Below are 71,434 nucleotides of genomic sequence, written 5' to 3' on the forward strand. Positions count from 1 at the left end.
ACGGACATAGCAAAGCTGTCCTTTCCCAATGAAAACATCTAAGAAAACCTGACGCACTTTTCAAGTGACATGATATGGAACTATCAATACTTACAAATTTGGCTCTTCTTTTAAATACAAATGTGATCATTTACCAAAGCAAAACTATTTTACAGTGTTTACTAATAAGAAGTTCTCTATTAAAGGGAGCTACAGGGTATTCTAAAGCTATTTCCCAGGAGCTAGTTTAGCAGACAGAAAGAACTTTGGGCTTATCTTATTTTTCTTTCCTTCCTGTTTTTTTTTTGGTAAGGTGAACTTTCCATGATACACACGCTGTGCCCTCACATCATCAGCTTTCACTGGGTAAGAGTAGCTGGGAAGTCGCTGCGTATTTTTAGGTGCTCGCTGACGGCAACGGACCGCTTGGATCACGCTGATGCATATGGTTAATTTAAATCACATCTAGAGTGAAATTTCGAATCACATCCAGAGCTCCTGTGTCAAAGCCACACATGTCCAGCATGCCTCTGTCATCTGGGTCTGCAATGGTAAAGCCATTGGATGTCATTCCACAAACAATCAGTTTAGCTGGTATGTCCATTTTCTGTAGGTAAAGATCAAAATACATATTAAAAAAATGGTATGAAAGCAAAAGCAAGTCACCTCCAAAATTAAAACACTTTAGTATCACTGCTTTTCATTACAAAGTTTTTTTTTTAAGATTTTTTTATTTATTCATTAGAGAGGAGAGAGAGAGAGAGAGAGAGAGAGAAGGGGGGAGGAGCAGGAAGCATCAACTCCCATATGTGCCTTGACCAGGCAAGCCCAGGGTTTCGAACCGGCAACCTCAGTGTTTCCAGGTTGACGCTTTATCCACTGCGCCACCACAGGTCAGGCCTTTTTTTTTTTTTTTTTTTTAAACAGAGACAGAGAGAGAGTCAGAGAGGGATAGACAGACAGGAATGGAGAGATGAGAAGCATCAATCATCAGTTTTTCATTGTGACACTTTAGTTGTTCATTGATTGCTTTCTCATATGCCTTGACCGCGGACCTTCAGCAGACTGAGTAACCCCTTGCTCGAGCCAGCAACCTTGGGTCCAAGCTGGTGAGATTTGCTCAAACCAGATGAGCCCGCGCTCAAGCTGGCGACCTGTGGGTCTCGAACCTGGGTCCTCTGCATCCCAGTCCAACGCCCTATCCACTGCGCCACCGCCTGGTCAGGCAACAGCCAATACTTTTTAATATTTTTTTATTGGTTTTAGAAAGGGAGGGAGGGAGAGAGAGTGAGACAGACAGACAGGAACATTGATCTGTATGTGCCCCAAGTGGAGATGGAACCAGCAACCTCTGCGCTTCAGGATGATGCTTCCACCAACCGAGCAGTGTGGTCACGGCTGGCTGGCTGCTTATTTATTTTAGAGAAAGATGGGGGCCAGAGGGAGAGAGGAGAAACACTGATTTGTTTTTCTACTTATTTATGCATTCACTGGTTAATTTCTGTATGTGCCCTGACCAGGGATCAACCTGGCAACCTTGGCATTTTGTGGCATTTTGAGATGACCCTCTAACTAACTGAGCCACCTGGCTAGGGCCACCAATACGCTTGCTTCAAGTACTGCAGAGTCCAGTACTGGTGTTGTATTCCTTCAGTATCTTCTTTTTGGAAAAACATAGTGAAGATGGAGAACTGAGTCTCATCTGGGGTGAGAGCAGAGTTTCTTTACCTTCCGATACTGCCTCAGTGCGACAGCTGGGTGGACACTCCCCGTGAAGGTCTCATTGTCGGTGAAGACGATGAAGACGTCGGCTGCTGTGTTTGTCTTCTGAGCCCAGAGCATGGGAAGAGAGCAATCAGTTCCACCTGCTGGGATCTAATGCAGAGCAAACAATAAAAATGAAAAACACAGTTTCTATAATATGTCAGAAACAAAACATCTAAAAGTACTACTTTTTACATTATCTTTTTGTTTAAAGCTAATACATAGGCCTTCCCAAAGTTTGTACACACATTTTTTATTTTATGCTCATGAGAAAATTGAGATGAAACTATTTCTCACAAACTTAATATCAGGCATGACATCAATAACACACTTATACAATAAACATTAAGTAAACTTAAAAACATCGTTTTACCTGATTCATAGCCATTAAAACCTGCTGTAAAGTCATATCTGCAGTTACTGGACATGGGACCATTTCATGTGAAAAAGCAACTACGTAAGAATCTTTTTCTGTTCGTGTGACAACCTGAAAAATTCAATGGTAGTGACTGTCAGAAGTTTTGGGAAAAATAAATGCAGTATTTTCAAGTTCAAAAAACTTCACCTTGAAAGGAGACACACTATGATGTTTATTTCACATTTAGTTGTGAAATTAAAATTTCTATTCTGACTATTCTTTGGATATGCTTTTCCAGTATACCTATAATACTGTCTATACCTAAGTATGTAAGTATAACCAAGTATATATGTACAATAACTTAAAACTTGGCTAATTTTTTTTTTTTTTTTGTATTTTTCTGAAGCTGGAAACGGGGAGAGACAGTCAGACAGACTCCTGCATGCGCCCGACTGGGATCCACCCGGCACGCCCACCAGGGGGCGATGCTCTGCCCCTCCGGGGCGTCGCTCTGCTGGGACCAGAGCCACTCTAGCGCCTGGGGCAGAGGCCAAAGAGCCATCCCCAGCGCCCGGGCCATCTTTGCTCCAATGGAGCCTTGGCTGCGGGAGGGGAAGAGAGAGACAGAGAGGAAGGAGGGGGGTTGGGGGGTGGAGAAGCAAATGGGCGCTTCTCCTATGTGCCCTGGCTGGGAATCGAACCCGGGTCCCCCGCACGCCTGGCCGACGCTCTACCGCTGAGCCAACCGGCCAGGGCCAAAACTTGGCTAATTTTTAATCATCATTATTATTTACAAGTTGAATTTAACAGGGTGACATTGACCAATCAACGAGTACGTAGATTTCAGGTGAACATCTCCGTAACATTTGAACTGTTGATTGCGTTGTACACCCCTCACCCAGTCAGATCATTTTCTCTCACTGTCTACTGGCCCTCTTTACTCCCCACCCCTGTAACTACTTCACTTTTATCCATGTCCACGAGTCTCAGTTTTAATTTTTATTTATTTATTTATTTATTTATTTATTTTTTTATTCATTTTAGAGAGGAGAGGGAGAGACAGAGGGAGAGAGAGAGAAGAGAGACAGAGAGAGAGAAGGGGGGGAGGAGCTGGAAGCATCAACTCCCATATGTGCCTTGACCAGGCAAGCCCAGAGTTTCGAACCAGCGACCTCAGCATTTCCAGGTCGATGCTTTATCCACTGCGCCACCACAGGTCAGGCCACGAGTCTCAGTTTTATATCCCACCTCTGGGGGATATATATTTGTCCCAATTTTAAATTTTTTTTTTTTTTTTTTGACAGAGAGAGGGAGAGATAGGGACAGACAGACAGGAAAGGAGAGAGATGAGAAGAATCAATTCTTTGTTGCAGCACCTTTGTTATTCACTGATTGCTTTCTCATATGTGCCTTGACCAGGGGGCTCCAGTAGAGTGAGTGACTCCTTGCTCAAGCCAGCGACCTTAGGCATCAATTCAGCAACCATGGGGTCATGTCTATGATTGTACGCTAAAGCCAGCGACCCCGTGCTCAGGCTAGTGAACCCATGCTCAATCTAGTGACCTCAGGGTTTCAAACCTGGGTCCTCCGCATCCCAGTCTGATGCTCTATCAACTGTGCCACCACCTGGTCAGGCTTAAATTATTTTTTGATATGAAATGACATTTACATAAAACAAAAACGTGTCAAATAACCAAACTGACAAAACCAAGTAAAAACCAAATTCCTGATCATTCTGGGTTGAGGGCGCTGCCCCAGCCAGCACTCCCCTGGGCTGTGGAGCCTGCCAGCGGCTGCAAAAGCCTCACCATGCACATGGTGGCGGCGACGGTGCTGGCGTTGAGGATGCTGCCCAGCACTCTCTGGTTCATAGAAGCACTGACGTCAACAGCCAGCAGGAAACGCTTCCCAGTCGGCTCGACTGTCTAAAAACAAAATAACTATTAAAATCAACCACAGAAATTTCAAGCAGAGTATATTTCTAACTTATCCTGACATTTGAAAAAAACATACTGACTTATCCTGCATTTGAAAAATTCTCAAATAAAAGGCCAAATTTTTTTTTTAAATTTTTTATTTATTCATTTTTTTAGAGAGGAGAGGGAGAGACAGAGAGAGAGGAGAGACAGAGAGAGAAGGGGGGAGGAGCTGGAAGCATCAACTCCCATATGTGCCTTGACCAGGCAAGCCCAGGGTTTCGAACCGGCAACCTCAGCATTTCCAGGTTGATGCTTTATCCACTGCGCCACCACAGGTCAGGCAAAAGGCCTAATTTTTGAGTGACCCATTAATTGAGAAGTGTTTAAAGAGCTGTCATAGTGCCAGGTGGGTACCGGAAATATCGGGGAAGACTTTGTTAAGCACATGACTGTCTAACCACTATGCTGTACACCTTAAACTAATACAAATACTGAGTGTACACTGTAATTAAAAACATTTTTTTTTTGTATTTTTCTGAAGCTGGAAACGGGGAGAGACAGTCAGACAGACTCCCGCATGCGCCCGACCGGGATCCACCCGGCACGCCCACCAGGGGCAACGCTCTGCCCACCAGGGGGCGATGCTCTGCCCCTCCGGGGCGTCGCTCTGTTGCGACCAGAGCCACTCTAGCGCCTGGGGCAGAGGCCAAGGAGCCATCCCCAGCGCCCGGGCCATCTTTGCTCCAATGGAGCCTCAGCTGCGGGAAGGGAAGAGAGAGACAGAGAGGAAGGAGAGGGGGAGGGGTGGAGAAGCAGATGGGCGCTTCTCCTGTGTGCCCTGACCAGAAATCGAACCCGGGACTTCTGCACGCCAGGCCGACGCTCTACCACTGAGCCAACCGGCCAGGGCCTAAAAACATTTTTAAGTGCTTAGTTTTTGCGAGAGGTAAAACAAAGGAAATAAGATAGCCTACTTAATAATTTCATTTAAAGAAGTTACCTTCTTTCTGTTTTTAAAGTTTTCCTCATGAGGTAAACTAGGAATTTCTATCAAGAAAATTTTTTTTGGTGGTATAAATACTGTAACATAAAATTGGATTTGTAATCATTAATTGTATGGTTCAGTGGCATGAAGGTACATTTATAACGTCATATAACCGCTTCCTACTATCTCTAGAACTTAATGCCTTCCAATGATAAACATGGACTGTCTTCCACCTTATGCCTGAATTTCCACTCAGCAGTGTTTTGTAGTTTCCAGTGTATGAGCCTTGTGTGTCCACAATTAAATTTACCCTAATTCTTTTATCCTTTTTATGTTATTGTAAATGGAAATGTTTTAACTTGGCTTTTGAATTGTTCAGGGCTAACATATAGAAACACTACTGACTTTTGCCTGTTGACTTTATATCCTGCAATTTAGCTGAATTTGTTAGCTCTAGTAGTTTCTTATGGGTTCTCTGAGATTTTAAGATTATGTCATCCAAGAAGAGATAATCTTTCTTTCCAATTTAGCTGCATTTATACTGACTAACTTTTAGTATTTTCAGTATTTTGCAAAATTGAAGTGGCACTGTGGGTGTTTTATCTTGTTTCTGTTCTTAGGGGAAAAGATTTCATCTTATACCATTGAGTACAACGAGAGTTGTACATTTAATATACAACCTTTATCATGTTGAGGAAGGTCTCTTCTATTCCTAGTTTATTCAATGCATCTTTTTTTATTATGAAAGGGTACTGAATTATCAAATGCTTTTTCTGCATCAACTGAGATGACATGTGGTCATCCCTTATTTCATTAATGTGATTACATTCATTGATATTTATATACTGAACCATCCTTCTTGCTGAGGATAAATCTCACTTGTATAATCCCTATAATTTGCTGCTGAATCTGGGTGCTAGTGTGATGTTGAACAGCAAGAAAATTTTATTGTTTATTTTTCTTTTTTTTAATTTATTCATTTTAGAGAGGAGAGAGAGAGAGAATGGGGTGGGGTAGGGGAGAAGCAGGAAGCATCAACTCCCATATGTGCCTTGACCAGACAAGTGCAGGGTTTTGAACCGGCGACCTCAGCATTCCAGGTTATCCACTGCGCCACCACAGGTCAGGCAAGAAAATTTTAAAACCCTAATTTTTAACTTATGGCTCTGAAGTAGGATTTCCATTCCTAAAATCACTTCCTATCAAGACATTAAGATACACTACTGAGCAACAGGAAAGACAGGACAAAGGACCAACTCAAAGGACTCTACGGTAACGCAAAATTTTAAGTTTGGTAATTTAAAACTTTACTCATAAACTTACAATGTTAATTATACACCCACTTTCACATGAACTAAGGGAAAACAAATGAGTATCTAAGCAAAAATAGTTAAACTATTAATACTTTAAAATGTGTTTTTACAGAAGATACCATGTCCTACCTAACTAGGTCATTTGTTTTAAAACAAAAATAAAACCATCACCTTAAATGTTTTGTAAAAAGCAGTATCCAAAGCTTTCAAAATTTCTTCATCAGGACGCCACTTCAGTTTTCCTCTGAGTCCGTGACCTGTTTTATAAGTTTCTAATGCAACTAAAACATGAAATGGATGTATACGAGCCTAAAAATAAGACAAAGACCGAAAGTAAATGCAATACTCGCATAAAAAATAATAATTATGTGCCTTAGACATTTGTTATTGTAACTAATGTACTTCATAAAGAAAAGAAAAATGAGGCCAGTCATCTTAGACTTCAGTGTCACAATGCAATCTGGTATGATATGTCTCAGAACACCTAAAACACATGCTGATGGCATTTCCAAAATTTAGGAGCCAACTTTTTTTTTTCCTTTAACTAGTACAGATTTTATTTTTCAAATCGAGCTTTCTATTCTTTTCTTTTTTTGAGAGAGAGATGACAAGCATCAACTCATACAGTGTGTCTGTAAAGTCATGGTGCACTTTTGACTGGCCACAGGAAAGCAACAAAAGATGATAGAAGTATGAAATCTGCACCAAATGAAAGGAAAAACCTCCCAGTTTCTGTAGAATGATGTGGCAGCATGTGCGCATGCACAGATGATGGCGTAACACCGTGTATACAGCGGAGCAGCCCACGGCCATGCCAGTCGAGATGTGGATGGTATAGAGGAAAGTTGTTTGTTCTGTGGCTCGTTAAATTCGAATCCGTGACCAAAGTGCAACATGAATATCGGCGTGTTTATAACGAAGCGCCACCACATAGGAATAACATTACTCGGTGGAATAAGCAGTTGAAGGAAACCCGCAGTTTGGTGGAGAAATCCCGTTCTGGTAGGCTATGAGTCAGTGACTAGTCTGTAGAGGCTATACGGGATAGCTACCTAAGGAGCCCTAAAAAATCTGTGTGTGAGCCCACATCGAACTGAACAGGTATGAAACTGGGAGTTTTCCTTTTATTTGGTGCAGATTTCACATTTCTATAGTCTTTTGTTGCTTTCCTGTGACCGGTCAAAAGTACACCATGACTTTACGGACACTCTGTAGTTGCGTCACTTTTAGTGTTCATTGATTGCTTCTCATAATGTATCTTCACTGGGAATGGGGGGCTCCAGCTGAGCCAGTGATCCCCTGCTCAAGCCAGCAACCATAAGATCATGTTGATGATCCCACGCTCAAGCTGATGAAGCCGCACTCAAGTTGGTGACCTTGGGGATTCAAACCTGGGTCCTCAGTATCCCAAGTTGACACTCTATACAATGCACCACTACTTGTCAGGCCAGGAGCCGACTTTTTCATTCAGTAGTAACTAGTAAAGGTAATGCTTACCTTTTTTAATAGTTTATCATTGCACAGTTTTTCACATACTAAAGATACTTCTGAATTCCCTGGTTCAAGCACGGAATTAGCAGTCATCTTTCCTAGATTTCTCAGTAATGCAGTAAGAGGCATTTCTTGTAACAATGCCTTCCACACCTGTTGTAATAACACAGGCAGAATGTGACTCAATATAATGTAACTCTATCAATAATAATATCAAACTTAATATATTCTCTAAGGCTTTCTTTTGGGGTTGAGAATTTTACAAGTAAAAATTTGTACTAATTGGTCAAAAGTTTATCAAATTAATTTTTTCATTTACTGAATGCCAACTGTACCTAGGCAGTGTTAGATGTTTGGTTTTTTTTTTTTAAAAGGTTTTATTTATTGATGAGAGAGAGAGAGAGAGAGAAGGGGGGAGGAGCAAGAAGCATCAACTCCCATATGTGCCTTGACTAGGCAAGCCCGGGGTTTCAAACTGGCGACCTCAGCATTCCAGGTCAGTCAACACTTTATCCAGTGTACCACCACAGGTCCAGCCAGATGTTTTAAGTAAACATTAACTTCAAGAAACATTTAAAATTTTTCTTATAAAGAATTAATGACTATGTCGCTACCCAAAGTTCATCTGTTGCATACACATCCCAAAGGACTCGTCCCTGCCATGTGCTGCTGACACACAGCGGCTCACTCACCTCCCTGGACTTCAGGTGGTTTGTCAGCAGGTGCTCCCGAACCAGCCTGTGCTCCTCTATCAGGTGAATGACCTCTAGCTCATCTCTTGTGCGCTTAACCTTTTCCACAGCCTCCAGGTACCTCAGTAACTTCTCGTTCTCCGTGGACAGTGCCTTCTCTTTATACAGCTCCTGGACCTCCTTCCAGCCCTTGGTAATGTATTTGGTCACAATGGCAAGTCCTTTAACAAAATAAAAGATTGGATCTTACCTTGCATTAAATTAAACTAAATGTTTCATGTGATCATTTCTCCTATTCCGTTTTCCCAACTAAAAACATGTCATTTGACAGGCTGATTTTTGAGGAGGTTCGTACTTTAAATTTTTTTAAATTTTATTTTAGAGGAGAGGGGGAGAGAGAGGGAGAGGGAGAGAGAGAGAAACAGGAACACTGATCTATTCCTGTATGTGCCCTGACTGAGGAATCCAACCGGCAACCTCTGCACGTTGGGACGATGCTCTAACTAAATAAGCTATCTGGCCAGGGCTAAATTATTCCTGACCAAAAGTTTTTCTTAGTTCTTTCTAAGGAGTAAATAATTACTGTAGATCCAACTAACTACTCAATTGCTGAGACGAAATCCTGAATTGTTAAAGGTCAGCACTATTTCAGGCAGGGAAGAATGAAAGGGGGCTATGGAGCCTGGCCATCTGCTCCCTACTGGATAGAAACTGCTTCGCTTACAACAACTGTCACATATCCAAGCCACCTTTTTTTTTTTTTTTTTTACACAGAGACAGTCAGAGAGAGGGACAGACAGGAACAGAGAGAGATTAGAAGCATCAATCATTATTATTATTTTTTAAAAGTTTTTATTTTATTTTATTTATTCATTTTAGAGAGGAGAGAGAAAGAGACAGGGGGGAGGAGCTGGAAGCATCAACTCCCATATGTGCCTTGACCAGGCAAGCCTAGGGTTTCGAACCGGCGACCTCAGCATTTCCAGGTCGACGCTTTATCCACTGCGCCACCACAGGTCAGGCAATCATTATTTTTCGTTGTGGCACTTTAGTTGTTCATTGCTTTCTCATATGTGCTTTCACCGGGGGGCTACAGCAGTCGGAGTAACCCCTTGCTCAAGCCAGTGACCTTTGGGTCCAAGCTGGTGAACTTTTTGCTCAAACCAGATGAGCCCAAGCTCACGCTGGTTACCTCAGGGTCTCGAACCTGGGTCCTCTCCAAATCTCAGTTTGACGCTCTATCCACTGTGCCACCGCCTGGTCAGGCCCAAGCCACTTTCTTAGTCCACAATCATCTGGATGAGCCTTTCAGTCAGCACCATGACATTTGAAGATGGAGAATATTAACCTGTAAATCTGATTCTTGATTATTAATGTCTGGATTGCCTGTGGTAGGTGTTTAATTCCAGGTTGGCATCAAATATATTTAAATTAATCATTGTGTTTTGTTGAGAATGAAAGGCTATTTCCAAAAAATACTATGCAACTGTTTTATGTCAAATAAATTTATTATTTATTGGTTATTTGCGTTCCCTCCTGACCCCCTCCCACCACCGCCCCACTAAAGATGTGATGCTTACCTTCACTGGAGGGTTTAAGATGTGACAATCTTAAAAGATCTTTGTGAGACCAGCCATTTCTTTGTTTGTACTTCGTAACTGCCAGAGCAAGGGCCATGCCGCCTTTCCCATTGTACCAGTCTGCCACAGCCTTCCGGAGGGCACGCCCCCACATGCCACACTTCATGCTTTCCTTCAGATCCTTCTTAAACTGGATGAAAGTAAAGAGGTGTGTTGGAATGCGACAAACCTCAGCAACAGCTTTAAATGCTGCTTGCTTGGTGCTTATGTCAGAACACTGGGAGCAAATGGCCAGTGCAAAGAGCATGGGCTCCTGCTTCGCGGTTCTGCCCTCCTGGCTGAATGACTTGATCTCCTGGATCACTTCACACCCTCTGCCATCTTCAATCAGCCTAATCAATGCTTCGGCATTTTCGAGGCCCAACTTCTGCTCTTTGATATAGTAAGTCCCACCTTCAGAGCCAAAACATAAGAACCGGTGTAGGCGATTCAAGTCAGTGACTTGCCACACGTAGCCGTCTTGAGAGTTGGCTATCTGCTTCTCATTCAGTGGTTGCATTTGGTTTACTGAGTCCTCCATTTTTGTCTTTTAGAAAACCTATCAAGAAGCACAATGTTACTTGGTAGAGTGACAGTGAAATTATGAAGAGGGAAATATTTATTAATTTAGGCTTATAAAAACCTGCCATGAAATCTTTTGATTTAAAAATACATTTTAAGCTCAGTAAGTGGTGGTATGATAGTCAGAGGCAACAACTAAGAAGCCCCACTTTTGAGGTGCAGTTTGTTACTTCAGAGGCTCAGCAGGGGGTCTGGAGGCCCAGAGAATGAAAGGGGTAGGGGAGGCAGTTACAGTCGCTGACCCTAATTCTTCAAGACCCTTTATTTCCTGAGTAACACAGTAAACATTTAAAACAATTTAAACCACTTTTTAAAATATATTGATTTTAGAAAGAGAGGAAATCAATTTGTTATTCTATTTACTTATGCATTCAATGGTTGATTCTTGTATGTGCCCTGAACGGATTGAACCCCCAACCTTGGCATATGGGGACAATGGTCTACCAAATGAGCTACCCCTAACCAGCCAGGGCCTTGGTAGACATTTTTGGTTGCATAACCATCTATTCCGTCCCTACACCCAACCCTTCACTTAATCTGCTCCTGGCAGTGATGTCCTTCAGGAGAAGCTAGGCCAGGCATGGCCAACGTACGGCCCACGTAATGAGTTTATGCAGCCCGCGATTAAATATTTAATATTCTCCGCTACATTAAAATCTCAGCTACTCAGAAGTGGGAGCGTCTCTGACTATTGGAAATAGAGATATTTAAAGGAAACAGTGATATGCGGAAAAGAATTCCGCGTGTGACTAATCTAGGGTTAACTTCCAATAATTGGTCAAATGCATTCGCGATACTTCTTTATTTTTTTTTAATTTAAAAAAATTTTTTTTTATGTGCCTTGACCGTGGGCCTTCAGCAGACCGAGTAACCCCTTGTTTGAGCCAGCGACGTTGGGCTCAACCAGATGAGTCCTCGCTCAAGCTGGCGACCTCGGGGTCTCGAACCTGGGTCTTCCGCATCCCAGTCTGACGCTCTATCCACTGCGCCACTGCCTGGTCAGGCGATACTTCTTTATTTTAAAAAAAAATTCCATTATGAAGATTTACAACTTTTGTACTTGTCTGTACTCGATATGAACTGTTTGAAGTTTAGCGGCGATGTAAACCCCACATTCTTTTTTTAAAATTTTTAAATTTTCCTGATGTTGGAAACGGGGAGGCAGTAAGATAGACTGCCCCATGCACCTGACTGGGATCCACCCAGCATGCTCACCAGGGGCGATGCTCTGCCCATCTGGGGCATTGCTCTGTTGCAACCAGAGCCATTCTAGTGCCTGAGGCAGAAGCCATGGAGTCATCCTCAGTGCCCTGGCCAAGTTTGCTCCAATGGAGCCTTGGCTGCGGGAGGGGAAGAGAGAGACAGAGAGGAAGAAGAGGGGGAGGGGTGGAGAAGCAAATGGCCGCTTCTCCTGTGTGCCCTGGCTGGGAATCGAACCCGGGACTCCTGCACGCCATGCCGACACTCTACTACTGAACCAACCGGCCAGGGCCGAAACCCACATTCTTTTAGGCGGAGTTTGCCAGTGCGCACCAAAGGTCAAACAACTGGTTATTTTTGTGGTCAAGTGTGCTGAATCAAATGGCATTGTAGCATAGACAATAGCTGCAGTTGATAACTGAAAACGTGTCCAGGCTGTTTGTAAAACGAAATAATTGTTTTATTTGTGATATAACCCCTTCAAGCTCATTCTATTAATTAAATTTTGTTTTGATTGATTGCAATAGTTTGGATATTTATATGGTAATTATATTTTAATTAAAAATATTTTTATTAAAATATTGTATATTAAAATTTTTTCACTCACATTTACTCATAAACAAATTACATAATAAAATTTTGTGTACTTAAACGAATTATTTTTGTATTTAACATTTTTTAATTTTAATATTTCATCTGGCCTGTGAAAAATGTTTTCTTTCTAATCTGGCCCGGGGGCAAAAACTGTTGGCCACGCCTGGGCTAGGTTGTTCTCCAGCCCCTCAACTGCTCTGAGGCTGCGGTTCTCACACTCCGCGCATTAACACTAGTTCAAGTGCGAGTTAAACCACAGACTGATAGACCTCAACCACCACTCCTAGAATTCCTGTCTTTATTCAGTCCCGGGTGAGGCCTAAGCATTCCTACTCATCACAGGCTTGCAGGTAATGCTCTCAATTCTCCTGCCAGGTGACTGGTACAGACATTAGGAGTGAACCACAATCTGGCCAGTCTGACGTGGTAAGTCTGCTGGGAATACTCCAGAGACTTTCTTCACTCTTAAAAGGGGGCTTGGGATTTTAAAAAAGGAATGTTTCCCCCTTAAGGTGTCATTTGCAAGTGATGCCTGGAGTGGTATCAGCTACCTTGAGCCATGGAGGAGCCAATTAAAGAGAACACCCTAATTTATAACAGACAAAAATGAAAGGAACCTGGGTCCTTGGTATCATTGGGCTACCTGGAACTGCCCACTTACAGGTTTCCTAACATATTACAAATACATTCTCACTTACGCCATCCTTATTTAAACCATTTATGTGTTTTCTGTTACCCGCAGTTGAGAGCATCCTGATTAACATCCTATCAGTTGTGTCAGCTTTAACTAACCACACTTGCTTCTTTCCATTTTCTCTAAAGCTACTAGAACCAGCTCCCAGGTGACCATACCCCCTTTTACCCTCCCAACAACACAACCAAAGCCCCCCACTATGTCATTGGTGCCCCAATACTCTCACTACCGGGCAACTGCTTATCTTATCCAGGGGCCTCCTGTCACCTGCCTGTTCCAACGTAGTGCCGGGGGCTTCACCCCTTGGCACCCAAAGACTTCATGGTAACACAATCAACAGAAAGGATTTCACCCACTTACAGTACTATTAATACATTACTTCGACGGGTTCCTACATTTCTTATTAAATGTACATATATCTGCATTCATTCCAAAGTCTCTCGATCGCTTGTTATTTGAAAATGCTAACTTTCGGCGCTGGCCAGTTGGCTCAGTGGACAGAGGCAATGGGCCCAGCGTATGGACCTCTGGGTTCAATCCCAGGTCAGGGCATATACAAGAACCAACCAATGAGTGCAAGAGTAAGTGGAACAACGGATGTTTCCCTCTCTCTCTCTCTCTCAAAGCGTCAATAAATAAAAACTAGACTCTCACATCTCAGACTTCCATCTTAACACGAGCATTCTGCAAGGGCCAGTGGAGTGACGGCGATTTCGTGACAACGGCCATGTTGGCCTTAGCACATCACCGCATCTCGGAACTAGGACAGCTGCTTTCAGATGGACAAGAAACGTCTCTGGACCTCCTTCCCCTCGGAGTCAGCCCCTCCTCAGGTCCATCATCCCCCTGGACACCGGGCACATCTTCCTTCACCCCGCACCCCGGCCTTCCCTCCGGGATGAAGTTGCCCGTCTTCCCGCAAAGATCCTACTTGCGGGACCCAGGCCGGGGCGATGCCTCCCGGCAGAGGCCGCGGGGAAGCGGGGGAGGGTGCGGGGCAGGACGGAGGCGGGACCTCTGGACGCCGGCCTGCGCTCGGACGACCCGCCGGAGCAGGGGTGTCCCTCCTCAAAGCGGTGCGGGTCCGCTCCGCGGCCCGGACGGGGCGGGGCCAGCGACAACGTCGGTCAAGCAACGTGCGTGCTCGGCCTCGACCGCGGGGTCGCGCAGCGCGGGACCTGCAGGCCGGCCGTGGCCCGTGCGCCCCGGGGCCGCTCAGAACGCACAAAGGCCCTGCCGGCCTCCCCCGGGGTCCTCACCTGTGCTCGGCGGCCGGCCTTTCGACCCTCAGCGGACCCCGGGACAGCCCCGCGCAACACGGGGAAACAACCAGACGCAACAACCTGACGAGCGGCGAAAGCGCCGACTCCACGCCGCCGCCGGGACCTCCAGGTTCCGCTCCCGGAAGGAGCCCCGCCCATCTCGTCTGGCCCGCCCTCGCTCCCGATTGGCCGTGGTCCCGGATGTGGCCTCCTGCGGCGCCTTGGAGCCCCGCCCTTTCCCTGGCCCCGCCCCCTGGATTGGTCCCGCCCCTTCCGAATCTGTTACGGGTCCCGCCTGGCCCGGGGTGATTTTCTCCGGCTCCAGGCGGCTAGAGCGTCCCCCGCGCTCTGGCGCGCTGTAGGGACGGCCCCCGGAGGCTGTCGGGAAGTAGGCGGGGTGACGCGGGGTAGACGCGCTCCGCGGCGGGTTTGCCGCGATCAGTGGCCGGCGGCAGCGGGTGCCGGGGCGGCCAGCGTCCGCGGTGGAGCTGGGCGGTGTGTGGCCGGTGCCATGACGGGCAATGCTGGGGAGTGGTGCCTCATGGAAAGCGACCCCGGGGTCTTCACCGAGCTCATTAAAGGATTCGGTGAGAGCTAAGGGGACCGTCCTGGGTCGGGGGACACGGGGGAGGCCCAAGCTGGGCACGAAGGGGATCCCTGCGGCCACCGCCGCCCCATGTCGAAAAGCGGGCGACTGCGGGGACCCGGAGGGACCCGAAGACGGGGCAGGCAGGGCGCCGCCCCCATCCTGCCCGGGGCGGGCGCGTTTCGGCAGTGATTTGGAGAGTCACACCACGAGGGCTGGGACCGCGTGTGTCTGCACTGCCGCACCCTCGGGATCCGGCTCCCAGTTACTTATTTAGTGGAAATGACAGCCCCGTCCCCAGCCCACCCCAGCCGCTTAAGCACCAGCTTTTCCCTTGTCCCCGTCACATCTCTGCCGAGCGCCCTGCATCCCTGGCAGGTGCGCCCAGGTGCACGTCTCGGGCCATTGGTCTTGCAGGAAAAGCGAGGGTGTGCCTTCTGGACGGCGGCGAGCCCGGGGCCCGGCCGTCCAAAAACCTGGGATTCTAGTTATTCTGAGTAGAACACCTGGAGCCTGTGAGCAGCTCTGCGGACGCGCGCGCTCGCGGGCTGCTGGGCACCGACGGGCTTCTGCGCTGGGACCACTCCTTGCTTATCTTTGGCTCCCAATCAAGTGTGTGTTTTTCTTCTTTCTTGAGAAAACGGAAAGTACATACCTACATCCATAAATGCAAACATTGTAAACTTATGCATTTTAGAGAGGAGAGAGAGGGAAGGGGAGGGAGGAGCAGGAAGCCTCAAGTCTCATATGTGCCTTCACTGGGCAAGCCCAGGCCACCTCAGTGTCCCAGGTGGACGCTTTATGAAGTGTGGGTTCTTGAGCTAGTTAGTGCTCCCGACTTGGAGGCCACGTGCTTGCTTCTCATTTCCTCCTGGCTGTCGTCATTGTCTTTCACCCTAAATCATGAGCACATTTGACTTCTTACCCTTTTCTTGTTCCTCTTGTTCCCAGCCTCTTTTTGGGAGGCAGTAAGTTTATTTTTACCAGTTACATTTTCCCAACTATAATGAATTCTAGCTAATGTGTTAAAGCCTGTACTCGGAGTAAGAATAATAAACCTGGGTATAGATACTGTCTATATTTGAACACAGCCGAATATTTGGAAGATCACTTATCCACCATATGTTGTTCACCTACTGTATTTCAGGCACACTTACTGGTAGGGAGGTTTGGAGATGTTGAAGGTGAATAAGCCATGGCTGCTGTCCTAAAAGACTGACAAGCTATAATGAGGGGTATTGATTGCTGTGTTAAAGGGTGAACAGAATGTTACAGGGACACAGGCAGAAAGAAAAAGATAAACAGTAGCAATGTTGAAGTGTGCGGCTTGGGAAACAGCCAGCAAAGTGACTACAACATAATATAAATATAACGAACTGGAGGAGTATTTGCATCTGAAACCAAAAGGTAAACAGAAAACAGATTGTATGCCATAGAGCAGGGGTCCCCAAACTACGCGGGCCACATGCGGCCCCCTGAGGCCATTTATCCGGCCCCTCCGCCGCACTTCCGGAAGGGGTACCTCTTTCATTGGTGGTCAGTGAGAGACGCAAAGCATGGCATCACTCACATACAGTACTACTACCAGTGACGTGGGATGCACGCCTCATGGCTCCGGAAGCACGTCACATCACTTGTTACATCTAGCAGTGACAAATATGGAACCGGACATTGACCATCTCATTAGCCAAAAGCAGGCCCGTAGTTCCCATTGAAATACTGGTCAGTTTATTGATTTAAATTTACTTGTTCTTTACTTTAAATATTGTATTTGTTCCTGTTTTGTTTTTTTACTTTAAAATAAGATATGTGCAGTGTGCATAGGGATTTGTTCATAGTTTTTTTTATAGTCTGGCCCTCCAGTGGTCTGAGGGACAGTAAACTGGCCCCCTGTGTAAAAAGTTTGGGGACCCCTGCCATAGAGTGTGGATTGCCCTGCAGTTGCTGAGGGCTTTACTGGCAAAGCTGTCTCAATGCCAAAATGACATTCTTATAACTGAAAAATAACACTACTTAGGTGTAGTGTGCAGTAGATTGCAATGAAGTGAGAGAAGCTGGGAAGTCCCTTGAAAGGGTCTGAGATGACTGGCTTGACCTACAGCATGGGTTAGAGACGGGGAGGCATATTCACTCATTTTGCTTCATTGACATCCACAGGCCTGCAGACTGGATATAGGGAAAAGGTGAAAGTGACTACCTGGTTTCCAGCCTGGCTGGCTGGTGCAGTATGAGGGATCAGGCTTGATGGACAAAAAAAGACTGGTTCAGTTTTGAACACACACTGAGTTTGAGATGTCTGCAGGTTTAGTCATAAAATTTACCTTCGAAACCCTGGTAGGAACTATTAAACTTACCTTCAAGAAATATTGTGCTAGGCCAATTTGTTTATTTTAAAATGAATTACTCCATTAACAGCTATTATAAGTTTCCCTTTTGAGGGGAAATTATATGTGGATTGAGTGAATGTGTAAATACAAAATTTGGTGGGATAGAAAGTCATGGTAAAAGCAAAGTCTTTATTAAATTAAGAAACTGATGGAACAGAACTATACTTTTAGGTGGTATGATGCATACATAATTTATAAAGGCCCCAAAACAAACTGATCGTCCACCAATGAAATATAGAAGCTGTGAATTTCCGCTTCCAGCCAGGATGAAGTAACAGAGAGTGGGTTTACTTTTCCTATAACAAATCAATGACCCTACCTCTCACTTCAAAAATCTAGAAAAAGAATAGCAAAGTAAGTCTAAAGTAAACAGTTGAAAAGAAATTATAATAAAGATCAGAGTTGTAATTTATAAAACAGAAAAGAGAAAAATGGTGGAGAAAATCAATGAAACCAAAAGCTGGTTTCTCAACGAACAGTAACATGGATAAGCCCTCTAACCAGACTGATCTGGAGAGGACAGAAAGCACACATGACCGATATTGGAAGGAAGAGATGCTATCGCTCCAGATTGGACAGATCGTAAATAACTAGGGGATGTCCTAACTGTATGCCAACAAATTTGACAAATGAGATGGACAAATTCTTTTAAAGACAAATTCCTTAAGCTCAATCAAAGAAATAGATAAGCAGTATAACTATTTATTAGAGAAAAAATGGAGAAAAAATTGTAGAGGAGGGAATACTTCCTTATTCTGTGAGGGCCAGCATTAGTCTAACACCCAAATGAGACAAAGACATTATGAGAAATGGAAACTACAGACCTACATCCATTATCAATATAAATGCAAACATTGTAAATAAAATTTTAGCAAATCCAATTCAGTACTATAATAAATGGGCAGTATATCATGACTGAGTAGGGTTTATCCCAGGAATTCGGGGTTGGTTTAACATCTGAGTGTCAATGTCATTTACCATACTAAAAGACGTAACAATAAAAATATTATTATCTTAATAGAAGGAAATAGTGTTTGACAAAATCCAACATCTGTTAAGAATTTTGAAGTATTAGATTTTGCCGTTTGTCAGCTAAGGGTAAGCTTGCCACTGTTGTACAGATGCCAGCAGAGAGCTTCTGCTTGAGAGATGAGAAATGATTGTATAACTTGTAGCACAGAAGGTAGCCAGAGACATGTTTTCATTGGTTCCCTCCACCTTCGAGTCATGGGAGTGAAGGGGGCCCACGTAGATGCTGCAAGCAGGAATCTGTCGTAGCTGAGCTTATAGAGAACTGCCAATTTTGTAAAGAGGCTGCTAGCAAACCTTCCCAAACCTTTGGCTATGGGGAGGTGGTATTACAATGCACAGCAGATAAATTTTTCCTCTGGCCCTGAGAGAGCCACCATCTCTACCTTCCAAGTCTGTTTACTATACTAACATCTTTTAAAAGAGAACAATTCCAGGAGTTCCTCTTCAAAGACAAGCAGAAACAGGAGAAACTCACTGAGAACCACCTCTCCACAACATCCGATCTCCCTTTCCACCCCAAAGATGCAGTTCCCTCAGCTCCTCTGATTAATCCGACCTGCCCCACGGGCTGGTACCAAGTCTGTTTGATTTCTCTCTTGTAAAGTTTACTTTAGAATGCCAGGAGGATTTCCCCTGAAGGTTGTTGCATGCTGACGTTTCCTCTCGGTCGAAGGCAATCAGGAACCCAGGTGTGGTGGGGTGTGTGCAGGGCAGCGGAATCCACCTGGTCCCTCAGGGAGGGTGTCCAGCAGGATTCCGTCACCCACAGTAACTCCGGCCCACAAGTTGAGGCACAGGTGAATAGCTTCTGGAGCCACCCAGGTGTTTCCTTGACAAGAAGGCTAAGAACTGAGCTTGGAACCCGGGTCTCTTGAATCATTCTCTTTTCCATTATACCATTCGTCATTTGAAATGAAAATGTACACAAGGCTGTTATTACTAGATATTGAGGGTATGTAAGGAGATGGGTGCTAGCAGGGAATACTCTGTGTTCCTTCAACAAAGAGATGTGTATGTGTTCAGCATAAAGTATGTAAACTGTTACTGCTGGAAATTCTTCCTGTGCAGAGGATTTGGGGACACTTTTATTCAGTGGATTTTTGTTGTTTTGGAAGGCTATACACAATGTTATACTGCTTGGCCTCTTTACAGTTGATTTCCAACAGCAGTAACAAGTGTTAACAATTATATTAGTGTTCTGTGCAACTTTCCAACATTAATACAAGTAAACACAGATTCACATTTCTAAGGTTATTTTCCCAGCTTACTCGATGTGAATGTCTAGCAACAGGTGTTTCTAGTTCTCTATTACAAACACCATAGTAACTCTCCTTCCCTATACATACGTATTACTCTTAATACCAGAGTGGGTGGGCACCTGATAGACATATGCTGTGCAGGGCAAATGGAGTTATGGAGTGAAAGCCCAAAGTCACATGGTTGGTTGGCCCCACCTTTTTTTAAGCCATTGATTCTTTTTTTTATTATTATTATTTTTAACAGAGACAGAGAGAGTCAGAGAGAGGGATAGATAGGGACAGACAGACAGGAACGGAGAGAGATGAGCAGCATCAATCATCAGTTTTTCGTTGTGACGTCTTAGTTGTTCGTTGATTGCTTTCTCATATGTGCCTTGACCGCGGGCCTTCAGCAGACTGAGTAACCCCTTGCTTGAGCCAGCAACCTTGGGTCCAAGCTGGTGAGCTTTTTGCTCAAACCACATGAGCCCGCGCTCAAGCTGGTGACCTCGGGTCTCGAACCTGGGTCCTCCGCATCCCAGTCCGATGCTCTATCTACTGTGCCACCGCCTGGTCAGGCAAGCCATTGATTCTTTTTGTTTTTTTTTCAGATTTTATTTATTGAATTTACAGAGAGAGAAGGGGAACGGAGCAAGAAATCAACTCATAGTTGCTTCAGTTTAGTTGTTCATTGGCTGTTTGTTGCATGTTGTATGTACCTTGACCAGACAAGCCCAGGGTTTCGAACTAGGGACCTCAGTATTCCAGGTCGATGCTTTACCCACTGCGCCACCACGGGTCAGGCTAAGCCAGTGGTCAGCAAACTCAGTCAACAGAGCCAAATATCAACAGTACAACGAATGAAATTTCTTTTGAGAGCCAAATTTTTTAAACTTAAACTATATAGGCAGGTACATTCCTGATCTAGGTAGTGCCTGCACGTGGAATTTTGTGGAAGAGCCACACTCAGGCTTCTCCAGCTCTCACTTGGAAATAACCTGGGATGTGAGAAGGTACCCAGACTTTGAAACCAGCGCGGGTTTTTTTTTGTTTTTTAAACAAGTTTTATTTTTTTTTTTTTTACAGAGACCAGAGAGAGAGTTAGAGGGATAGACAGGGACAGATAGATAGATGAGAAACATCAATCATTAGTTTTTCGTTGCGCATTGCAACCCCTTAGTTGTTCATTGATTGCTTTCTCATATGTGCCTTGACCGTGGGCCTTCAGCAGACCGAGTAACCCCTTGCTGGAGCCAGTGACCTTGGGTCCAAGCTGGTGGGCTTTTGCTCAAACCAGATGAACCTGTGCTCAAGCTGGCGACCTCAGGGTCTCAAACCTGGGTCCTCGGCATCCCAGTCCGACGCTCTGTCCACTGTGCCACCGCCTGGTCAGGCCAGCCATGGGTTCTAATGAGTTTTTTGGCTTATACTAGTTGTAGTAAATTTAGGCAAGCCACTTAACATCCCTAAGCCTTTTTTCACATAAATATGTGCTTTGCAGGGATTAGAGAAAATGCATTTAAAGCACTTTATGCATAGAAGAAGGCACTGGTATATATGGCTGTTTTCTTGTTTGTTTTGTGGTAATACTAGCTGACGTTTAGTGAACCTGTAGAGTGTGCCAGGTACTGTATTACATGTGTCATGGATAATAAATTATCTCATTTATTCCTCACAACTCTGTAGGTGTGGGCAGCACAGAGGTTAGGTGATCATGCAGCTAGTCAGTGGAGGAGCCATATGCAAACCATGGCAGTTTGGAGGGCAAGCTCTTACTAGGATGCCATTACTGTGACCCCTAGCACTGGATCAGGGTCTCTCTGCTTTGGCACTGTTGACATATTGGACCAGATAAAGCTTTGTTTTGCAGGGCTGTCCCTGCAATTTAGGATATTTAGCACCTCTGGCCTCCACCCACTAGATATGCCACCAAGTCCTCCCTCCTGCCCCCCCTCACTGTGGAAATAGTGGCAGTAACAATGCTTCCAGGTATTATGAAATGGCCCTTGGGGGACAAAAAATAATCCTGGTGGAGAACCACTGTTTCAGGGGAAGAGCATGTTTGGGGAACGGATGTCGTTGAGAATATAGTGTGTCTGTAAAGTCATGCATTTTGACCGGTCACAGGAAAGCAACAAAAGACGTTAGAAATGTGAAATCTGCACCAAATAAAAGGAAAACCCTCCCAGTTTCTGTAGGATGATGTGGCAGCATGTGCGCACGCACAGATGATGACTTAACACCGTGTATACAGTGGAGCAGCCCATGGCCATGCCAGTCGAGATGTGGACGGTACAGAGGAAAGTTCAGTGTGTTCTGAGGCTCGCTAAATTAGAATCAGTGACCAAAGTGCAATGTGAATATTGGCACGTTTATAACGAAGCGCCACCACATAGGAATAACGTTACTCGGTGGGATAAGCAGTTGAAGGAAACCGGCAGTTTGGTGGAGAAACCCCGTTCTGGTAGGCCATCAGTCAGTGACGAGTCTGTAGAGGCTATACGGGATAGCTACCTAAGGAGCTCTAAAAAATCTGTGCATGAGCCCACATCGAACTGTACTGAACAGGTATGAAACTAGGAGAGTTTTCCTTTTATTTGGTGCAGATTTCACATTTCTATCGTCTTTTGTTGCTTTCCTGTGACCGGTCAAAAGTGCACTATGACTTTACAGACACACTGTAGTATAGAACAGAAATTTAGGAAAAGAGTGAGAACTATTTATGTGATATAAAAGTCACTGTTAAGTGGTAGCTATTTATTACCACTTAGAAAACAAATTGCACAGTAAGAAAAAAAGAGGGCCAAGGGCCGAGTTGAGGAAGCTCAGTGATCAAGTGGATGAAGTGGACGGAAAGCCACAGAGAAACAGAAGGGGCGGTCATGGAGCGGCCGATCAGTGGGGTCCTTCTTAAGTCATGAAAACACTCTCTTCCCATGTAAATAATTAGAGCACAGTAAAGATGTAACAGGATTCAGCTTGATCTATGAACTTTATTTTATTTGTTTTACTGTTTTTAATTTCTTGTGTCTCACTGTCCCCCAAATGTGCATTTCTTTCAGTTAACGTTATATTTAACGGTGGAGGGAAAAAGTGAGTTTCGTGTTTTGTTTATTAAGGAAATAACTTCTTATTTCAGGTTGCCGAGGAGCCCAAGTAGAAGAAATATGGAGCTTAGAGCCTGAGAATTTTGAAAAATTAAAGTAAGTATAATTTTAGCTGCATTAAAAATATGTCTATACTTAAGCAAAGCTTTGTCTGTTTATTTTACTTGGATTACCATAGACTGAATACATTATCCCTTGCAAGTCTTTTTTGAGTCCTGTGAGATAGGAATTATTATTCTCCTTTTATAGCCAAGAACCCGAGGCTCCCGGGTAAGTAGCTTGCAAAGGAGTAAAAAAATACATCCCTGTAATGCCATTTAAGCGAAGTAATTGGTTGGTTGATTTTTTTCACAACATCCACTTACTGATCTTGGATTAGAACATGGAGCACATTTTAACATAACAGACACGAATAAGAGGTCAGTCTCCAAAACATACTTAATAATGTCTGTTAATAGTAACTCAGAACTTGTCTCCATATTATCACATTCTTTTTTGAAGAGGTCACAGTCTGGGTTCCAAATGCAGATGTCAGGAGCCTCCTCTTTCTCCATCCCTCAGACTAGAACCCCCCACCCCCAGCCTCTCCTTATGCCTGCCTCCCCTCACACCCACCTCAAGGTCCCCACGAGCTTACCATGTCGCAGAGAAAGAGCCAGAGGAGTGTGCACTGGGGAGTTGTTGGGTTGGAGACAAGTAGCTAGCTGGCTTTACCAGGGACAGTGGGGGACTGCTGGGATAGGGCTTCTGCTTTCATGGTGAGACGAGGAAGGTTTCCTTCCCCCAGCGCCCCCCTCCCCATAAAAGTTGCAGTCTCTTTCGATGGAATCAGAGGTCACTCTTGGCTGAGTGACCGGGGAAGGTTACTTAAAGATGTGTCCTTGGAACTGTCTTGAAAGGAGAGTAAAGATTTTTGTTGCATGGAACGCAGTTGTGGAAGAGTCTAGAGAGAGTCCTAGAGGGTGGATTTCATGTTTCCCAGGCAGCATCAGTTCCTTTAGGAAAGTGGTGACTTCATCCTGTGCCAGGTGACAGCTTCCATTCACACTGTAGGGTGAGGACTTTTCCAGCGCCCAACCATCATGCGGAGTGACTCCCATATTCCACAGGTGGATGCTATCAGATGTTCTCTGCACACTTCCTAAGTGAACTTTCTTTTCTTTGTTGTTTTTTTTTTTGTTTTCTTTTTTATTTTTATTTTCCAATTACAGTTGACATACAATATTATATTAGTTTTGGGTATACAACATAGTGATTAAATATTTATATAAATTATGAAGTAATCACCTTGTTAAGTCTCTTACCCATCTGACAGCATATATAGTTATTATAAGATTATTGAGCATTTTCCCTATGCTGTACTTTACATCCCTGTAACTATTTTTTTTTAATTTTTATTAATTTTTAACTTAACTGTGTTTACATGGATTCAAGTGTCCCGCTGAATATAATTCCCTCACCCCCCACTCCCATGTCCCCCATTACACCCCTTTAACCTCCTTCCACTAACTCCATCCCCCCTTCCCTCTAGGATTTGCTGTCCTGTTACCAGTATCTATGTGTTATGTATATATAATTTCACTAATCCCTTCACCTTCACCTTCTCTGATCCCGTCCCCTCATCCCCCTTCCCTCTGACTGCCGTCCCTCTGGTCCCTGTGACCCCGCCTCTGCCTCTGTTCCATTCTTCAGTTTACTTCTGAGTGAACCTTCTTCATGCGTGTTGGGGTTCAGTCTAGGCCAGCTGCTGCTTCTGGTTTTTTCTTTTTGAGTGAAATGGTACAAGGCACAAATGAGTAATTCACAGATTTGAGAAAAAACCTTTTATTCTAATTCTGTTTTAACTGATGTAATTTTAAAGTTTATTAGCCTGTTTCAGGCAACATTCTAGTAACTGAGTAGCAGTAGAAATCTTTATAAACAAGTTTTGATTTTACTTTATTTGCATTGTATTTGTTAAGTAACTGAGTAAAATTTAATGTATTGACAATTGTTATAAAAAGAAGCAGGGTTTGGCGTCACTGATTTGTATTTTATTTTGTAGGCCTGTGCATGGGCTCATTTTTCTTTTCAAGTGGCAGCCAGGAGAAGAACCTGCAGGCTCAGTGGTTCAGGACTCCAGACTTGACACGATATTTTTTGCCAAGCAGGTATGGTCCTTGGGTATCCTGAAGTCTTGAGAGCAATCCTTTTTATAAACAGGGCTCTACCACCCTCCTCCCGGGTGATCCTAATGTAGCAGTCCACAAACTTTTTTCTCTCAGGACCCTTATATTCTTAAAAATGGCTGAGCTCCCTGATGAACTGACTTTAGAGAGATAATAATACTGGCTACCTAATGCTAATCCTGTGCTCTAACTTGAGGTCTGTGGGTCTGGATCATTGATTAATAAAATATTGAAAAAAATTGTTTTCTAGTCATTACCGTTTGTATATAAGGTATCAGGAAGGACAGTTTGGTAATGCTTCTCTGTGAAACATCATTGTCTAGTGGCCATTTATTTCACTGACAAGAAAGGTCAGATCAACGAGACCTGGTGACACCCACAAGGATGATCTAGGTGGAGCGGATACTGCTGACCCACAACCCCACCCTCAGTCACAGTGTGAGACCATTTGGGCGGCCCAGAGCCTCTGGGGAAACAAGGCACTCTGTGAGATATGGCTTTCCATGAACTTGGAGATCAGGGCCCAGGAGCCAAGGACAAAGGCCAGACCTCTCGTGCAAAAAAACGGGACCTGCCTCTTCAGGGGGAGCTGAGGAAGCTTCTTTTAGCAGTGCAGCTCGAGGTTAAGTGGGATTAATGGGGAAGAGCCCGAGGACCACCCCAGAGGATACCAGCTGTAGGGCAAAGGGAGGAAGACTAGGAACGTGTCACTGGGCACCACAAGCGGGGAGAGGCATGAGATGTGGGGGACGGCAGTGAGTTAGGGTTCGGTGTAGGCAGCTCTGCTGTCTCCGCGGAAATGTAATTGATATGCAATAGCTGCACACAATGTATAAATTTGATGAGTTTGGAAGGAGTTGTTCTTTTTACTTTTTAAGTTTTTTTCTAGTGATGAATTATCAAGTCTTTAGGTCATAGGCATGTGTGATAGATAGTATTCTCTGCCATGTCTCAGCATCTGGCCTGGCAGTGGGTGCTTGTTATGTTCTTAACCCTTTGAGTAATGTGTTTTTCTCATGCTCACTGACCCCTGGGAGTGAGTTTTTAACAAAATGAAATTAGTTCCAGTTATAGTTTTATTAACTTAAAATCATGTTTGTTTGATAACCAATGAATAGAAACAAGAGGAACATACATTTGCCTTTTTTTAATGTTGCCTTACACATTTTTAAAATAAATCGATCATACTCTGGATGGTCAGGAGGCACGAGGACATACACGAACGTTTGTACTACTCAAATGGTTAATGTGTCATGATTCTGAAAGAGTGTGTGAATAAGTGTATATTTTCCCACCTGCCAACTTCAATCCTACCCCATCCTCACATAATTTCGCCCTTAATAATTTTGGCCCAAGATAAAGAAATACGTCTAATGTCTTCCAAGGTTTTAGTTAACCATTCTTATGAAGTGTCCTTTATAAACAGTAAAGTTTTTCACCCAAATTTACTGAAGAAATGTGATGCTAATGAAAAGAGATGTTAGAAGAAATGAGCAACCATATGAATTGGATTCTAGCTCTGTTACTTTTCTCTAAGCCATCAGTTGGAAGATAGTTTTTAGCACAGAAGTGAACCGGAGGGGAGGGTGAGTTTTGCGGGCATATTAGATCAGGAAAGATTGGGCTAGTCGCCCTGCCCCAGACTGGTGTCAGGGATGTTACGCGTTCATTTAATGCACTTAGTTTCCTAGAATCTTCAACTCCAGAACTGCACCAAATTCATGAAACTAGATTAGAATTGAAGTTAAACATACTACCCGTTTATACAAAGACTATATGAAATAAAATTGGAAAACTATTAGGTTTATATTTGGGGGGCCATTGTCTCCAGTTAAAAGCTGCTTTCCCCCCCCAACAAATTATTGATACTTTGCTTTTTCTGTTTTATAGGTAATTAACAATGCTTGTGCTACGCAAGCCATAGTAAGTGTGTTATTGAACTGTACTCACCAGGATGTCCATTTAGGAGAGACATTATCAGAGTTTAAAGAATTTTCACAAAGTTTTGATGCAGCTGTGAGTACAGTCTTATTATTCCTAAAATGCCCTATTTGTGATGGCTCTTATTTTAACGGAAGACCTTAAAAATTGTTTTTTAGATGAAAGGTTTGGCGCTGAGCAACTCGGATGTGATCCGACAGGTGCACAACAGCTTCGCCAGGTAAGAGAGCGCACGTGCAGTGAACCCCATCCCTTTCTTTGCCAGTGCGGCTCTCACTGTGTGTTTCTTCCCTGCAGACAGCAGATGTTTGAATTTGATGCAAAGACATCAGCAAAAGAAGAGGATGCTTTTCACTTTGTCAGTTACGTTCCGGTTAACGGAAGACTCTATGAACTAGATGGATTAAGAGAAGGACCAATTGATTTAGGTAATTCGGTTTCCGGACCTGGTGTCTCCCTTTTGACCAGGAACAGAGGTTGGATGTCCACCTCTGTGTCCACCTCAGTGCTGCTTCAGGTTTGAAGGGGAAGGTGATGGCAGGGCAGCCTGACCCTCCTCAGTACTCAGTGACATGAACAGATGGGGAGACATGTTGACTACTGAATGCAATTGCAACCTCTAGTGCAGCGGTTCTCAACCTGTGGGTCGCGACCCCGGCGGGGGTCGAGCGACCAAAACACAGGTGTCGCCTAAAGCCATCGGAAAAAATGTATCTAGGAAAAAATGTATTTCCAATGGCTTTAGGCGACCCCTGTGTTTTGGTCGCTCGACTCCCGCCGGGGTCGCGACCCACAGGTTGAGAACCGCTGCTCTAGTGTTTTTCTAAGAGAAGACTTTTTAAACTCTAGATTACATAGTTTATAATTTTTTTTTAGTTAGCTTTTAAAAACTACTTCATCTAGTGAACTTAAGTGATTCTTGTCATTTTTAACCTGATAAGGGATAGTAAGCATTTCTTATCATCTCTCACTAAAGTATTTTTATTTGCAATCAGATCATTCAGTCACTTTGATTTCATTGTTTAAAAATACACAAAAATGTTTTTCTTCAAATTTTCTGTTTACATAGTACATTGATGTGCTGTCCTTGGTGCCAAAGGGTAGGCTTGTCCTGATGCACCCTGCCTCTAACCTGAAGCAAAGATGATAAATGGATTTTTTTGTTTTTGTTTTTGGTGACAGAAACAGAGACAGAGAGAGGGACAGATAGGGACAGACAGGAAGGGAGAGAGATTGGAAGCATCAGTTGTTCGTTGCAGCACCTTAGTTGTTCATTGATTGCTTTCTCATATGTGCCTTGACGGGGGTGGGGGGTGCAGCTGAGCCACTGACCCCTTGCTCAAGCCAGCAACCTTGGGCTTCAAACCGGTGACCTTTGGGCTCAAACCAGTGACCCTGTGCTCAAGCTGGTGAGCCCGCGCTCAAACTGGCAACCTTGGGGTTTCGAACCTGGGTCCTTTACGTCTCAGTCTGATGCTCTATCCACTGCGCCACCGCCTGTTCAGGCAAGGATGATATATAGTCATTGAGGGTGAGGGCACACTGGTGGCCCTCACAGAGCACAGAAATAACAGGCCCCGAAAAGAATTTTAGATCCTTATTTTTACCCATTAAGTTCTTTTTATTATTTATTTTTTAATTTAGTGCCATTTTTAAGTCCTCCCAAAGCCTGTTTTAAGTCAAGCTAATGTTTTCCGCTGTCTATAAAACTTACACTTTTACACAAGAAATAATATAACAAAATTTCATTTTGTTTTTTGGTTTTGTTTTTTTTTTAACATGCCCCGTGTATAGGATCAGTAAGGTTTACCTAATGCAGATCAGCATGTTACCTCAAAATCTAAAAATATTTATTTCTTAGGTCTGGTATAGAAAATGAATAGTGTTCTTTCAGTTCAGTGGATGTTGTCTTTTCCTCATCTGATGGTTGACCTGACCTCCACATTCTCTCTGTTGGCTCCTATCTGGTGGGCCATCGTTCATCAGCACCCCCGTTCATTAGTACGCTTGAATATAAAGGAAGTGAAAGCTGAGAGAATGCGGTTCTGCCCCATACCTGGAGGCCGCGCTCACACTTATGTGGGGAGAGAGGATCAGGACCACTGGGTAGAGCTGGTTCCACATCCTGTGAGGATTTCAGTTTTCTCTTGTTACGGTGCTGGGAGTCAGACGGAAAAGGACTGAATCCTTGTTTTGCTACTAAACCGGGGGCTGGATTTTCTTAGCTGTCAGTTGCATCATCTGTAAAATGAAAGTAGTTATTCTCACTTCACAGAATTATGAGTTTTAATAAGATAACTCCCTAATTCCTTCCTTCTTAAACATTTGTTTAGCACCTACTATGTGACAAAATAATGTGGCAATGTAAATTATGACAGTTCTCTTTCCCCTTAATAGTTAACGAAGCAAATCAGAGTTAAACACACAATATCATCCGCAAATGAGTTATTACAGAATTGTACCCTGAAACCTATGTAAATTCATTAACCAATGTCACCCCAACAAATTCAATTTGAAAAATTGAAGCTGAACATAGTTATGCTTTCCCATACTGAATTTTGTAAAATATCTGTGTATAAAAAGAGCTTCTGAGGACCGAAGTTTTTTTGTTTGTTTGTTTTGTATTTTTTCTGAAGCTAGAAACGGGGAGGCAGTCAGACAGACTCCCACATGCGCCTGACCGGGATCCACCCGGCACGCCAACCAGGGGCGATGCTCTGCCCATCCGGGGCGTTGCTCTGTTGCAACCAGAGCCATTCTAGCGCCTGAGGCAGAGGCCATAGAGCCATCCTCAGCACCCGGGCCTCCAATGGAGCCTTGGCTGCGGGAGGGGAAGAGAGAGACAGAGAGGAAGGAGAGGGGGAGGGGTGGAGAAGCAGATGGGCTCTTCTCCTGTGTGCCCTGGCCGGGAATCGAACCCGGGACTCCTGCATGCCAGGCCGACGCTCTACCACTGAGCCAACTGGCCAGGGCCAGGACCAAGGTTTTGAAGTAACACTAACGCTGCTGTCATTGCTGCACTGTGTTTTCTCCAGGGGTGTGCAGTCAAGACGACTGGATCAGCGCTGTGAGGCCCGTCATAGAGAAGCGGATACAGAAGTCAGTGCCCAGCTAAGCTCGCTGCCAGAACCTCTGGTTTTTCAACATTTTAAAACCTTTTATCTCATTTTTATTTTAGCAGCATTCACTGAATATCTGCCTTTGATTAGGTTAATGTGTTCAGGGAATCTATTTCAGAAAATCTCTAAATTCTACAGAGTAACATGTCAGCATGTCTTTACAGGAGTTAAACATGCACCCCTCTGTGTAGTTAGATATTTTGTACAGTTACTTCATAGAGCTTTGTTTTTGAGCTTCTGTTTCTTTCTTTTTTTTTTTTTTTTGGTGAGAGAGTGAGGGAGGGATGAAGGGAAGAACAGACAGGAAGGGAGAGAGATGAGAAGCATTGATTCTTCAGTGCGGCACCTTAGTTGTTCATTGACTGCGTCTCATATGTGCCTTGACCGGGGGGCTACAGTAGAGCGAGTGACCCTGTGCTCAAGCCGCAACCTCAGGGTTTCGAACCTGGGTCCTCAGTGTCCCAGGTCGACACGCGATCCACTGTGCCACCACCTGGTCAGGCACGCTACAGTCTTGATGGCTGGAGCCCTAAGTCTCGGCCTAAGGTAGACTGATACTACCAGCTGTATCCTGCCCTTTGGAATTGTTTCAGCTATGATAGATCCTCTGCCTTCTGGTATACATTTTAGTATTTCCTTGCCTGTTAGTTTTTGCCGGGATTTTGATAAAAATTGTGTCAAACATTTATATCAATTTGAGGAGAATTGGCATGTTTACTCTGTGAATCTTTTTTTTTTTAAAGAGAAAGAGTCAGAAAGAGGGATAGGGAGAGAGATGAGAAGCATCAATCATTAGTTTTTTGTTGTGACACCTTAGTTGTTCATTGATTGCTTTCTCATATGTGCCTTGACCATGGGCCCTCAGCAGACCGAGTAACCCCTTGCTCGAGCCAGGGACCTTGGGTCCAAGCTGGTGAATTTTTGCTCAAACCAGATGAGCCCATGCTCAAGCTGGAGACCTCTGGGGTCTTGAACCTGAGTCCTCCACATCCCAGTCTGACGCTGTATCCACTGTGCCACCGCCTGGTCAGGCTACTCTGTGAATATTCTAATACATGGACCATTGACTTTGATGTCCAAGAGCATCATCGAGTAATCACAATAGATGATCTTAATTTTAATAAAGTTACAGTTCTTTATGACATTATAACCTTTAACTCTTTTTAGGTACAGTGAAGGTGAAATTCGATTTAACTTAATGGCCATCGTGTCTGACAGAAAAATGATATATGAACAGAAGATAGCAGAGCTGCAAAGACAGCTTGCTGAGGTTTGTGGCCATGTTTTTAAGCACAGAGTTTATTCTCAGAAAGAATTAATTTTTTCCCTTCCTCACTACTCCTTTCCTTTTCCCTTTCCCTTCTTTCATTTTTTTTGTATTTTTCCGAAGTTAGAAGTGTGGAGGCAGTCAGACTCCCACATGCACCTGACTGGGATCCACCCAGCATGCCCACCAGGGGGCGATGCTCTGCCCATCTGGGGCGTTGCTCTGTTGCAACCAGAGCCATTCTAGTGCCTGAGGCAGAGGCCATGGAGCCATCCCCAGCGGCCGGGCCAACTTGACTCCAATGGAGCCTCGGCTGTGGGAGAGGAAGAGAGAGACAGAGAGAAAGGAGAGAGGGAAGGGTGGAGAAGCAGATGGGCGCTTTCTTTTTTTAAACATAGACTTAAGCATCCTGAGTGTTGGTTTACAGAGTACACTTAGGTGTCAGACTGCCTTGGTTCAGCTCCTGGCTTTGCCGCCTTGTGGGTGTGTGAATTTGAGTGTACTTCTTTTTGCCTCAGTTTCCTATGTAAAATGAGGATAATAGTATTTACTTTATAAGGTTGTAGTGAGAATTAACTGAGAGAATATATATATAAACTACTACTAACAGTGACTGACAAGTAGTATATGCTAAATAAGTGTTAGCAATTCATTATTACTGTCATTACATAGTTAAGCAAATTAGACTACATTTCTCACGGAATCAGTTGGGTATATATTTAGATTGACATGTGATCTTTACTAGTTTTATGATTGACTATCTTTCTGCGGCAAATAGAATAGACAAGAGGATAAATAACAAATATCTTTTTACATTCTTTTGATCGCATTTTCTTTTCTTTTCTTTTTTTTTTTTGGTATTTTTCTGAAGTTGGAAACGGGGAGGCAGTCAGACAGACTCCCGCATGCTCCTGACCGGGATCCACCTGGCATGGCCACCAGGGGGCGATGCTCTGCCCATCTGGGGTGTTGCTCTATTGTGACCAGAGCCATTCTAGCTCCCGAGGAAGAGGCCATGGAGCCATCCTCAGCACCCGGCCAACTTTGCTCCAATGGAGCCTTGGCTGTGGGAGGGGAAGAAAAAGACAGAGAAGAAGGAGAGGGGGAGGGGTGGAGAAGCAGATGGGCACTTCTCTTGTGTGCCCGGGCCAGGAATTGGACCCTGGACTCCTGCATGCCAGGCCAACGCTCTACCACTGAGCCAACCGGCCAGGGCTGATCACATTTTCTTAAGCACATATTTAAACAAATTTATAGCTGAACAGACAGGTATAGCATTAAAGTATGTTACACTATAGATTGTTTTTAGGTGAACATTTTTATATATTGTAGAATATAGAAATACAGAAGGTATTACTTAAGGCTCTTGTCCTCTGATTGCATTTATTAGGCTGGTATTCTATTACTGTATTACGAATAAGAATTGTATGTTTCAATTATTAGGGTGTGTTATTTCATTTCTTTCCCCTAAGGAGGAACCCATGGATACAGATCAGGGTAATATGTTAAGTGCTATTCAGTCAGAGGTCGCCAAAAATCAGATGCTTATTGAAGAAGAAGTACAGAAGTTAAAAAGATATAAGGTATGTCTTTAATTTGTTCCTTTCATGTTTTAATGTGGACTGGTATATTTTGACACGAAGGCACGCTGAATACTTGATCCTTTTTCTCCTGTTATTGATTAGTTTTCAGAACGCGTTGGTTACCTGGCACTGTCCAAAAGTAACTGAGGTTTCTTTCTTTTTAATTGTTTTTTTTTCCTGTGGCAGAGACAGAGAGAGTCAGAGAGAGGGACAGATAGGGACAGACAGACAGGAAGAGAGAGAGATGAGAAACATCAATTCTTCTTTGTGGTTCATTAGTTGTTCACTGATTCTCATATGTGCCTTGACCGGGGGGCTACAGCAGACGGAGTGCCCCTTGCTTGAGCCAGTAACCTTGGACTCAAGCTGGTGAGCCTGTTCAAGCCTGATGAGCCTGTTCTCAAGCTGGCGACCTCGGGGTCTCGAACCTGGGTCCTCCGCATCCCAGTCCGACGCTCCATCCACTGTGCCACCGCCTAGTCAGGCTTCTTAAAAATTTTTAAAAAGTATTATTGCGAACAGATTTTTAACCTATTTAAGAAATTCTGTAAGATGGCGCAATAGTTCATATGAGAAATCAAAGAAGCTCAAATTTGGATGAGGGCATGTTGAGATGAATTTACAGAAGGTGGAAACTCTTTCTCTCCAGGGGAGGGAAGTCAGTCGAAACTGTGACAGGTGGAATACCTCATCCATAGCTCAGCGGCAGCGGCAGCGAGGGGCCAGAGTCGGGAAAGTGGAGAGGGTGTGCTCAGTGCGGGGGTTTCCATGGAAGCACAGAGTCCCCTACAGTCTGCCCTCTTCTGATCAAAAATAATTCCAAGAAAGATAATCTTGATCACAGAATAAAACTGGTCTCATAATGCTTGGCCTGATTATTGGATAGATGTGGTAGGGAACCTGAGTGTTCATTTGTCATGTGGGTCTTCTTAAGTTTGCTTTAAGTTTTCATAAACAGTTTCAGCTTAGACATTTTAAAAGCCTACAATAGGAAGCCACGCCCAAGGGACGCTGCCTGTTTGTTCCGTTAGTCTTTTTTCTCAGTGAGAACAGAATCTCTTTATTTCCAATGTCTTTCTTTGGAGAATAGAGGTGTTTTCCCCATTCCTTTTTTGAGTTGTATGCAAAAAATTAAAATTTCAGAAATATAGTGGGAATGTAAACTGGTATAGTTTGATACTTTGTTTTCTTTTCAGATTGAAAATATCAGAAGGAAGCATAATTACCTGCCTTTTATTATGGAATTGTTAAAGACGTTAGCAGAACACCAGCAGTTAATACCACTAGTAGAAAAGGTAAGGGTTTTACTGGTGAATACTTAAACTTTTCTCCCTGGTTCTTGTAGAATTTATTTATTTTTAATTGTATTTTGTGAGTACAGTTGGCGTTCAGCACTATTTTATATTGGTTTCAGTTATACAGCACGCCATTCGACATTATTTATACAGGTGACCTCTGATCATTCAGCGGCCTGCCTGGCACCATGGGTAGTTATTATAATATTGTTGACTATATTAAATCAGGTTTAGATTGCCCAAAAACAAAAAAAAATTTTTTTTTGGCTTGAGTAGAGGTAAAATGTGTTGAGGTCTTTTGACTTTTGTTTGCTTTTACCTGCTGTTTTCTATTGTAGGTGAGCATTAATCCAACTAGGTGTTAGTAATGTAGAAACAAGGGTGGCCTGCTGTTCCAGACGCTTTAGCGTCACAACAGCTGTGCTACACTCGAGGAACATTTAAGACATTTTCCTTTTTTTAAGCTAAAAACAAATTTTAATGTTAATAATTGAAATAATTGTTTTTTCTTATTTAGTAAAAATTTGAATTATTACATAATTTAGAACTAGAATGGACAAAGCCAATACGAAGAAATAGGTTTTCTTATCCCAAAGCTAGTATTCTTTCCACTGACGGAAACTAGCATTGGTTAGTGAAACAGAAATTCTAAGATTTTTTTTCTTCATTGTAAGTAACTTAAATATTAAATAAAATACTTGTTGGATAAATGAAACACCTCTAAATCGTTTTTAAGTTTAAACTGTAAATCAGGGTTTCTGGAAGGGACCACCCCTGGACCTTCCCCAGTTAACTCTGATCTAGGGGAAGGGATTTTTAATAAGCCCCCCACCCCCCAGGCGAGTCTAAGGCAGCCGGTCTATGTGTCACATTTTGAGAAACATTTTGAGAAGACACGACTGGGCAAATAAAATACTGGACTATTAGCTTAGAGACTAGCACCTGGTAGGTTAATTTTCCTTATTAGTTTTAACAGCTTATGAAGCAAAGCTACATTTCAACCCAGGTGTTCTATAGTATCATAAATTCTAAAAAAACACAAGCTTGTGAGGTAAGGTTTCTGTGTGTACCTTATTAACCAGATCCTGAAATGTGTGCTGCAACTTTTAGCATTAAATGCAAAAATTAATTGCAGAAGACTGCTAAATCTTCTCTTTCTGGAATACATTTTTCTGTTCATGTATCTAAGAGTATTAAAGTTATAAAAGTCCAACATAGAAAACTGATTTTTAAAGTATTAGATTAACAGTTACGGTCCTGTGATTCCCAAAATTGCTCAGTTAACAGAGTACCTAGCTATCACTTTCTTTGTAGGAAACACGATGACATAGTTCTCTATTAAAAATAAGATAATAATGTAGCCTGTTGTGCTAAATCATATGCTATATCAGATTTATATAGAGATAAATATTATTAAGGAGCAGACAAATGTTATTAAAGAATTTTAAAATACATAGTACTTTTTTTTTTCAGAGACAGAGAGTGAGTCAGAGAGGGATAGCTAGGGACAGACAGACATGAACGGAGAGAGATGAGAAGCATCAATCATCAGTCTTTCGTTGCGACATCTTAGTTATTCATTGACTGCTTAGTTATTCATTGTGCCTTGAGCATGGGCCTTCAGCAGACCGAGTGACCTCTTACTCAAGCCAGCAACCTTGGGTCCAAGCTGGTGAGCTTTTTGCTCAAACCAGATGAGCCCGCGCTCAAGCTGGTGACCTCGGGGTCTCGAACCTGGATCCTTAGTATCTCAGTTCGACGCTCTATCCACTGCACCACTGCCTGGTCAGGCTAAATTATATAGTGCTTTAAAATTGTTCTATGGATAAAGGGTCGACCCGGAACGCTGAGGTCGCCGGTTCGAAACCCTGGGCTTGCCCAGTCAAGGCACATATGGGAGTTGATGCTTCCTGCTCCTCCCCCTCCCCCCTTCTCTAAAATGAATAAATAAAACCTTTAAATAAATAAATAAAATTGTTCTATAGATAAATATTTTTGTGCAAATTAGGAAAAGGACAGTTCTTGCTATTACAGAACAAGACTCTTACTGACTGAGGTAACTGGCCAGGGCTGTGGAAAAGGACAATTCTTGTTTGGTTTTAATGACAGAATAATTCCAGGGTTTTTTTAAAAAAAGAGCATTGTTAGGGATAGCTTTACAGCTTTTGCATTAGAGCCATGTGATCCCTTAGTTCCCATTTTGGACACAAGGTGGCAGTATAAGAACGCCTGGTGTTGGAACACCAACGCTGCCTGTTCTTAAGCTTGCGTTGTTTTTATGAAGAGGTTGTTATTGACCTCCTAGCTTTTGTTTGTTTCTCCAAACTGTTCTTTGATTGCATATACAATATTGCACTTACAATATTGAGCTGCACTTGTTTCCTGTACATATGCAATTTTATCTTCCTAAGTTCTCAAGAATTCAGATCATTATATGAATACAATTTTTGAAATGTTTTAATTACTCATTCATCTAGCTGCATCTCTAGTTCAGGCACTCTGTTAAAGTCTGTGGCTGCACACGTGAATAAGACATCTCTGCTGTCTTAAGCAACTTAAATAATTACTGTACTGTGCTGAAGAGCATTTTTTGATAAGTGCAGAATAAGGTCATGGGAAAGATCCTGGAGGAACTCAGGGTAGCTCCTAAAAAGCTTCATGCAATTTACAATTTCACACCCACAAAATTTTACATCAGTGTTTAGAATTAAATGCTTAATCTCTACCAGAAAATCAGCTTCCTTTGCAAAAATATATTTTTGTTCATCTTTGAAAACAGAAGTCATTATATCATGGAAAAAACCATGTTTTGCTAATAAAAATGTGCTTAAAAATTTAGAAACATAATAGATTGAGATTAATTTTTATAATTACATGCAGTATAAAGACTTTAATAGTGATAGTTACTTAAACTCGTGTTAAACTCATTCAAATATGCAGAACTGATATAGGGTTTTTCTTATATTCCATTTGAATGAGAAATGGGAACATATACAAATATATTGTTTTGAAATATTTATGAATTAATATGAGTTACAGAATGGGTAATTATGTATTTTTAAGTTATTACAATTACTGTAATACATTTCAAGTTTTGACAGGAAAGTAGAAACTAAACATAACCCTTTTTGATAGAGAGTGAATTATACTATTTAATTGTCCAGGACTGGTTGCAAGTCTCAAGTTATAAAAGTTAAATGCTCTAGGAGTCTTATAAACAAGGCAGTAGAAGCCTGTTAGCTTAAAAATGCCGTCTCAGACACATTTTATTTTAATATGCTCTAAAACAGACCTTTAAGATTTGATAATCTGCTATCTTTAATTTCTAGGCAAAAGAAAAACAGAATGCAAAGAAAGCACAGGAAACCAAATGAAGAGGATGCTTGGGATGGGCACCCATTTCCGCTTCCGCCTCTCTCTCCTGGAAACCATGAAAGACAAAGAACTGACGCAGTGCACGTTTGGCGGTAGTTCCCGTCTGTCCTGTCTCTCATGCATGGGTTCACGAAAGTCTCCCTGCCCGCACTGTGTGCATGTAGTCGTGCCTAGCAAATCAAAGTCCTGTTCAGAGTGCTTGCCCAAACTCCATTATTTCCATTGGATCTGAGGACCTCTGTTGATTCCCTGGATATATAACTACCGTAATGAATCTAGAAAATGCACAGATGACATTCTCTACCTGTAATTGTTATCATTAATCCTTTGATCTTTTAACTCAGTTTAAATGCTTAAAATTTATAAATGTCTGGTCTTAATTAAACTGGTTCTCTTGTTTCTTCTCCTCATTAATGGGGGAAAAAAATCAGTATTTGTGTCTTTGATATCTAAATATTTTGAGGATTTTAAAAGAAATTTTATCTCCTATATCAATTATTTGAAAAAGTATGATTTTAATGCAGATCATTTGAAAAGATCAAAAGTACAGTTTCTCTTAGTGGTTTTCATTGCTGCCAGTACAAAAAGTAATAAACATCCCAATTTTATTTTCACAAACTTTTTTCATGTGTGTGGTGTTATTTATTTATGTAATTGTAAAACTTCAGGAAGGTGTATTATTTTCAAAGCAAAATTTCAAGTTAAGAACAAATTGTAAATCTTAATTATTTCTGGTGTTATACTCAGTTTGGCAACATTTTTTTTTCGATGTTAAGGTGTGTTTTTATAAAATGTGAGAGATTTGAGAATTCAGAGTATCTGTTTCTTTTTAAAAAAGGGGTGGGGTGGGGGCTGGAGGATCCTTACATGGCAATTTGAACAAAATCAGTACAGCTCATTAGTTTTGAAAAGCCACGTATAATTTGCCCACAATGGAGTTTGTTTTTTTCCATTGCTTTGTTTTTTATTTTATAAATGTAATAATATTTTATTCTCACCTGACCTGTGGTGGCATAGTGGATAAAGAATCAACCTGGGCCCTGGCTGGTTGGCTCAGCGGTAGAGCGTCGGCCTGGCGTGCGGGGGGACCCCGGTTCGATTCCCGGCCAGGGCACATAGGAGAAGCACCCATTTGCTTCTCCACCCCCACGCCCCTCCTTCCTCTCTGTCTCTCTCTTCCCCTCCCACAGCCAAGGCTCCATTGGAGCAAAGATGCCCCGGGCGCTGGGGATGGCTCCTTGGCCTCTGCCCCAGGCGCTAGAGTGGCTCTGGTCTCGGCAGAGCGATGCCCCGGAGGGGCAGAGCATCGCCCCCTGGTGGGCAGAGTGTCGCCCCTGGTGGGCGTGCCGGGTGGATCCCGGTCGGGTGCATGCGGGAGTCTGTCTGACTGTCTCTCCCTGTTTCCAGCTTCAGAAAAATACAAAAAAAAAAAAAAAAAAAAAAAAGAAAAAAAAAAAAGAAAAAAGAATCGACCTGGAATGTTGAGGTCGCCCATTTGAAACCCAGGGTTTGCCCAGTCAAGATACATATGAGAAGCAACTACTATGAGTTGATGCTTCCTGCTCCTCCCTCACTTTCTCTCTCCTCTATCTAAAAAAATCAATAAAAGAAAGACTTAAAAGAAATAATATTATATTCTTGTCCTAATCTTTTCCAAGTTAAACTTTAAAGGAGATTGCATAAAATGTCTGTGGTCTACTTCTATGAGTCATATTTGTGAAACTCATATATGACTTTTTAACATTTTATTATAGAAAAGATTAAAAACATGGAGGTTGAACACATACCCATCTTCCAGCTTCAGACACATGAATTTTCTTTTTTTGTGACAGAAAGAGAGAAACAGAGGGACAGACAGACAGGAAGGGAGAGAGATGAAAAGCATCAATTCTTTGTTGCAGCTCCTTCGTTGTTCATTGATTGCTTTCTCATATGTGCCTTGACCGCAGGCCTTCAGCAGTCCAAGTAACCCCTTGTTCGAGCCAGCGACTTGAGCTCAAGCTGGTGAGCTTTGCTCAAAGCAGATAAAACCGCGCTCAAGCTGGAGACCTCGAGGTCTCGAACCTGGGTCCTCCGCATTCCAGTCCGACGCTCTATCCACTGTGCCACCGCCTGGTCAGGCAGACACATGAATTTTTTTATTTTTTATTTTTTATTTTTTTTGTATTTTTCTGAAGCTGGAAACCGGGAGAGACAGTCAGACAGACTTCCGCATGCGCCCGACCGGGATCCACCCAGCATGCCCACCAGGGGTGACGCTCTGCCTACCAGGGGGCGATGCTCTGCCCCTCCGGGGCGTCGCTCTGTTGCGACCAGAGCCACTCTAGCGCCTGGGGCAGAGGCCAAGGAGCCATCCCCAGTGCCCGGGCCATCTTTGCTCCAATGGAGCCTCGGCTGCGGGAGGGGAAGAGAGAGACAGAGAGGAAGGAGAGGGGGAGGGGTGGAGAAGCAGATGGGCGCCTCTCGTGTGTGCCCCGGCCGGGAATCAAACCTGGGACTTCCGCACGCCAGGCCGACGCTCTACCACTGAGCCAACCAGCCAGGGCAACACATGAATTTTTTAAGGATTATTTTTAAGCTTTCTGTGTAGTAGTATTAACTAATGTCACAAAACCTGGTGGGAAGTTGAGTAGAAAAATTAAAATACTTTCCATACATAATTTCAGTTGGAGGTCATAAAGAAAAATAGGTAGTTTTTCGTTTGTGTATAACTATATTTTGCCCTGGATATGATAGTAATGATTTTTTATTTTATTTTTTAGTGAGAGAGAAAGAGAGAGGGGCAGATAGGAACAGACAGACAGGAAGGGAGATGAGAAGCATCAATTCTTCGTTGCAGCTCCTTCATTGTTTATTGATTGATTGATTGCTTTCTCATATGTGCCTTGACGGGGCTGGAGGGTATAGCCGAGCCAGTGACCCCGCGCTCAAGCTGGTGAGCCCATGCTCAAGCCAGAGGCCTCGGGTTTTGAATCTGGGTCCTCTGACTCCCAGGCTGACACTATCCACTGTACCGCCTCCTGGTCAGGTGTGAGATGATTGAATTTTTTTCCCTGCCAGAATATATTACTGTTGTATTCCAAATAATAGGTAAGTAAACCATATCAAAGCATCAGCCAATTATTCATATAACTATTGCAAGGGTTTCTTTCAATAAGAAGACACTTCATAAATGCAGTTAAGTACGAACAAAACAATCATGCAGTTTAAGTATACATATATGTATATACATATATATAACATATTTGAGTAGTGTATTTATTGTGCAATATAAGGCATATGTATAATGACTTCCCAGCAATAATAATACTGCTGAATATTGAAACTTTAGGCATTTTCAATTCATTGTTTTACTTTTTTCCTCTTAGTTATTTTTTTCCCTTTGACTCAAACCATCTATCAGTGGCGACTCCAAGTGGGGTCCACAAACCAGCACCGTTGGCACCCCCTAAGAACTAGCTAAAAATGCAGAATTTTCTGGCCCCAGACCAGTACAGTCAGAACCCACATTTACCAGCACACCCTGGTCGATTCCTACGCACATTAAAATTTAGCAAGCACAACCTCATTTGTTATTTTTATATTTATGGAGATAAAGGCTGTCTTCGTGGTTAGTGGGCACTGCATTTTGTTTTCTGCACTTAAGACAATGGTTTTAGGATTTTTATAGTCTCCATGGCAAAACGTGAAGTGCAATTGATTCGAAAATTTGTTAGGAATAAAATGGGGAACTGAAGTGTTTTTGCATATCAACCCTAACCCTTACAAGATATGAAGCAGGTCCTGTTATTCCATTTTTTAAAATGAGGTTAAAAAGCATTAAGATATTAACTCGCTCCAGATCATATAGCCAGGCAGTGGTAGATCTAGACTTCTGGCTCAAGCTAACTGGCTGTGGATTCAGTCATTCTTCCTTCCCTTCCAACCCCCCCCCCCCCCACTCCTCCCCTTATTCTTAGAGGTGAACGTTGCATCAAGGTCAGAATCACACAGTGCAGGCAGTCACATGGGAACACTGTCCCGGATTTATTAGAACTTCGTGGGAGACATCGATGACCTGTGCTGAGTGACTAAGGAATGCACGGATTACCTGGTAACAGCTCTGGGCTGCAAAGGCTCTCTGTGGGTGGGCAATGCCCATGATGTTGATGAGAAATGAACAAGCTCTCTGGTCGGGCCTCCCAGGCTGTGTCTCCTAGTGAGGGTGCCAAGGTCCAACATCTGACCTTTCAGCTTATGATCTGAGGCATGGAGAGCACACTCACCAAAGGCAAAAAGGACACTGGATAATTGAGACAACTTAATAAAACTTGCAGGAGACTAATGTACGCCTGAAAGACAATTTATTCATTTACTTTACAATTATGACTGCCCAGAGGACTAGACATTCCTATCAACCTATCAATACATTCTCTCCCTGGTAGATTAATTTACCAAGGAAACCAAATTAAGGCCAGAAGGTTGGTTGACTACAGAACTGGTCCAAAGGAAATTGTTTTTTAGAGATACTGGCTGTGGAAGCCTGTGACATGATTTACCATACTAGACCCCAATCACCGAGACTGCTTGGTATGTGACTTACCTTGGTCAAAAGGTTAAATGCCTTCTCCTGCCTATTGATAGAGACACAATGACAACAATTTAAACAACATAACTATCACTTTTCTGGTTTTCCCACTTTCTTGTTTCAACAAATATTTTCAAATATGTTGTCATTTACATCTATATTTATTTGACTGTTATTTTGGTCTAATCTGGCTTCTTGATGGCATTTGGATAGGCTCCTGAATTTTTTTAGACTGTCTCCAGATAAAGGGACTATTACCTATAACCTATGAAGCACCTGTGGGTGAGAAACCACTGTTTCTATCCTAACGTTGTCAATATGACCTTTCCTAATACCACATGTCTGAACTAGTCTATAAGTAATTTATACATTTGGGATGCCCTGCATGCTCATCATGGTATGGAAAGCTTTCTCTTTCCACATGATTGTTATTGGAGTAGTTGTATTGACAATACTTTAGGTATTGTGGTTACTCTTTCTAGAATGTAGTTATATTTTACGGAGATGGAAGGAGATGTGAGCTGGGGTACCAGACACACAATACGATATATAGATGCTGTGTTATAGAACTGTACACCTGAAACCTGTATAATTTTATTAACCAATGGCACCCCAATAAATTCAGTAAACAATTTTTAATAATTTAGTTACATTTTAGACCAAAATTTACTTGAATTAACATTTACAATAACAAAAAGAAAGATGCGTCAATGTAAGTAGCCTTGTTGTATGTATCTTTTCGTTAGTAATTTGGTCACACTACTTGGTGGCCTCTACTGCCATTCTAAACAGTACATTCTTAGAAAAAAAATTTTTTTTATTTTTCAATTACAGTTGATATTCAATATTTTATTAGTTTCAGGTGTACATCATAGTACCCACCTGGCACTATAAATAGAGTTATTACAATATTACTGACTAAATTCCCTATGTCATACTTTATATCCCCATGACTGTTTGCAACTGCTAATTTGTACTCATTAATTCTTTCCCCTTTTTTACCCAGTCTCCCAATCCCCTTCCCATCTGACAACCACCAAAATGTCCTCTGTATCAATGAGAACTGTATCTTCTTGCTATCCTTCTGAAAATTGGTGAACACAACCTCACAATGAAGGCACTGGACTTCCTGCATATGATTTTATTGTCAAACCGTATCTCCACCATGCAAAATGTTGGAGGGCTGACTACCAGTCGTGCGTTTGGGAGACCTGCGACCCCAGCTTTGCTATGCCGTTACCTATCGTGATGTTGGCCCGTATTCTATTATCTGCTGAAACGTACTTTGTCCTTTGTTATAAGTTTCAAGTAGCACTTACAGAGTAAACAGATGGCTCTCACATCTGTTTATACGACTAACCCTTAAAATAAATATTGCTTCACTCAAGCTTCATTGTATTAGACACACGCTTCTGAACCTTCCTGTCATGGTTGGGGCTAAACATAAGAATCAGGTTTAGAAGACTGCTTTTCTTCTTTCTTTCTCTCTCTCTTTCTTTTTAAAGTTTATTTATGTTTTACTTATTCATTTTTAGAAAGAGAAGAGAGAGAGAGAGAGAGAGAGAGAAGGGAAGAGCAGGAAGTATCAACTCCCATATATGCCTTGACCGGGTAAGCCCAGGGTTTTGAACCGGCGACCTCAGCGTTCCAGGTTGATGCTTTATCCACTGTGCCTCGACAAGTCAGGCTCTTTCTTTTTTTAGTGAAAGAAGAAGGGAAAGAGAGAGATAAAGATAGAGAGAAACATCAATTTGTTGTTCCACTTATTTATACATTCATTGGTTGATTCCTGTATATGCCCTGACTGGGGATTGAACCTACAACCTTGGCGTATTGGGATGGTAGGCTAGCCGACTGAGCTAACTGGCCAGGGTTTTCTTCTTCTTCTTTTTTAAAAAAAGCACATATGATGTTTAGAAAACATTTGGTTATATTTTCGAAGCTTTTATCCCTATATTTTGGGAGTCCATCTCCCCCCTCCCCCCCTTGACAACCTTATAAACTAATTAACTTAATTTATATTATCGTGAAGCAGTCTTTTTTGGTGATTTTAACCTCTAAAATGCTATAAGGGTATAAACTGGTTTTGACACAGGATCTCCAGTTTGACCTCTAGTCAATCTTTGTACCTTCTTTCCCAATGCAGTCACAAAAAGGAAAAACCAACCCCTTTCTGATATGTCTTCAAGTAAACATAGACGATTCTGGGCCTTGTGATAGAATTACCATTAAAATTTTTTTTGAATGACATATTTTATCATTATGAATGTCAGGATAGAAACCCTACTAGAAATACCACATGATAGTATTGCAACAGAACAGACAAGATCGAATATGGGCCTGAGCACCTGGTTCTTCATTCATTCATTCATTCATCCAAAAGTATTTATTCAGCACCTATTCTGAGTCCGGCTCAAAACTGTGTGGTGCATACATGGATGAAAAGATAGTGTTGCCCTGTAGGCTTGGGCTGAATTTTAACCTTGTGGTATGAGACTATTCCTTGGTCGTAACTTCCCCAGGGGAGCAGGGACTACATGAGGATAAGTAACTGTTACCAGTGCCTTAGACAAAACAGTCTAAAGTTAGCCTCCTTGGCCCCATATGGAGCAATAATGTTTATGTCCTTTGAACAAATGTTTATGAGGATAGGCTTGCACTTGAGATCCCAACTTATTTGTTTTGTGGTCACAGTGTGATTATTCCTGTCAACTTCTTTTCTTTTTTTCAGACTCAGTAACAGCTATGTTTGTGGGGAGGGATAAGGGGAGAAAAGAGAACAGAGATCTTAGTTGATTTTCAGTTTAGGTTCACGATTGAATCAGTAGCAACTGCAACTTGTAAGTTCTATCAGCATTTGGGGCTGGGAAGTGCTTCCCAGAAACTGGGAATCAGGGAAATAAGATTGCTTCTGAAGGTTAAATTGTAAGGTCAATACATAATAGATAGAGTACAAATGTAGAAAATCCCCTAAAAAAGAGGCCAACTATACCCAGGAAGGACACTTGGACATGACTAAGACCCAGGGACCCCAGCCTTAATGCCCACAGAGCCAGGGAGGTAATATAATGGAGTGAAGCCAACCAGGTATTAGCACGCTTACTAAGAATGGAAGTCTTCACTTCCACAGATAAATGTGACTTTCTCCATTTTCTGGATAAGCATGCCCCTCTGTCCAATTTTCTATTTTTACTCACTGGAGAGAGAACAACACACATTTTATTTTTCTCTCATTTTCTCTTAAGAGTACAGCCCTTGTCAGCAGATTTTCTAATCAGTCTACACTCAATGCATCGAACAACACCGGACTCAATCAAGACCAAGAGAAGAAATATGTGCAATCAAGACCCTTGGGACACACAGGAGGAATGAGGCTGCCGTTGTGGAACAGGGCAGACTGCCTAACAGCACATTTTATAAGCAGAAAGAGCACACTCTAAAATAACTATAGGAAGTACAGTGTAGTAAACACACAATGCAGTGACCTGGTCATTTATTGCTGTGATGAAGCGTTATGGACTGTCCCTAACTGTGGGTGCTGTACTCGGTGTGAGCGGCAGTGCAGTAGGTTTGTTCACACCAGCGTCTTATTTTACTATCCCTGCCTCTTCACGACAAACCAGGAGGAATGGGCTGTGCTGGGCATTGGTCACATCATGGCGGCTGGGGCGTCAATCATGTCACTGCAGCTGTCGAGTCAAGTCAGGTCAGGTTAGGTCACATCACAGAGGCTGGGTTGTGAGGCCACACACGTGACCTCAGGACAGCAGGGACGCCCCCCGGGGCGATAGGAATTGTTCAGCTCCATTAGAATGTTAGGAGACCGTGTCCTGCAGGCAGCCAGCCACTGACCAAACTGGGCGTGCAGGGCGGGGCTGCAACTTTTTTTGGGGGGACTTTTGCCTCCATGTCTGTGAGGAATACCAGCCTTTATTTTTACCTTGCTCCTAATATTATTGGCTTAGAGTTTGATAGTAAGGTTAGGCTGCCACGTAATGAGTCTCAAAAAAATTTTTTTAAAGATTTTAGTTATCTATTTTACAGAGGGAGGACGGAGAGAGAGTGAGAAGTATCAACCTATAGTTGCTTCATGTGTTGAAACAAGTGTGTTAGGCTTGCTTGCTTATATTCTGCCTGATTGGTGCGTGAGCAGGTGGCAGCACCACGTGTGTATGGTCTGTATAAGGCTACGGGGCTTGTGCTCAGGGGAATGGTGGATGATGGATGGCGGATGGCCTGCCCGCCACCGTGAGGGACCGTTTTGCTGTTCACTTGCCCGAGAAGAGGTTTCCCTGTTTGCGTGCCCATCTGCCATTGGGAGACTCTATTAAATGGGAGTGGCCCTGCGCTTTCCGGGTCCGCAGTTCTACTGTCTGCCCACATCCGGTGTGGACCTTCCCCACCTCGGCCACCAGCTGTTCATTGGTTGCATATTGTATGCCCCCTGACCAGGCAAAGCCCAGGGTTTCGAAACGGTGACCGCAGGTCAACATTGTGTCCACTGCACCACCACAGGCCCGATGAGTCTCACAATTCTAACATCTAAAGGCTCCCTGGGTCTGGTGCTGACCTTTGTGGTTCTGTTAGCTCTTGCTCAAGGAATGCGTGTGTGTGTGTGCATGTGTGCATGTGCACTCCTTATCTCCTTGTTCCTGAAAACTTAATTGCAGGGCGATGTGGAGGCTCCGATGGCTGTTTGGAAGAAGGTTTACACATTACAAATTGTGCCCGGAGGCTCAGCAAGTTGGGAACAACCGTAGCCTGTAGTGAGAATGCGGTGGTTCCTGGCGACCGTGAGGGACACCTGGGCCTCAGAACTGCGGGGGCTGAGTAAGTATGTTCTCCTTACCATGGTGTGTTGCCCTTTGGAGTCCCATTGTTGGGCTTTTTTTGGGGGTGGTGGTGGCAGGGGTTCTCCAAATGAATTCTTATTTTATAGGAGACAGGGCTTTACTTTCTATTCTTGGAAGGCCATAAAAATGAAAGTTCAAGTTCTCAGAGTTTGGCAGCGGCCCACAGGGCAAACATATCTTTCCAGTGCTCTTCGTTTTCTTTCTTCCTTTTTTTTTTTTTTTAATTAAAAAACTTTTCCCCATTGATTTGAGAGACAGAAGGCTTGAGGAGGGGGAGAGAGAAAGAAATAAAGGACAGATATGTGTTAGGAAAGATGATTAAATTTTAGACTTCTGTGACTGTCTCTACATTTGAATATTAGAAATTAGATATCTTTGAACAATTCTCCCCAATGCCTGTACTAACAGTCACATATTGGCAGCCCAAGGGTCAGGTCCAGTCTCCTTACACTTGTGTGGGTGGTGAATATCTTTCGTTCTTCACCTGGCTGTCCCACCCACCTTGTTCTCTGACTTTCCACTTTTTCCTTGACCTTCCTTCCTCATGAGCTCAGTCATATTGCTGTATCATTCTTGGGTCCACCTGACTTCATTGTCTCCATCTCAAATCATTATTCTTCCCATCTTCCAGACTGATGCTGCTCTGATTTACAGACTTCTGAAACTCTGCGCCATTGCATGTACAATTACTTATAGCTTGCTCTTGTGTTTCCCAGCAGGGCTTCTCACTCTAACACAACTGCAAGGGGGTATACAACAGACACACAGAATGCTGATGAAATGGAAATCAATGTGATGTCTAGATGCTCCCTCCTCGCGACATGACTTTTCTCTCTTCTGTTTCTCATTTCTGTCTATGTTAGCACCTTGGCCTCTGTTTCTTGTAATATAAAGAGGTTTCTTTCCTCTGATGGGACGGTGACCATGACGGAGGTTTAAATGTAAATCTTACCACAGCTGTGACTCTGAAGGCAAAGAGAACATGCCTCATTTGAACAAACCTAACAGTCCCAAGGGGGGACTCGTGGTCCATTGGGGTCCTGTGCCCTCCTCTGGATGGACCACTGTTGCTGGAGGTAGGGAGACCTTGACTGGCCAGCCATGGTCCCTTGCTCTCATCTGTACTAGAGCCCTTAGAGATGGGGGAGATCTTCCTCAAAGAAGAGGGGGTGTGCTGTTACCATACACTGATAAAACTGTACTCAACCATATTGCACATTGTGATCAGGAGACGGGCTTGCTCCTGTTTCCACTGAATCCTTGACTGGATAACCCTATTCAATCTCAGCTCCTCAACAGCATAGTGGGTCTTCCTTCAGTGAGCATAAGGCTTCAAGTCAGTGGTTGGCAGGGTCATACATGTGCACATGCAATATTAGGAAGGTCACTGTCAGTTAGGCTTTAGAGTGTTCATTCGTTGCTTTATTCTGACCTAATTCAGTGAGTCTCAGTTTCCTTCTCTGGGATATGGGGACATTAACCCTTTGAGTAGTATGAATGTTCATGTACATCCTCACTCAAAGGATTAACAATAAACTCACTACTCAAAGGATTAAGAGAACCTACCTGATAGCATCATTATAAAGGCTAAACAAAAATATGTATATTTGTATTTATGTAGGTATGTAAACATATGTCAAATTTTTAACATGGTGCCTGCTATGGCAGAGTGTTGGCCCAGTGTGTGGAAGTCCTGGGTTTGATTCCGGGTTAGGGCACACAGGAGAAGTGACCATCTGCTTCTTAACCCCTCCCCTTCCCCCCCCTCACAGTCATGCTCAAATGGCTTGAGCAAGTTGGCCCCAGGCACTGAGGATGCCTCCATGGCCTTGCCTCAGGCACTAAAGTAGCTCAGTTGCCGAGCATTGGAGCAGCAGTGCCAAATGGGCAGAGCATGGCCCAGTAGGGAGCTTGCTGGGTGGATCCTGGTTGGTACGCATTTGGGAGTCTGTCTCCCTGCCTTCCCAATTCTCATTTAAGAAAAAAAAAGTGATATATTTTTTCAATACAGGCTTCTTTGCTTAACTTATGTATCCTTCTGATATATACTTTGAGTTACTGAGAAATTAATTTCATTGTTAGCTGCTTAAAATATGCTCCAAAGAGGATAAATACACACAAGAATTCTTGTAGTTATTTTTGAGTAAGGGAGTAGGAAAGGCAGCAAAGAAATAAGAGGACATTTATCTATTTTGCTAAAAATACTATGGACTCTTTTAAACTATTGGTGGTGACAGTATGTCATTTGCATGTTAAAAGTAATTATTGAGAAGAAGAAAATAGAACAGTGACATATGCTTGAAATATTTCACCTGTAAAAAAAAAAAGAACATTTCTAAATCATGCATGCACAGTTTTAAATGTTATTCTTCTCATTTATTATTTATGAGGAAATAAATTTAGTGGGTTTTACAGAGCACAGATGTTTGCTCTTTCAAAGGTGAAGTCTGCATTGAATATCTATGTTGACTTTCAAACCCGTCTTCCAATCCACCCGTCTAATTTCTATTTTTCTTGCCTCTAACTAAACATACCAGGCCTGTGCTGGAGGCAGATGGGTTTAATTTTTATTATGCTCTGCCACAAAAGGAAAAGTGAAATATGAAAAGGCTATTTCCATTTGTGTAGCAATAAGTTAACATAAAATTTAACTTTATGATGTTTAGCTTTGAGATAGCCTGCCAAAACACTATTGATTGATAGGATTGAAATTAAAACCTCTAATGGGATGCCTCAGTCTATAAATCAGGGCTGAAGATTAGGGAGCTAAGGTCCTATACTTTATTGCTCTTTGTGGGAAGGAAAAGTCGGTAAACATACTCTCCCTGGATCTGTGGGCCTGGGAGCCCTGTGGGGACACAGACAGAAAACCTCAAGGAGTTTATAAGCCTGAGGCAGAGAGGACTCAACCACTCAAAAAACAAAGGAGGGAGAGGCGTCTGCACGTGAACAGAATCATGACAAGAACAACACTGAAAAAAGATGGTGCAAAGGAAAAGTGAAGTACACGGAGAATTTCCAGCAAACATCCCGTGGTTCTTCTGTGTCCCACAAATCAGAATGTGACCCTGATGCCTTCCTTGCTGGAATTGTCAACACAATCGACTGAGGGATTTTCAACATTAAAAAAAGAGAGAATCAAGTTTCATTTGGTACAACTTTTTCTTTTTTTCTTTTTTCTTTTTTTTGTATTTTTCTGAAGCTAGAAACGGGGAGAGACAGTTAGACAGACTCCCGCATGCGCCCGACCGGGATCCACCCGGCACGCCCACCAGGGGGCGATGTTCTGCCCACCAGGGGGCGTTGCTCTGCCCCTCCGGGCGTCGCTCTGTTGCGACCAGAGCCACTTCAGCGCCTGGGCAGAGGCCAAGGAGCCATCCCCAGTGCCCGGGCCATCTTTGCTCCAGTGGAGCCTCGGCTGCGGGAGGGGAAGAGAGAGACAGAGAGGAAGGAGAGGGGGAGGGGTGGAGAAGCAGATGGGCGCTTCTCCTGTGTGCCCTGGCCGGGAATCGAACCCCGGACTTCTGCACACCAGGCCGATGCTCTACCACTGAGCCAACCAGCCAGGGCTGGTACAACTTTTTCTGATGGCTAGCTCTGCAGAAGAGACAAGCGTCTCATAAAAGAAATGTATGTATTATACACGCCTTGTAGCTCAGACCCCTATGGATTCTGCCCAAGGTACAAAGGTGTAAACTTGATATTTGGCATGAAAAATTTAACAGAAGGATATATTGTGTGTCTCTTAAAATAAAATGAAGGATTGATCCCACCCTTCCAAGGAACAAATGCTTTATTTGTTATTAAATATAGGTCTGTGTTCACCTCTATACTTTCTCCTGGACCATTGGTATTGCATCTAATTCTCTGATTTCTCTTTTGTTTCTCCTGGGTTTTCACTCCGCTTATTTTCCATTTTCTGGCTATTTTCAGTGTTTCATGAAACTAGGCAACTAGAGTCTGGTGTGTCCTTAAATTTAGGCTTCTTCCTTTCATGAATCAGAAACTAAAATTAAATTTGGGGGGCACCAACACAGAATGATCAGAGTTTTTTTTTTTTGTTTTGCTAACAAAAGTCATCAAACACATTTAAAAACATTGAATTGATTTAGCTTTATACAATATTCACTACATCTTACTTATTTCTTGTATAGCTCCTCCAACTAGTGAAAAATGTGTCCCCGGTGGACCCCAATCTGGAAACGCCCTGTGGATACGCTGCTCTGACCTGAAATAATTAGCCCCAAGAGTCTAGCAGGCATCCCCAAACTACGGCCCGCGGGCCGCATGTGGCCCCTTGAGGCCATTTATCCGGCCCCCCGCCACACTTCCAGAAGGGGCACCTCTTTCATTGGTGGTCAGTGAGAGGAGCACTGTATGTGGCAGCCCTCCAATGGTCTGAGGGACAGTGAACTGGCCCCCTGTGTAAAAAGTTTGGGGACCCCTGGGAGCGTCAGGCTATGAACAGAGTCCTCGGTCTCCTTGGCTCCACAATTACACAAATTTGACATTAAAAAAAAAAACTTTTAAAATTGTGCCCACGTTTTGGTTAAAGAAAACTGCAGGGATGGGCAAAAGTAGGTGTACAGTCATAATACAAATAAAATACACAATAACTAATCAATAATAATATAAGATGAAACTCTGCATTTCCTGCACTCACAACTGTACACCTCCTTTAGCCCACCCCTGTATAGTCCTCAAAGACTCTTCATCGTGTTTAGGGTGAAGTCTGTACTTCTGAAGATGGCTTGTATGTTCCTCATCTGGTCCTACATGCTGTCAGGGTCTCCTCTTCCTGCCCCTTGTCCTGACCTACCTGTGTGGGTCTCCGTGTCCAGCCATCCGAGTCCATTCTCTCTGAGACACTTTGGCTTAAAACCCAATTCAGAATCCAGATCCTCAGGGAAGACTTTCTGTGTACCTGTAGTAGAGCTAGCGTGTTCTCCTTCTGGGCTCCCCTAAACGTTTGTGTCTCCCCTCTGATGCCCCCTGTGTATGGAATGGCGACATTTTTCTCTCCAAGTTGTCTTCTACAAGAGCTCCTTAAAGACAGAAACTAGATCTTCTTAGATTTCTGTCCTGCAAATAATGTACCTTGCTGAAAAGTTAAAGTAGTTAAAAAGTTGCTAGGTAAAAGTAATCCTCGCTAGGTTTTAAAAATTATAATCTTTCTTTTAACATGATGGAAAGGTTCGGGAAATCAGGTGTGTGTCGGGCGAAGGATGTAGTACTAAGAATTAATAAGAAATAAAATCTTAAATTTTATTTATTGATTGATGGTTGATTTTAGAGAGAGAGAGGAAGGATGAGAAAGAGAGAGAGAGAGAGAGAGAGAGAGACAGAGAAGCATTGATTTTTTTGTTCCACTGATTCATGCATTCGTTGGTTGATGCTCCTTTGTGCCCTGACTGGGAATTGAACCTGCAACCTTGACATGTTGGAACAGTACTCTAAGTCTAACCAACCAAGCTGCCTGGCCAGGGCTCTACTATTCTGATCACTATCTACAGCACTCCCTTACACCCCCACCCACCCTTAGAAGATGGAATGACTGCTGTCAGGTGTTTCTATTTGTTTGAAAAGCACTCCCCACCCCCAACATGTATCTGTGTATATGTTCTATGCGTATATATGAATGACGCATAAAAATACCTGGATGGCTATGCACCCACACACCAATGTAAGCAGTGCTTATCCGTACACGTTTTCATTTGTGGTGAACGCCTTCCCGTGCCAAAGTCCTCTTCTGTGATCATTTTGAGTCGCTGTGTGGCTAGACAACAGAGCTGTGTCTTATTTTGATTTTTAAAAATTCTCTGGCACAGCATCTGGGGCAAATATTTGTTGAATGAAGGGCAAAAATAACTGCTCCGTACTTTTTCTTTTCTTTTTTTTCATCTTAGCCTGACTCGCAAACCTAATTAGTCCAGCAGTGACCTTGCAGGCTGCCTCCAGGAGGAAAACAGGCAGGAAAAGGAAAGGGAAACAGTGGCTACGCAGTGAGTCATTCTGGTGTGTGTGTGTGTTTGATTTCCTCTTATCACAAAGCAGAAAACAGCCATTGAGAAATGAAAGATGTGGTTTCCCAAAGACATCATCATCATTTCCTCACTAAAATGACCATGTAGCAACCTGTGATTACGAAGGCCCATTTGGTGCCCAGATTATAGGCCCCTGACGTAGGATGCAGCAGCGGCCTTCACAAAAACATTACCTTGACCGAGGGATTTAGAGTTCTGACGTCCTGTTACAAAGTCAGGCGGGGGAATGATAAATTGATCAGGGAATTTCTTTCCATAATCGTCCTGAGCATCGCAGGACTGGCAAGAGGCAGACAGTTGGGAGGGATGTAGCTTCCCAATGCCTGAGATTGGTTGGTGAGGTGACAGCGCTCTCCTGCCCAGCACCCAGATGGCACAGAAAGACCCATGTGGTCTCTGAACCTCTTCTCTAAAGACTGTCCACCTTTACTCAGCTTAACCTTGAACCACTTCCTTCTCCCTCAGTTCCTCATCTCCTCACGCACCTGACTACCTAGTGATTGGAACAGGATGTGAAGGGACCACGGCTCCAGCCCCAAACCATTGTCTGTTAAACCAGGCCTGCCTGGAAGAAGTCTCAGCCTTCATCTCCTCCTCCCTGTGTAGATGAGCCGTTGCTCTCAATACCGAGAGAGGGCCTTCGTCGTCTCCAGAAACGGGGTAGTTAGGGACTAGGGGTGCTCACTGCATACACAAGTTGCCTGCTCCAGCGCTTGTCTTTGTGTTGAACTTGTTGATGAAGCCCTGAACTTAAATTATCATATCATGCTCCTTAGATGAAGAGGGGCAGGATGGTGTGGTATTAAGAGTACAGACTCTGGAACCAGAATGCCTGGGTCGAAACCCTCAGCTTTGCCACTTAGCTGGACATGTTGACCTTGGGCAGGTCATTTTACCTGACTTGGTTTTGTTTTCCTCGCCTGTAAAATGGAGGAGAAGACTAAATTGATATACATAAAGCACTTGGAGGAATTTTTGTCCACAGAAAGCAAATGAAAGTGTTTGCTAAGGAAAAAGAAAGAAAAAAGGATCTTGGTTAGTTTGGCTCATCCTGTGCCCTGGCCAGAGTCTGCTTTCGGGTGAGCGGTAGTCTAGTCCTGGCCAATTGGAGGACAGCAGGCAAACTCCTGGGAAGGGTCTTGTCATTCTTTAAAAGGGATCCAGGGAAGAAAGGGTCTCTCTTCTCCTCTCAGATGTTCTAGTGCCTGGAGTGATGCCAAGAGCTGCAGAGGCCACCGTGTGACATGAGGGGAGTCAACCCAATGTGGTGAGGATGGCGGAATAGAGAAACACGGCAGAAAAACGATACTCCCCGGTGAATGGGCTAACCCACTGCATGCCCAAACCCTGGAACTCCCTACCTTGGGGCTTCTTTCTCACGTGAGATGTTAAGTTGACTTCTCTGTTCCAGTCCACATTGTCTTCTTGTCACCAGGGGCATCCTTAATGCTAGACTCTCAACATTAGGAGGCCCTGATCCTGATTCAGAAAACTCAGCTCGTAAATCAGTTTTGGACTCAAATGCTTTCCCATATGTAAGCTCTATTCCCTTTGCTTTCCACAGTCAGAAATCTCAACTAGCCTGACCAGGCAGTGGCGCAGTGGATAGAGCGTCGGACTGGGATGCGGAAGGACCCAGGCTCGAGACCCCGAGGTCGCCAGCTTGAGCGCGTGCTCATCTGGCTTAAGCAAAAAGCTCACCAGCTTGGACCCAAGGTCGCTGGCTCGAGCAAGGGGTTACTCGGTCTGCTGAAGGCCTGCTGTCAAGGCACATATGAGAAAGCAATCAATGAACAACTAAGGTGTCGCCACAAAAAACTAATGATTGGCACTTCTCATCTCTCTCCGTTCCTGTCTGTCTGTCCCTATCTATCCCTCTCTTTGACTCTCTCTCTCTGTCCCTGTAAAAAAAAAAGAAATCTCAACTAATTTAATATAAAAAGAATGAAAGCATCATGAAACTTCTCTACCGGGACAGATTCTACGCCTTTCCATCCTCAGACACTTTTTTGATTGCTCCTAACAGTCAGATCTTAGAGCTCCTGGAACACACCTATTCTTTACTATTTATGAATCTTTACCGACACTTTTTCATCCTATGGAAAAATAACTTTTCCTTGCACTTCAATCTAGTGGAAATCTATCCATTCTAGTCCAAATCTTATAACCTTCCAACATCCCACCAGTCAACACACCTTCTGTCCATCTGTGGATTGCACTTGATTTGAATCAGTCTTTCTCCCCAGTTCTATGTCTCCGCTTTACTCTGCATGTATACGTGATCAGTTTCCTCAAATAAATATCAAACTTCCTTAAGGCAGAAATGAAATTATTTTTGTACAATGATTCCAGGCATCATGAATCTTTTGTATTTGTCTCTCTCCTACAGCTCTGGCATAGTGCCTCTGAAGTAACAGGTGTTCTGTCTAATTTTGCCAAACAGACCACTTGCAAAGGGAAAGGGGTTGATTAAACCAGTGGTTTTCAAAAAACAAACAAACAAACAAAAAACCAGTGGTTTTCAACTGCTGGGCTGTCTGCCAGGAATTTTGTGCTTGTCCGTGAAAGGGTTAACCATCCTGATGATGTGTGAGGATTACAGACTCTATGACCCTTAGGACCCTCTCTGACTCGAAGGGGCAGTGCCGATGTCTAAGGTGAAGTCAAACCATGGTTCTTGGACAGAGACAGAAGTCTGAGCATTGAAAAAGAGAGAAGGAAAACCGTCAGTGTGGGTGGTAGGTAAGATAAAATTACCTTGAACTTACTATTTTTTTAATTCGTGTTTTTCAAACTATTATTTTTGACATCTTGACTCATGATATTTACTTTTTGATGACTATTTGGGATCGCTCTTTGCAAGGCAGAAAGTCCCCTTCTTTGGGAGGAATGTGCTGGAAATAGCATCTCATAATATGTGGCCAATCATAAACCTTTCAGAGGCCTGCCAATACTTTTGGGGTTTTGTGTAGAGTTACCCACCCTTGTTTTAGACTTCACATGCCCCATGACATGCTGGGCTTGGAGGCTGATTTATTTGCTTTGCTTAAGGGAAACACTCCAGTGGGCTATTTTTGAACTTGCTTTGACATTTAGGCTTGGAAATACCATATTTCTAAGATATTTATCCACAGGCAGGCCTGCCATGCAGATGTAAAAGTAACATCACGTCAGAATTTAATGACCTGCTCATGGGACTGTTCAGAAGGGACTTCCCAGTTGAGGACTTTTCCATGTGTGGATGAAGTAAGGGGCACCCAATCGGTACAAGACGGGAAAAAAGCAGGCAAGGTTCAAGGACTCGAAACAGACCCCATAATTGTTTGCCTTTCATTCTCACCTGTAAGGCTGACAGATAGAGGCAAGACACGCACACATGACTCCCAGAGACTCGGTGTTTTGTTCCAGGTCTTTGTCGCAGAGAAAGGGATCGGATGGCTTGAGAGAATGAGAAGGAGCATGTATCTGATGAGGGGTCCCCGTAACTGGATTCAACTCTTGGTTCTGATGTGTGGCCTTAGGAGACTCATCTCCAGACCTTAGTTCCTTCATTTGTCAAGCCGGGTTAGTGGTGCCGTTCACCTCCTTGAGGTATCATCAGCCTCCACGTGACACCTGTGGCCTGCTTCCACACGGCCGAAGTTGACCTAAGGCGTGTGTCCTGAGAGCGAGAAGCGGCCAGGCAGCAGCTGCGCACCTTCTGCCAACCTGGCCCCAGGAAGCACAGAGTCACGGAGCCGCCTTCGGAGCCAGTGATGCCGCTTCAGGGTGTATCTCCGAGGAAACACAAAACAGGAGTTGTAAATAATGCTGTGCTCACTGCCGTGTTATTTACAATAGCCAAGCTATGAAAGTGACCCAAGTGCCCATCAGCGTGCAAGCGGGTACAAAAGCTGTGGCACATTGGAATATTACTCGGCCATGACAAAGAATGAGGTCTTAACCATTTGCAATAGCATGGATGGACTGAGAGGGTATTACGCTCAGTGAGATAAGTCAGACAGAAAGACAAATACCTTAGGATTTCACTTACATGTGGAATCTAAAGAGCAATATAAACGAACAAACAAAACAGAAACAGACTCATAGATACAAAGAACTGAGGGGAGGGGTTTAGAGGGCCGGCTGAAAAAGGAGAAGTACAGCTTGGTGGTTGCACATAGCCATGGTGCAGCACAGGGAATACAGTCGGTGATATTGTAATGACTATGTATGGTGCCAGGTGGGCACGGGACATATCAGGGGGAACACTTTGTAAAGTACATGACCGTCTAACCACTCTGCTGGACACCTAAAACTAATACAAAACAAATATTGAACGTAAACTGCAATTTAAAAAGTTAAAAAAAAAGATAAAGGAAAATAAAAAGACAGCACATTGCATTGCTTCTGCTGTGTGATGTTCCTCAGAAGCAGTCGCTGTGGCCCCCTGCATTCGAGGAGAGTCAGGATCCATCTCTTTATGGAAGGTTATAACACCAAAATGCTCTGCAAGTCTCATTATACTCTCTTTATTAATTAATAGTATGGGCAAGTTCTTATAAATACGTTGGGGTAGGGGGAGCCATTGTACAAAAAAAAAAAAAAAAAAAAAAGAAAAAAGAAAGAAAGAAAGAAAGAAAAGAAAAAGAAGATACCGACTATCTCTGTTCTCGGGGATTTTAATCCAGTGGGGGAACATATTCCTTTCCTAAGAAAAGATAACCAACAGCATCTTTGGAGTAAAAAGTTCCAAATGATAAAAGGTGCTTGAAGCGAGGGAGATCTGAGTTCTGTCTTCAGCCCCACCCCTAAAATGCCACATGACCGCAGCCCTGTCACTCAGGGTCCACAGATTTCCATGTCTTTATCACAACCTAGGGAGGCAGGCAGAGACTGTGTGCATGGAGAGCCCTCCACTCCATTTTTGTGTCCCAGTATGCAGGGAATTGTGAAAGAGGATGAACTTGAGTGTGCTGAAGTCTTCAGTTTATCAAGTATGTCAACTGTGCGAGAAACATTTCTTTGCAATTGATATACGGAATATAAAACATGTAAAAGGACTCATGGATACTCTGTATACATACTATAAAATACTCTCAACTCTAAGAGGTACACGTATAAAAGGTATGTATCTGTTCAATGAATATGTCAGATAATTTTCTGCATCAACTGACACCCTTTGAAGGGCTGAACGTGCACAGTTCCCAGATGCAGCAGGCTGGACTATAATCGCTGCGGCCGTAACCTAGCTTGGACAACGTATACCTCACTAACCCTGAATAGCCACGTCTATAGAATAGCAGGCTTGAGAACTCCTTTATAAAAGTTCCCTTCAAACTTAAAAAAAAAAAGCATTGATTTACTGACTTCTATTTCTTTGTTTATAACTCTCTGTGACTCCACATAAACATGTGTAACCATGTCCTGCACTGTAACATTGATCGAATATCTCTGGTGTAGATGCTTGGGTATATTAGGAGTGTCCTTTACATATCAATGGTCCAGTGAATACTCCGTGTGGCAATAAGAGAAAGCGCATTTTCTCAGCACGACGCTGTGCTGTGCTCAGATTTGATTCCTATCACAAAGTGCATCATACTTTCACCTGCACAATAACTGTGCCTTCCCTTGTGTGTCCTTGGCCATGAGTAGAGTGTTCCGCCGGTTACAATTCTGATTTTTTCTATCTCCCGGACTTCTTCATTCTTGCCCTTTTAAGGTCTTTCTCTGGCCAGTAACAGCACTTCTGGGCCCCAGCCCAACACCTCTGGGATGGGTAAACATTCAATTCCCATATATGAAGGATGAGACCGGGTCTCAGCAGGCAGCCCTGTCTGAGAAATGATCTATTCGGTCCTCTGGGTGACAATCTGCCCTTGGGGGAAATGACAGATTTATATTAAATTATAAAATGACCCATTGCCTTCTGTCCTGGCAGAGAGGAGTCTGGCCTGCTTAGAGTTGTAGGAGGAGGGTCAGTTCCACTTTATGTGCTGATAAGAAAATCAAGTCCTGCCTGACCTGCGGTGGCGCAGTGGATAAAGCATCGACCTGGAATGCTGAGGTCGCTGGTTCAAAACCCTGGGCTTGCCTGGTCAAGGCACATATGGGAGTTGATGCTTTCTGCTCCTCCCCCCTTTCTCTCTCTCTCCTCTAAAACGAATAAAAAAATAAAAATTAAAAAAAAAAAAAAGAAAATCAAGTCCCAGGAGCTTTCCTCCTTGTACAGCGGACCCCACCACCACCCAGCAGATCTCCGGCCAGCAGACTCACGCAGGATTCCTCTGCAGCAGGTGGGACCTGGTTGTTCAGCCCGGCCCACTCTTTCCTCTGCGGTCCTGACTCTGGCGCTTAAGGGCGCGGGAAGGTAGAATTCGGTGTACCCGTAAGCGATGCTTGGCCCTCTCTGCCATGTGAGCTGTCCCTGCATGGGGCAGGTCACCCATTCTGATGGCTTAGAGAACAGCCCACTGGGACACCAAGGACCATGATCACCGTCTCTCAGTCACCCCAAACTTCAAAAGCAGTCTCTTCTCTTGAGCCTAGATTGCAGCTTTTGATACAGAAAAACCATTTGAAAAAAGGCCATTAAAGCTTACCAACACAGTGATTCTCCTCAAACAGCCTTGTATTTTTTTGGGGGGGGGCTGATGGGGGTAGGCACAGGATTTTCTCTTATCTCTCTCTCTCTCTCTCTCTCTCTTTCTCGTAAAGCCTGTCAAACCCGATGGTTCTCACCTCCACCTAGGCACCTAGCAGGGTCTGCTTTGTAAGAGCTGAGTCCTCTTTGAACTTGAATAGTTGTGTCAACAAAACACGAACACATCTTTATCCCTGTGATCATTTTGGTAATCTCCCAGGGCAGGAAAGGATCTTAATTAGCAGACCTCAAAAAAATCCTGTTATTTACATGAAGATACATGTGATTTTGCAAGCTCAGCTACAGATGTCCATGTCAACATCACTAATAAATATTTACCTAGCATCTGTCATGTGCATAATGTTCAGGGAGATTCTGTGTAAGGCATTGTCCTTATTCTCAAGGGCTTTTCAAGGGCCAGAGGAGAGAGTTCTGGGGCAAGAAGATTTGGGATGACTTGGAGCGTGGGGGACATCCACTGTGGAGTCCTTAAGGTCGCCACAAAAGGGATTTGCAAAGCTGTAAGAAGGAGTACTTTTCAGAGTACTTTGTAGGTACTTTTCAGAGAGGGAGAATGTTGGTGGTATTTGGGAAATACTCCACAATACACAGAACCTCTGTGCACTTTCTCCTTTGAGAACTTCCAGCCCCTTCCCAAAGGGCTAGTCCTGCCCTGGGAGCCGTTGCTGCTGTAGGTGTTCACAGGGGACACAGTTCTTCATTAGAGACTGCTACTGTGATGGGGGAGGGGCAGTTCTGCTGGATTCTGCGGTCTGGCCTTTGGCACTTCCTTTCCAGTGTGCAAGACAGAAGGACCCTTTGTTGCCACCAACAACACTTATCTAGCGAGGCATAGGTACGCTCAGACACACAGACCCAAAGGTAAACACCACTTCTCAGCTACAATATGATCCAGAGACTTGCCTGGGAAATAAAATCATGTCCTCAAGTAACATGCCTGTCCTGGCTTGGGCTTCCCAAGACTGGGTTTGAGCTAGGGTTGGGGTTCCTGTGGTCCGTGCAGGGGGTCAGCTCTGCAGAAGAGCCCTCTCTGAGACTGAAGGGGGTGGAGGGAAGAGGAGTGGACCCTAGGAGGGTGTGGTCTAAGGTGAAGTCTGGCCCTGGCCCCAACCAGGGGGTGCAGCGAGGTCAGGGGGGCTGGGCCCTGGAGCAGAGGAGCCCTTCCTTGAGGGCAGGGGCTATATCTCTGTAGGCTGTCTTGGACCGGGGCTGTGGGTTCTGCTGGGGAACAGGAGAGAACGACCTCCCCAGGCGTGGCTCTGGTCAGCAGAGCACTTGGGGGAAGAGGGGAGGAGCCAGCTGCCAGCTCCAACACTCCTCAGGGCTGGAGAATAAATGGGTAAGCCCAGCAAAAGAGGTCCGGGCACAGCAGGACAAGCACCCTGCAGCGTCTCCCGTGATGTCAGTCCAGAACTTACACCGTTCTGCCGTTCAATGTCACTTTCCACCCAATCCCACTTCCCTGGCCCCCGGGCATACCTACACAAGAAACCAGAAACCACCACAAGTCTTCTGTTGGTAGCAACACAAAGAGGCCAGAACTTTGACATTTCTTCTCCTTGCCACGGGCCAGTGGCTCTCCCTACGCAGGGCAGGGTGTCCTGGCATTTCTCTGCAAATCAACTGAGGCTACTGCGGTCCTTCAGTACCCACAGCCCCAGGGGCCAGCAGTGGGGAAGGGTGGGTGTGGGCTCCCTCTTTCCCAGTTACATAAGGAAGTAACGTCAGCTTTGCCATGGCGATATTTATGGGTTTGGTTTTTTTTTGAAAATTGATTCATATTGAATCACTTTTATAGGGTCAGAATAGCATACTTCCTCATTAAGAGGAAAATCAAACCAGGGATGAACAAATCTATTTTATATTCCCAGATTTTCTCACTGTAATTCAACCGGGAAGCTTGTTACATTGAGTACAAGAGGAAATGGAATGCCACCGTTTCACACAGGCATGAGTTCTGACGGGGACAAAGGAGGTGGTGGCCCTGGTAGAGTGGGTGGCGTGAGGTGGGGAGGGAGAGCGAGAGGCATGAATTTTTCCAGATTTCAGAAACAAAATAAAACAGTGTCGTGTTAAAAAATGTTTTTCAACAAGGCACATTGCTTAAAATTGACTGGAAAGGAGTTGGTGACCTGTGGTTTGTTTTTTGTTTTGTTTTTTGTTTTGTATTCTTCCGAAGTGAGTAGCAGGGGGGAGGCAGACAGATAGACTCCGGGATCCACCCAGCATGCCCACCAGGGGGCGATGCTCTGCCCATCTAGAGCTTTGCTCCACTGTAACTAGAGCCATTCTAGCGCCTGAGGCAGAGGCCATGGAGCCATCCTCAGTGCTCGGGCCAACTTTGCTCCAATGGAGCCTTGGCTACAGGAGGGGAAGAGAAAGATAGAGAAAAGAAAGGAGGAGAGAAGGGTAGAGAAGCAGATGAGCACATCTCCTGTGTGCCCTGGCTGGGAATCAAACCTGACACTTTCACATGCCAGGCCAACGCTCTACCGCTGCGCCAACCGGCCAGGGCTGTTTATTATTATTATTATTATTATTAATGAATATTTTTATTTATACAAGTATATTTTTTCTAAATCATGTCTTTACACAGAGAGCCTTCAATTTTTATGAATGCGCCCTCACATGTTTCATTAACATTCTAGTCTACATTTGTGTCCAGGGCAATGACATTTTGATTTTAATTATGCACAGTGCCAAACAGTGTTACCATGAATTAAATAGGCTGGATTTCTATTGTTTGGTTACAGGATTTCTTGGGTCATTGACTGAAATTTGTGAAAGTACATTTGCATTTCAGACAATACATTTACTGAGTGATTCTTTTTCTTTTTCCTAAAATGTTTTTTAGATATTTTTTCTTTATATATTCATTTTAAAGAAAGGAGAAGAAAGAGAGAGAGAGAGATAGAGAGAGAAAAAAGGGAGGAGCAGGAAGCATCAATGTCCTATATGTCCTATCTATGCCTTGACCAGGCAAGCCTAGGGGTTTGAACTGGCAACCTGTGCATTCTAGGTCGATGCTCTATTCACTGCGCCACCACAGGCCAGGCCTACTAAGCGGTCCTTGATGAAATGCCTTGTGATGGAGACCAGAGGTATTCAACAGTGCAATTTTATTTTAAAATTATCCAAAAAATATGTGCTTCCACAGGTAGGATTTTTCCATTCCGAAACTTCTGAGGTCAAGTAAATTGGCATAATCCTTATTTCCACAGTAAAATTAAATAATCCCACAATAGTGTCATCATACTAAGTTGTTAGTGAGTCCTAGAAAATGATACTTAATTAGGAGAAACCCAACAAATGACATGTAACCACTAGCTTTTTGTTGTTATTGTTGTTAAGTTATTCATTCCTGAGGAAATTTGAGACATACCAGTTGGTTTGAAAGTTGATATAAGCCACACCATTGTTCAGGCCCTTGAAAATTCAAGGGCCTGGGATATGCCCTCAGTACTGGTGTTCCAGTTGGGGGCAGGTGTCTTGTTAAGTTCTTGCCTAAAAATTGAGTCGTGTACCATGGAACAACCTCTATGTTCCCTTCTGTCCTAAGAACAGAAAGATGTAGAAATTTGCATGGAGATAGGCCCAGGGCCTGGGGTATTGCATTCTTATGATTTTGAGCTCTTCAGAATACACACAGAGACACACACACACACACACACACACACACACACACACACACACACACACTGACTTGAAAACAAATTAGCAAAGATGCTCCAAAGGTCTGCCATACTCTTTTTTTTTTCTTTTTATTTTATTTATTTATTTATTTATTTTTTAATAATTTTATTTTTTTAATGGGGTGACATCAATAAATCAGGATACATATATTCAAAGATAACAAGTCCAGGTTATCTTGTCGTTCAATTATGTTGCATACCCACCACCCAAAGTCAGATTGTCCTATGTCACCTTCTATCTTGTTTTCTTTGTGCCCCTCCCCACCTCCTATCCCTCTCCCATTCCCCCCTCCCCCCCGTAACCACCACACTCTTATCAATGTCTCTTAGTTTCACTATTATGTCCCACCTACGTATGGAATAATACAGTTCCTGTTTTTTTCTGATTTACTTATTTCGCTTCGTATCATGTTATCAAGGTCCCACCATTTTGCTGTAAATGTTCCGATGTCATCATTTCTTATGGCTGAGTAGTATTCCATAGTGTATATGTGCCACATCTTCTTTATCCAGTCATCTATTGATGGGCTTTTTGGTTGTTTCCATGTCCTGGCCACTGTGAACAATGCTGCAATAAACATGGGGCTGCATGTGTCTTTACGTATCAATGTTTCTGAGTTTTTGGGATATATACCCAGTAGAGGGATTGCTGGGTCATAAGGTAGTTCTATTTTCAGTTTTTTGAGGAACCACCATACTTTCTTCCATAATGGTTGTACTACTTTACATTCCCACCAACAGTGTATGAGGGTTCCTTTTTCTCCACAGCCTCTCCAACATTTGCTATTACCTGACTTGCTAATAACAGCTAATCGAACAGGTGTGAGGTGGTATCTCATTGCCGTTTTGATTTGCATTTCTCTAATAGCTAAAGAAGATGAGCATCTTCTCATATATCTGTTGGCCATTTGTATTTCTTCCTGGGAGAAGTGTCTATTCATATCCTCTTCCCATTTTTTTATTGGATTGTTTGTTTGTTTGTTGTTGAGTTTTATGAGTTCTTTGTATATTTTGGATATTAGGCCCTTATCTGAGCTGTTGTTTGAAAAAATCATTTCCCATTTAGTTGGCTTTCTGTTTATTTTGTTATCAGTTTCTCTTGCTGAGCAAAAACTTCTTAGTCTGATGTAGTCCCATTCATTAATTTTTGCCTTCACTTCTCTTGCCATTGGAGTCAAATTCATAAAATGCTCTTTAAAACCCAGGTCCCTGAGTTGAGTACCTATGTCTTCTTCTATGTACTTAATTGTTTCAGGTCTTATGTTTAGATCTTTGATCCATTTTGAGTTAATTTTTGTACAGGGGGAGAGACTGTAGTCCAGTTTCATTCTTTTGCATGTGGCTTTCCAGTTTTCCCAGCACCATTTATTGAAGAGGCTTTCTTTTCTCCATTGTGTGTTGTTGGCCCCTTTATCAAAAATTATTTGACTATATATATGTGGTTTTATTTCTGGACTTTCTATTCTGTTCCATTGGTCTGAGTGTCTATTTTTCTGCCAATACCATGCTGTTTTGATTGTCGTGGCCCTATAATAGAGTTTGAAGTCAGGTATTGAAATGCCCCCAGCTTCATTCTTTTTCTTTAGGATTGCTTTGGCTATTTGGGGTTTTTTATAGTTCCATATAAATCTGATGATTTTTTGCTCTATTTCTTTAAAAAATGTCATTGGAAGTTTGATGGGAATTGCATTAAATTTGTATATTGCTTTGGGTAATATAGCCATCTTGATTATATTTATTCTTCCTAGCCAAGAACAAGGTATATTCTTCCATCTCATTATATCTTTTTCGATTTCCCTTAACAATGGTTTATAGTTTTCATTATATAAGTCCTTTACATTCTTTGTTATGTTTATTCCTAAGTATTTTATTTTTTTTGTTGCAATCGTGAAGGGGATTATTCTTTTGAGTTCCCTCTCAGTTGTTTCATTGTTGGCATATAGAAAGGCTATTGACTTCTGTATGTTAATTTTGTATCCTGCGACCTTACTGTATTGGCTTATTGTTTCTAGTAGTCTTTTTGTGGATTCTTTGGGGTTTTCGATGTATAGTATCATATCATCTGCAAAAAGTGATACCTTTACTTCTTCTTTTCAGATATGGATGCCTTTTATTTCTTTGTCTTGTCTGATTGCTCTGGCTAGAACCTCTAGTACCACATTAAATAAGAGTGGAGAGAGTGGACAACCCTGTCTTGTTCCTGATTTAAGGGGGAAAGCCTTCAGTTTAGTGCCATTTAATATGATGTTAGCTGATGGTTTATCATATATGGCCTTTATCATGTTGAGATATTTTCCTTCTATACCCATTTTGTTGAGAGTCTTAAACATAAAATTGTGTTGTATTTATCGAAAGCCTTTTCTGCGTCTATTGATAAGATCATGTGGTTTTTGTTCTTTGTTTTGTTGATATGGTGTATTACATTAACCGTTTTACGTATGTTGAACCATCCTTGAGATTCTGGGATGAATCCCACTTGATCATGATGTATTATTTTTTTAATATGTTGTTGTATTCGATTTGCTAGTATTTTGTTTAGTATTTTAGCATCTGTATTCATTAGAGATATTGGTCTGTAGTTTTCTTTTTTTGTGCCATCCTTGCCTGGTTTTGGTATGAGGGTTATGTTGGCCTCATAAAATGTGTTTGGGCCCGGGCTGGTTGGCTCAGCGGTAGAGCGTCGGCCTAGCGTGAGGAGGACCCGGGTTCGATTCCCGGCCAGGGCACATAGGAGAAGCGCCCATTTGCTTCTCCACCCCTCCGCTGCGCCTTCCTCTCTGTCTCTCTCTTCTCCTCCCGCAGCCGAGGCTCCATTGGAGCAAAGATGGCCCGGGCGCTGGGGATGGCTCTGTGGCCTCTGCCTCAGGCGCTAGAGTGGCTCTGGTCGCAATATGGCGACGCCCAGGATGGGCAGAGCATCGCCCCCTGGTGGGCAGAGCGTCGCCCCATGGTGGGCGTGCCGGGTGGATCCCGGTCGGGCACATGCGGGAGTCTGTCTGACTGTCTCTCCCTGTTTCCAGCTTCAGAAAAATGAAAAAAAAAGAAAAAAAAAAAAAGAAAAAAAAATGTGTTTGGAAGTATTGCTTCTTCTTCAATTTTTTGGAGGACTTTGAGTAGAATAGGAACAAGTCTTCTTTGAATGTTTGATAAAATTCGCTGGTATAGCCGTCAGGGCCTGGACTTTTATTTTTGGGGAGGTTTTTAATGGTTTTTTCTATTTCTTCTCTACTGATAGGTCTGTTTAGGCTTTCTGCTTCTTCTTGACTCAGTCTAGGAAGGTTGTATTTTTTTAGGAATTTATCCATTTCTTCTAGGTTGTTGAATTTAGTGGCATAAAGTTTTTCATAGTATTCTACAATAATTCTTTGTATATCTACGGTGTCCGTGGTGATTTCTCCTCTTTCATTTTGGATTTTGTTTATATGAGTTCTTTCTCTTTTTTCCTTGGTAAGTCTTACCAAGGGTTTGTCAATTTTGTTGATCTTTTCAAAGAACCAGCTCCTTGTTCTATTAATTTTTTCTATAGTTTTTCTGTTCTCTAATTCTTTTATTTCTGCTCTGATTTTTATTATCTCCTTTCTTTGGCTGGTTTTGGGTTGTCTTTGTTCTTCTTTTTCTAGTTCCTTAAGGTGTGAAGTTAAGTGGTTCACTTGGGCTCTCTCTTGTTTGTTCATATATGCCTGAAGTGATATGAACTTCCCTCTTATCACTGCTTTTGCTGCATCCCATAGATTCTGATATGTCGTATTGTCATTTTCATTAGTCTGTATATATCTTTTGATCTCTGCACTTATTTCTTCTTTGACCCATTCATTTTTTAAAAGTATGTTGTTTAGTTTCCACATTTTTGTGGGATTTTTTTCCTCTTTTTTGCAGTTGAATTCTAGTTTCAAGGCTTTATGATCAGAAAATATGCTTGGTACAACTTCAATTTTTCTGAATTTGCTGATGTTGTTTTTGTGGCCCAACATATGGTCAATTCTTGAGAATGATCCATGTACACTGGAGAAAAATGTATACTCAGTCACTTTGGGATGAAATGTCCTGTAGATGTCTATCATATCCAGGTGCTCTAGTGTTTTGTTTAAGGCTACTATGTCTTTGTTGATTCTCTGTTTGGATGACCGATCTAGAGCCGTCAGCGGTGTATTGAGGTCTCCAAGTATGATTGTATTTTTGTCAGTTTTTGTTTTAAGATCAATAAGTAGCTGTCTTATATATTTTGGTGCTCCTTGGTTTGGTGCATATATATTAAGAATTGTTATGTCTTCTTGATTCAGTGTCCCCTTAGCCATTATGAAATGGCCATTTTTGTCTCTGAGTACTTTTCCTGTCTTGTAGTCAGCACTATCCGATATGAGTATTGCTACACCTGCTTTTTTTTGGATGTTATTTGCTTGGAGTATTGTTTTCCAGCCTTTCACTTTGAATTTGTTTTTATCCTTGTTACTTAGATGAGTTTCCTGTAGGCAGCATACAGTTGGATTTTCTTTTTTAATCCATTCTGCTACTCTGTGCCTTTTTATTGGTGAGTTTAATCCATTTACATTTAGTGTAATTATTGATACTTGTGAGTTCCCTATTGCCATTTTATATCTTGCTTTTTGTTAGTTTTGTGTCTTGTTTGATCCTTCTCTTTTGTTTTTCTATCTTTTGTTTTTATTTGGTTGTATTCCATACATCTTTCCTCTGTTGCTATCTTTTTTATCTCATGTGCTTCTGTGGTGGTTTTTTCGATGGTGGTTACCTTTGAGTAATGAAAAGGGTCCCTACCCTGTTCATTGTAGTGAACTATTTTGTGAGTACTTTTGCACTCCATCGTCCTTTGCTACTGTTAATCTCCATCTTCTCCCCCTCTTTCTTTTTGTTGTTGTCACAGTTTAAATTTGGTTTTATTGTGTTCTTCTTGGAGCTTTTACTTGTGGCTCTGTTTTTTTTTTTGTTCTTTGTATCTGATTGGAGAACCCCCTTTAGTAATTCCTGGAGTGGGGGTTTTCTGATGATAAATTCCCTCATCTTTTCTGTATCTGTGAATGTTTTTATTTCTCCTTCATATTTGAAGGATAGCTTTGATGGGTATAGTAGTCGTGGCTGAAAATTCCTCTCTTTCAGGACTTTAAATATTGGGGTCCACTCTCTTCTAGCTTGTAGAGTTTCTGCTGAGAAATCTGATGATAATCTAATGGGCCTTCCTTTATATGTTGTATTCTTCTTTTCCCTGGCTGCCTTGAGAATTTTTTCTTTGCTGTTGGTTTGTGTCAATTTCATTATGATATGCCTTGGAATAGGTTTGTTGGGGTTAAGAAAACTTGGAGTTCTGTTTGCTTCTTGAACTTGAGGCTTTAGTTCTTTCCACAGGCTTGGGAAGTTCTCATCTATTATTTGTTTGAGTATGTTCTCCATTCCATTTTCTCTCTCTTCTCCCTCTGATATACCTATTATTCTTATGTTATTCTTTTTGATGGAGTCAGATAATTCTTGTAGGGCTATCTCATTTTTTTTAATTTTTGAGTCTCTTTCTTCTTCTTTCTGTTGTGCCTCAAGTTGCTTGTCTTCTATTTCACTAATCCTCTCTTCTATCTGACCTGTTCTATTAGCTAAGCTTTTTACTTCGTTTTTCAGCTCGTGAATTGAGGTTTTCATCTCTGTTTGATTTGTTTTTATAGTTTCAATTTCCTTGGACATATATTCTTTGTGTTCATTGAGTTGTTTTCTGAGCTCCCTAAATTGCCTTTCTGTGTTTTCTTGTATATCTCAGAGGATTTTTAGGATTTCTATCTTGAATTCTCTGTCATTTAGCTCCAAGGTTTCCAATATATTAAATTTTTTCTCCATAGATTTTTCCTCATCTAGCTGTGTTACCTCTCTTTCTTTTGTATCCATGATATTCGATTTTCTCTTCCTTAATGGCATCTGAGGGTGGTTTTGTTGATAGTATTAATGAGATTTAATAAAGAATAAAAAGTTTAAAAAAATAATAAAAAAAATAAAAAATCGAAAAGAGTTGTTTTTTTTAAAAAAAATTAATAATGAAATAAAGAAAAATAAAATAAAATAAAAATTTAAAAAAAGAAGGAAATTATTCCCCCCCTCCTTTTTTCCTCTCCTCTCCTCTCCCCTCTTTCTTGAGAAAATCTTGTGGTGGACTGTGAATTATAACAAACAATGCCTGTGATGGAGGGCCTGAATTGGGGAAAAGTAATAAAGGGGAAAAAAAAAAAAAACAAGAAAAAAAAACAAGAAAAAAAAAAGAGCGTATGGACCCACAAAAAGCAAATAAGGAAAAAATTTGGGTCAAGAATAAAATGATTTGCTTTTAGGTGTTGGTTGTCTAAGAGTTATGATGAGAGGATTAAGAGGAAAATGGAAAAATGGGGGGACAAATTAAAAAATTACTATTGTATTTAGTGGAACAAGAACTAGATAATATGGAGAGCCAGGGATGGGAGCACTGCTAGTGAGTTAAAAAGGTGAAGTAAAAATCCCCCAAACGCCACAAACATAAGTTTGAGTCTCAGATAAGATAATTTGTTTGTTATTGAGGTTTGAATGAGAGGAGATGTAAAGGAGAAAGGAAGAAACTAATATAGAGGGAGAAAAGAAAGAGAGAGAGAGAAAAAAAGAGGGAACCACTAAAAGAAGAAAAAAGAAAGGAGAGAGAGAGAGAGAGAGTTAAGGGTTTTGGAGTGCAACCCTCATAGAGAGAAAGGAAGAGAAGAGAAAAGATAATGGGAGATGTAACACTTATGGGTAGTGTAGTTCAAGGAGAGGAGAGAGTAAGACTGGTAGAGAGTTAATCGGCCAAATTGGAGGAGGAAAAAAAAAGTATCAAGAATGAAGATAAGAGAAACAAACGAACAAATATAATAAAATGGGATAGGTTATAAAGTCTGCAGATTATTCTTGATTTTGAGAGGTTATCTTCCTGCTTTTTCTTTTCTCTCCGTCTTCCTGGTCGGTGACTCTGTACCCCGGGTTTTGCCCCTTTGGCACGCTCAGGTGGAGGTTTGCAGTTGATAAGTCTCTATGGCAATGTCATGTATTGTGCTTTAGTCTCGTTGGCAGTCGAAGCTCATTAGCATTTATAGGCTCCGACAGTGAGAGAGTCCGTGTTCCTGGAGCCTTTCTCCTAGTCTTTCCTTCCTCAATTAGTAGCCTGATAATCCAGCTATGGGGTTGCTGCTGCCTCTGCCTGGATAGTAAGAGGCTCAAAGAGCTGGCAACTCCCCACTCTATTTCCACTCAGCACAGGGCTCTGAGTAAGGCTCAGTCAGTCAGAGCTGCTAGCATAATCAGGCGGGCTTTCCGCCCACTCAAAGACCTCTGGCTCTGCCACTCTGTCCGGTAACACAAGCGGGCGCCCACTTCCGGGGCGCTTGGAGGAAACTCTCACTCACTGGCTGCGCGCAGACCAGGATATCCGGCCAGCAGTCTCACGCTCTGAGTGAAACCCCCAACCGCAGGGAAAAGTTGCAGCGTTGGAATTGAGTCTCACTCCGTCCCCGTGCGTGGCTTTTGCAAGGCGCTGGGGCGGCCCGAGATTCTGCTTTGGCCCACACAAAGGCCTCTGACTCTGCCCCTCTGTGCGATAACATGGGCACACACTGCCGAGGCACTCGGAGGAATCACTCACTCCTTATCTGCACGAGCAAACCAGGATATGAGGCCGGCCACGTTTCCCTCTGAGTGAAACACCCTCCAGCACGGAAAATTTCCACCGTTGGAATTAGTTCTCACTCCCTCCCGTGCGTGGCTTTCCCAGGGCGCTGGGGCTGCCCAGAGACTGTGCCCTCGGCCCACAGAAAGGCCTCTGACCCTGCTTCTCCGTGGGGCAACACAGGCACCCACTCTCGGGGCCTAGGAAGAAATTCTCGCCCACTAACTGCGCACCAACCAGGAGACCGGGTAAAATGGCCGCGCTGCTTGTCTTTCTTTCTTTGGGTTTGGCGTGAGTGTTAGCTTGTATTGCCCGGGTTGCCACAGGATCAGATTTTCCTCAGCTTGGATCTCCGTGCCACAGCCTGGTTCGGCCGTTTGTGTCGCGGCCTGGATGTATTCACCCCCTTTGCCCGCCTCAGTTTCTAT

The 71,434-nt window shown here is 43.0% G+C and overlaps 2 protein-coding genes across 5 annotated transcripts; one reads left to right on the forward strand and one right to left on the reverse strand.

The window, feature by feature from the left end:
- Positions 1–254: 254 nt before the first annotated feature.
- Positions 255–14,597, reverse strand: RO60 (Ro60, Y RNA binding protein). 2 transcript variants are annotated; one of them, XM_066379907.1, is made up of 9 exons: positions 14,450–14,597; positions 10,082–10,679; positions 8,502–8,722; positions 7,816–7,962; positions 6,490–6,627; positions 3,910–4,026; positions 2,117–2,230; positions 1,708–1,854; positions 255–586 (listed from the first exon to the last, which is right to left on the reverse strand). In XM_066379907.1, the coding sequence occupies exons 2-9, from the start codon at positions 10,659–10,661 to the stop codon at positions 434–436; spliced, it is 1,617 nt and encodes a 538-aa protein (XP_066236004.1). In that variant the 5' UTR covers positions 10,662–10,679; positions 14,450–14,597; the 3' UTR covers positions 255–433. The 2 variants fall into 2 exon arrangements, with proteins under 2 accessions (XP_066236004.1, XP_066236005.1); XM_066379908.1 differs by lacking the exon at positions 14,450–14,597 and adding an exon at positions 13,845–14,381.
- A 211-nt stretch (positions 14,598–14,808) lies between these two features.
- UCHL5 (ubiquitin C-terminal hydrolase L5) lies at positions 14,809–38,168 on the forward strand. Of its 3 annotated transcripts, none has more exons than XM_066379909.1 (11): positions 14,809–15,039; positions 22,835–22,898; positions 24,847–24,952; positions 26,861–26,986; positions 27,070–27,131; positions 27,209–27,339; positions 29,947–30,010; positions 31,198–31,300; positions 32,770–32,880; positions 34,077–34,175; positions 37,505–38,168. In XM_066379909.1, exons 1-11 carry the CDS (start codon positions 14,964–14,966, stop codon positions 37,547–37,549), a joined length of 987 nt encoding a protein of 328 aa, XP_066236006.1. In that variant the 5' UTR covers positions 14,809–14,963; the 3' UTR covers positions 37,550–38,168. The 3 variants fall into 3 exon arrangements, with proteins under 3 accessions (XP_066236006.1, XP_066236008.1, XP_066236009.1); XM_066379911.1 differs by having other exon boundaries at positions 32,773–32,880; XM_066379912.1 differs by lacking the exon at positions 26,861–26,986.
- Positions 38,169–71,434: the final 33,266 nt, after the last annotated feature.

The sequence above is a fragment of the Saccopteryx leptura genome, chromosome 1 (genome assembly GCF_036850995.1).
Source record: "Saccopteryx leptura isolate mSacLep1 chromosome 1, mSacLep1_pri_phased_curated, whole genome shotgun sequence".
Classification (NCBI taxonomy): domain Eukaryota; kingdom Metazoa; phylum Chordata; class Mammalia; order Chiroptera; family Emballonuridae; genus Saccopteryx; species Saccopteryx leptura.

Coding starts and splice junctions, on each gene's coding strand:
- UCHL5 (XM_066379909.1), top strand. CDS start 14,964: ATGACGGGCAATGCTGGGGAGTGGTGCCTCATGGAAAGCGACCCCGGG. Junction 15,040..22,834: donor CGAGCTCATTAAAGGATTCG/GTGAGAGCTAAG, acceptor TTCTTATTTCAG/GTTGCCGAGGAGCCCAAGTA. Junction 32,881..34,076: donor AGAAGTTAAAAAGATATAAG/GTATGTCTTTAA, acceptor TTTTCTTTTCAG/ATTGAAAATATCAGAAGGAA.
- RO60 (XM_066379907.1), bottom strand. CDS start 10,661: ATGGAGGACTCAGTAAACCAAATGCAACCACTGAATGAGAAGCAGATA. Junction 7,963..8,501: donor ACCACCTGAAGTCCAGGGAG/GTGAGTGAGCCG, acceptor TTATTACAACAG/GTGTGGAAGGCATTGTTACA. Junction 2,231..3,909: donor TCGCCGCCACCATGTGCATG/GTGAGGCTTTTG, acceptor TGAATTTTTCAG/GTTGTCACACGAACAGAAAA.